Here is a 60948-nt window from a genome sequence, read left to right on the forward strand (position 1 = left end):
ATATATACATATACATGGCACTTACACTCTTATCAAATCCTGCTGATTGGATGGGATGATAAGCTTCAAGCGAGAATTTTTGCAAATAGCAATCCAAATATCTTGTAACAGCAGAAAGAGGCAAAGCAAGCTATGATCTGCTATGAAACATCTCTCTTCCTCGGTCTGCAGTCCTCTAAAAAGCATCACAACTCCATGCAGAGTTACAGCTGTCTCTACATCCAGCGAGCCAATGTGGTGTCCTCCACGAGTCACTAGCTACAACATGAAACTCTCCACTGCATTCTGACAGCCATCCAGCTCCATCCCAAGGCTGAGTCCCTCTCCTGCAATGAGATTTACCTCCTTCCCAAAGGCCCAAGGTCTCTGTGCTCTCCCTACTACAGCCTCTTGCCACTGATGCCCAGAGGAGTGAAGCTGGAGAGCTAAGTAGAGCCGTATCGACAGATTGAGGTATGACCATGAGGAGACACAGGCTGGTGCAGGTGGCAATAATTCCACAGCTCTGCACTGGAGAGGCAAATTTTGGAGCTGCCTGATGTGTGAAGCTACTTTTCTGCCTCCCAGAACATTGCTATATGTTAGCAGCAGAGTTTTCATACCTATCCAGAGACAAAGACTCGTGACTTTTTGTCATCTCCTTTAATACCACTGCAGGCCTTTGAGTAGGTAATACTTCTACCTCCCTCCACTGTAACTAGCACCACAGTGCTTGACAGACTTGTAAAACCATAGGCAACTCAAGTTAATATCATCCCTAGGGATATATGGGACTTGCTTGTAACAGGTGTTATTTAGCTTTTGACATTCCTGAAATTGCCCAGAAGTTAAGGAAGAGAGAAGAAATTTGCACAAAATATGTTAAAATAGTTTTGGGGGTGTAGAAAAGGCAAAGATACTGAAACCAGTGCCATGCAGATAATGCTAAAGCATTTAAATGTCAACATTTGAAGCTTCGGATTAGCTGGTTATGGTCAAATTTTCAGTCTTAGAAGCTAAGTACTAAGATCTAAATGTGGACAGTGTAATTAAACCCTTTTATGTAGAAGCCAAAAAAGTATAGCTGTTTGACATCTCCTGAAATGAGGTGAATGTGTGTGTCGAGTACTTACAAACTCTAGTAAGCTCCTGTAGTTTTAAGAGAGACACAGTCCCTTATCCTTAACCATTCATGTCTTAAACCAGTTTGCAAAGATGCCTCAGGTGAACTTGGAAGAAAATAAGCAGGACACAGATCTGAGTTTTAAAGGTACACACACAGTCTCGTGCTGCAAACAAAGTTAAAACCAGAAAACAGGTATTAAACACAGGATTCTGTTTTATCAACACTGGTGTTTCTCTAAATTAGAGTTGTAGCAGCCCTTGCAGAGGAAATATATTTCCTGTAGCAGATGGAGAGAGAATTTATGGTCTACACTGATGAAGTCTAGGTAAAGAAAACCATCACCAGTAGACCACAAATATATGGATGAATGAGACAAGACCTATTTTAAAGAGGAAATTTTTGTAACTAATTAAGGAGATACAGGTGGCTGTTAGAGTTGCCTCCAGTAACTGGGACCAAATGGAAATTGCAAATTATGTCTTCACTGTTTGATGAAGAGCCTTCTTCGCAGAAACCAGATATGTGCTCTCCATTCCAACTCACGTTTCCTAAATCCCATCCATGAGGATGAACCCTCAGTCAGCTGCATTAATCAATGTCCCAGTATACACCAGGCCCTTGGAACATGCTTTGTCTGGGTGTGACAAAAATAGCCTTGAAACTGCATTATAGCATTAAACATTTCACCATGCCCCTATGAGATAGAGCAGAATTTTGTGATAATTCCAAGGTGATAGACACCATTTGGACAAGGTACAAAATTCCTCAAAGACAAATTCACAGTGGATTCCTGTCCTTCACTTAGACTCAGATAGACCAACTAGCAAAACTCATTAAACTTCTGGGCTATGTTTGTCTGAAATCAGATAAAAAGATGTCAAAAAAAAAAAAGGTAGTTTAGGCATGCAATACCTGCCATTTAAAAACTTTCAGTTGAAAGTCTATGCTAAGTTTCTGGAAAACTTTTTTTTTCCAATGAAACTTTTCATTCTTGTGCTCAGGACTGTGCAGAAACTTCAGTGCCTGAAGTATACCAGCATGCAACTCTGTCATAACTTTTCCTCCTCCTCCATCTCCCTTCCATAGCAACTCTTAGATAAGAAAACTTTTTCGGCATTTCTGTTACAGCACCTGACCAAGCCAGCCTGATCACAGAGAAAGAAAGAGACAGTGTTCATTGCCTCATCTACTTTCCTCTCTCTGCATGGTATAACCAGCCTGGATAACACTGGAAGCCACAAGCCTGGTGTGCATTGGTCTGATATGAACCTTTACTGATCATGTTTATCCAGCACCTACTCAGTTTGATCTGCATACCGAGCCACATGAAAGCTGTGAGGCAGAAAGTGCATTTCAAAAATGTGATTTTCCTTTCAGATAAATGCGTTTTACTCAGAGCAAGCCGAATTCTAACTTCTCTCCCAGATTTTGCATTTAAAAATTACTCTTGAAAGTTGAGCAGCTAAGCGTCCAAATCTATGGGGAAAGTTCCAGCATCAGTCTGTAAGGCAGGAACTTTACCGATGCACTCTGCTTTCTGCTTCAACTTTTGGCTTGTCTGGAATTTATTTATTTTTCATTGTTTCAATCATAACAATTCTGGATGCTTTCAAATATCCAGAGGACTGCTTATCAATTAATAAAATTGTAGATATAAGCCACACAAGTCTATTGGGCTGGATGAGATCCACCCAAGGGTGCTCAGGGAGATGGTGTAAGTGCTCACCAAGCGACTTTCCATCATTTATCAGCAGTCCTCACTAACCAGGAAGGTCCCTGTTGACTGGAGGTTGACAAATGTAAAGCCCATCTACAAGAAGGGTCAGAAGGATGATCCAGGGAAGTGGAAGTCACCATCCCTGGAGGTATTTAAAAAACTGTAGATGTGGCACCTGGGGAAAGTTTAGTGGTGGACTTGACAGTGCTGGGTTAACTGTTGGATTTGACGATCTTAAAGGTCCGATCCAAGCTCAGAGATTCTATGATTCTGTGATTCTAAAATTATCAGAAATAGGAAAGGTCTTCTTTTTCACTGAAGCTACTTCTGGTTAGTCAGCTTTAACTGACCACTTTAATTAATGTTATTTACATCAAAAGAGAAAGTAGTGACTGAGAGATGTCCACCCAGCTGTCACAGCCCCAGGCTGTTGCTATGGCTTACTCACCTGAAATGACTACTGCTTTTTGAGAAATTTCACCTATGTAGGATATGATGCTGCATGGGACCACATGGGGGCTTTCTTCAGGGTTGCAACCAGGGTCTATAGCAAGATCAGAGTGATTTTTTTCTATGCTTTCTGTGATGTTGCTGTGTAATACCCCAAGGGCTAAAGAAATATTTGTCTATATGTAACAAAATAGGAAAATGATCTGAAATAACATCTGGGCAAATCAGAAACTATCAAAGTCATGGAGAGAGATTCACAAGAAAAGATGTGCCAGGAGCAACTGTGTTTTTGTAGATACATGCTTAAATAGAAATACAAATGTTTGGGGACAATAAAGCCCAGGTTCCACACATTTCAAACTGACCACCTGAAAAAAGTCTACCTGAGCTCCTCCTTGCCTCCACTTCTCATCTGTGAGACAAAAATAGCACTGTCACCATCACCACCCTCATTGGAGAGCCATGAAAACAAAACAAGGCTTCTGAAGCACCTCAAAACCATGGTGTTGTACGATACAGAAAAACTTCACGAAAACGAACAACTTCTGCCTGCCGACGCAAGTTTGAATAGTAGGCAGAGACCACACACAGAATAAGTCAAAAACAAAGTGCTGAATAGTTGCCTCTCAAATAAGTATTGCCCCTTCCATGTACAGAATAAGGCCACAACTCTGTGGGAAAAATATTGTGCAATGCTATGACTAAAGCTTCTTATGCAGGGGGTGAATTAAAGGCTGCACAGAAAACTTGGACAGCATTGATATATCTCTTCTGAGTGCTTATCCACATAACGCTTTCTTTTGAAAGCATCTTTTAGTGTAATAAATATAATTGAAGGAGTGAAAATTATTTTGAGCCATGTGAAGATCCAGAGAGAAAAGAAATAAATATTTTTTGTGCTCTTGGGTGAACTCTGAGATCACTGTTCCTTTCATGGATTTCTCTGACTTCAGACTCTTTATGTGAACTTTCCAAAAGGAAAAAAAACATCAATTTCTAGAAGCTAAAACAAACACTTGTTTGCTAAATTAAAGTTTTTTCTGTTTCCTTTTCTGTGCATCCCCACACGCAGTGGTAAGTAAATGTCTTTTTCTGATATTGTTTGCAAAAAAAGCAAATACAGCTGTTTGTGGACTGTTTTTACGATTCTCCAGATTGATTTGTGAAGAGGTTGTCACAGAATTTCTGCTCAAGTTCAGGTTTGTAATTATATGTCTTTAGATCCTGAGGCATCCCATCAAAACCTCCCAGAAGAGAAACCCAGTAACTTCTCTATATTGCTGTATATAAAACCACATATATATGTACTCAATATACCATTAGATTTATGTTCCCATTTAGATGTATTTGTATATCCATATATTTATATATGGATATAACAAGTGGTATTTCAAAGAGCCAAAGAACCAAATATTGATTCCCCAGTGCATTGCAGACCCAGCCTGAGTATCTGGGAAATACACCAGGGAGAGGGAAACCACTCATGTACTGAGGTGACTGCAGCCTCATCCCTCCCATGGCCAGCAGAGGCTGCCTTGGCTCCTGCTGGTGCTCCCAGGGCAGCCAGCGGGGCTGGTGCTGGTGGAAGCAGCAGGACAGGAACAGGACTGGGACTGGGATGGGGTCAGGGAGGCAACGATATGTGCCTTGCCAGTGAGGCCCCCAGTGATGGCACAGGTATCCCCTGCTGCAACTCAACCTTCCCAAGGAAGACAGGGCTGGGGAGAGGAGGGGAGGCTTGGTTCCCCGATTAAATTTTATACATCCCTCCACTGTTTCTCAGGTTGCTTTCAGAATCAGAAAATCCAAGAAATATATTCACAGATGTTCCCTTGTTTATTTGTTGACTCTGTGTAATTTGTTTGCCCTAATTTGTTTTTGTCTGTCATGGGACTTCCCTTTTTAATTTCCCTTTCTCTGTTTACCACTCTTTGTGGAGCAGCGGTCTGTTAAGCTGTGAGCGGCACATGCCAAATTAAAAAAAAAAGGGGGGAGGGAGGAAAGGCACCGCAGATTGTTTTAAGCACTGGCTGCCCCTTTGGGCCTGAAGGCCTTGCTTGCAGCCTGCACCTGCTCCTCCTCTTGAGACACGGGGCTCCTGATCTTTATCCCCTGCCTTTAAGCTGCCTGATTCCTATTATCCAAACTCAAACAGCGTTCTCTACATTCACGCCTCCAGCACTTGGCATGAAATTAATAAGCCTGGCTGATATATTTCCCTGGAAGCCTGCCACTCTTTAACAGTGGTGTTAGATTAAAAATTTTGGCATGGTTAATGAACAGGGAAAAGCTGAAGCCAAAAGTTTCATGCAGCAATGCAAAGATTTGGGGGTTATGAAAAGAATACCAACTTTGTTCGCATTTTCTGAATGCCATCCTAATTACAGGGTTAGATAACAGACACAACAAAATAGTCATGGCTAGAAGAAAGGACGTGTTCTCATCCTTCCCTCGCATTTGATTTTATCTGTAGCCTTTTCAATCACATCCCATTCTGCTGTATTGTGTAAGCTGAAACGCGGTGGTGCTCAGTTGGGTTCAAAACTCTGCATTCACACAATTAGCAGTGAAAGGGGGCCACAAACCCAGATACTGCCCTGTCCCACCCTTGCCAGGGTGTGGGAGCAGTGCAGTCCTCCTTCAGTCTCTTCTGGAGACTGGGAACAACCTCTTCTCCAAAAAGCAAAGTCCAAGGTGGATTGTAGGTGGCAATCACATCCCCAAGTCATATCCCAAGGCCTTTGGGAATTTCTGATCTTCATCCATCTTTGGTTTTAACAGATCTCATTCATAGGATGCTGACAGCATGGTTAGGTTTTTTCACTGGAAAAAATAATCCTAACAAGAAATTGCATGTGCACCCATGTGTGAGTCATAAATACATGCATATATACATATATATGTGTAAGAAGTGCTGTTGAGTCTTTCAGGTGCAAGCCTTGTGTCCAAATATGTGGGACACACAGCATGCATTCACTGACTTCCTGTTCTCCCACTTTGGAAAGGAATGATCTGAAGGTTTCCCCATAAGAGTCACTTTCTGCCCCCTGGTTACTATATCATGGCTATGCTGATATTACCAAAGCTATAAAAATACTCTGAAATGTAGTCTGCCAAACTGAAAGAGACAGAGAAGAAACTAGTGCTAAAGCTTGCCTAGCATGTCACCTGTGGGCCTGATGTAGCATTAGGAAGAACACAAGACCTGTCTTTTTTCCTGACTGCCACAGATCCCATAGCTGTAAAATCACAGTGTCTTACTAGTGGCAGAAATGCTTCCCTCTTCTATTTCCTATGGGCTCTGGGCTGTGCTGCTGAAAATCCCTTGAAGTACCTCACCACCCATCTGAACTCCACACAGAGGGCCATCTCCTGCTGCAAAGAGGCCCATGCTGGCAAGAGCTCCAGCAGTCTTTTTGCTCCTGAAAACTGCAACAGTGCTACTGACAACAGAAAAGAACAACTTCTTCCCTCAGTTCAGGGGGAACTTGGCATGAAAGAGCCTTGTATTGCCTTACTATTGTCCTACCTGCTTTCCCTCCCCTGCCCCTTTTCTCCTCTCTTACAAACCAGTTTGTCACCCTGCCTTGACCAAAGCCATTTAACATCTATCTCTTCTGCAGCTCGCCCATTCCCTCTCTCCTTTCCTCCTGCCTTCTGGGATGCATTTGTATTCTGTTTGTTAAGGTACCTGTTGGAACTCCATTTTCCTAGTCTTTCCATGTAGCTTCCATCCTTCAAAATTTCCTCTTCCATACTCTGTAGTGATTTCCAGCTGAGTGAAAGGAACATCTCTTCCACATTAAAAAGTCTTGGCGATTCTGCAACCACTGAGGCGGCCAAACTCCTTTCCCTTTAGAGCAATGGCCTGCCCTCAGTACTAGTTTTCCAGAAGTGAAATGTGTCCCTCCCCTGAGTTCTGATCATGAGGCGCCCTGGTTGGGCTGGCTGTTAGCTCTTCATGCACCACGCTGTCAGGTATGGCTCGGAAGTGCCAGTGTCACACAGCAGCTAATGCATTAATGGCTCGCTTACACTACCACGTCAGCTGTGGGCTCAGTTGATATCATAGAAGAGTGTGAAACGATAAGGAAATTGCTAATCTGAGTGATAGGGCATGGCTCTCTGTGCAACTCCTACCTTTCACAGCTGCTCTTTACACATGCATGCCCTTGGACAGCTTCCCAGGCTGCCTCACTCCAAGGGTCTCCCGGAATGCCCCTCCTCTCCACCTAGGGTCAAGTCATCTTCTCCTACGCTAGCACCAACAGCTGGAGGCCAATGACATATGAAGTGCATGCTGAACATAATAAGAGTTTACAATGCTAATAACTTAAGCAGGCAGCATTTGACCCAGGCATAAGTGTGACATGGCAAAAAAAGTGATATGGAAGCACAACTTGTCAAGCTTGCATCTTACATCTAGATGAAAGAGGGCATCTGCAAAACATGACCTTTCCTAAAGTGTCCTGCTTGACCTACTGTGGAGCTATTTCAGGAGGCAGGAGGGACAGGCCCATGGGGAGCTGACTAGACAGTGGGAGCCTTTGTTCCAGAAGTTTGAAATTTTGCTGAGAGTCTAGAAACCCTTTTTTCTTCAATTGCCTGCCAAAGAGCGGCACTTTATAGTTTTTGTTTTGCAAGGCAACAGTTTCAAGGAAAATTACTTTTCTTCTATCAAATTACCAATTTGCCATTTGAAGAACACAGACTGGAAGGAAAGTTTTCAGCCAGTCCCAGCCACCAAGCACCAGTTTCTTCATTCTGCAATCCTTCTTTATGAGTCCTTTGTGCACCATCGATCTCCACTCTTCCAGCCTACCTGACAGCCCCAGGCACAGTGAAACAGTGATTTTCTCTGTAGAGCCAGAACAGTCTATGCAGAAATGCTATGCATTTCCATTAGATCGTAAGGCAAGGTAGCCCCAGCCATACGCTCCAAATATTTGCAAATTTATGATGTTTTGAATGTCCAGCACACCTTTAATTTTTATTGACGAGTTGCACATTAGTTCATCATTAGTAAAGCATAATCAAAATTAATTGATTATGAGCTCACTGTGTATTAATCAGAATTGTCTGCTACTGCTGGAAATGGCAATTAGTCTATATTACTGCTGTGTGAAAAGCAAACAACTGGTCTAGACATGTGCTAAGTCATCATTTAGTATTACGTGATTCCCACCATTCTGGTCTCTATTCCATGTAAAAATGGCAAAATTAAAAAAGATGTAGCATACAATGACTCTGCCTTAACTACTACTGGTAGAAACAATACTGCAGAAATTATTTGTTCATATGACATTTTGGAAAGAATGTGACAAAAATGTTAAATATCTCTCTACATAATCTCACTACATAAACTGTTCCTAGTGTCTGAGTCAGCCATACTACGTGATACTACTCTTCAGATTACATGGAGTTTGAGAAGTGCAGATAAACACAAATGTTATAATTGCCAAAATAAAAGAGTGTTAAGACAGGCAGAATCCAGTTTAAAACCTAGCTTAAGAGAGTGGATCCATCCTCTTTCTGAAACAGCTTCAGCTGAGCACATTTAGTAATATCCCTATAAATCTTCATCTGTAGTGGTGCTTTTTTCCTCCACTCCCAGCAGGCAGCCTGTTGCCTCATGCCTTGGAACCCCTCTTTATATTAATTTCCCTTCCCCTTATATTTTATCTGACTAGAAAAAAATTTCCCCCTTAATCTTTATTATTGTTTATGTTGATGTATGGAAACTAATGAACATAAGGGAAAAAGACATCTGTATTTAGACTGGCTTGCAGGAATAGTTGACATAACAGAGTGGCTGGGACCTGGTTTTCAGCATTTTCCCAGTAGATGCTCTGAAGAGCTTAGCAGTCTGCACAAAACCATGATATTAGTCCCTGTTTCAGACCTGTTCTGACACATTTGTTTGTCTGCTTTCACTGTCCATCTTGTCCTCACACCTCTCCCAAAGCCTGTGAAAGCAAATCCAGGGCCAATGCTGGCACAGGGTGAGGCACTAGCAGAACCAGTGGTGCACGTCAGCATTTAAGGCTGAATGAGCTGGGGGTGAAAACTCCGGTATTACATGGGGGCTGTGCTGAGAACTAGGGCTGTGAGGGTCATCGGGTGAATCTGGGAAGGGTGTGTATGAGAAATGGATACTACGTGTGAACTGTGCATGTGTTCTGGAGACCCACAAAGAAGGTAAGTCAGAGGGACAATATGATAGAAAAGATACACCAGAACTGGACCTGAGGACAACTCTCTGCTGTCACTTATTCCCCTAGCCTCTCCCAAATAGTGTCAGATTGTTGCAGCGGGGGAGGTCAGATAATCAGAGGTCAGCTGTCAAACAGCAAAGATCACAAACCTGTGGCAAACCAGCATATTGAGAAGACCATCTCTTATTCAGAAGCCTTACCAATTCTTCTGTGTTCACAAGAGGTTGGTTTGACTACTGGTTCTCCAGAAATAACCCAGCTCTTCCTTTTGCCCCCCATTTGTCTTCTTAGATTAAACTTTGATTGTACTGATTTCAAGATTTTCTCACATGATTTTTCGTGGTGGAGGAAGTGTCAGGTGTTTCCCACAAGACCCATTCAGCTGGTGTCCCCTTACTCCCTCTTTGCCACAAGGTACAGAGGCTGGACCACCACCTCTCCCAGTCCCCAGTCTGCGGGATGCCCCTCACTCCCAGTCACACATGGGTGCTGGGGAGGTGTGGCACCAGTGCAGGGCACCAGGAGTGCATCTCCTACAGTCTCCTGCTCCCCCAGTCTGTGATCTGGCATATTTTGGGACACAGCTCTTTTGTGATCAGTGCACATGACTGCATCCATCATATGACTCAGTATGCCAGATTTCCATCCCAACATGTGACTTAAGAATTGTCATAGTACATTTCACACTCACCTAATTCCAAGTTAAATCTCAGCAGTTCATGTTTCCTGTCTTTATGTGGATTTCCTTCTCCTCTGGTTTGTTTTTTTTTTTTTTGAAGGCAGTGGATTGTTGTCAAACACGTTTTCTTCACAGATCAGTCCCAGTCAAAGCTGGAACACATCGCTGAAGCTTTTCCCTGGAGTTGTCTGGGAACTTCATACAGTGCTCTGTGGCAAGCTCTGCCTTGCCCTGTAACCAGCAAAAATATCTTTAACCCCAGATGCCAGCTGCATCCTGCCAGATGGTCAGGGATTTTTCTCCTTTGGTTTCAGACTGACCCAGCAAAGATGGCACTCTCCCATCAACTCTACGTGATCCACTGCAGAGCTGTGTCCTTACGCTCAGTCAGCTTTGAATGGCTGCTCTCCCATAAATGTGATACTGCCACTTTTTTTAAGAGATCTGTGAGGGAAGGATCAATCTTCATTAATTTGTGAAACAGGGACCTTGCTGTTACTGAATGATTTGTTCCGTGGTGCCTGGGAGCACACTGCTACCTCCAGCCCCGGAAAACCCCAGTTCCAGGCACCAGAGGCACCTGGTGTAAAACTCTGTGCCATGGACTTGCATCTCACCACACATTTGCTGGAACGCCGAAGGGCAGATACGCTGAAGATGCCATGCACTATCCTGGGGCCCTGCTGACACCCTGCCAGAGTCAGGCTGGCAGGAGCTGCCGAGGCAGATGCTTGCCCATGTCTCCCAGCAGAAGCACTGCCGAGCAGTGACTATCCAGTAGGGGGGAAGAGGTACAAATGAAATCCTCAAAGTAAGAGCATGGCGTGCTCGTGAAATCTGAGTCTTTCCTAATTATTTCACTTAGCATTCTTAATGTTGCCAATTATACAAGAGGGTGCAATTATTCATGCTATAGGAATTGTGACATGAGAGCAGGTCAGTGGACTTTTTATTATTAGATAAAGTTCATCTCTCCAGAAATATTCTCATGGGCCAGTCTGTGGCAGCCAAATGAACTCTCACAGGAGTGGTGAACCATTGCTAATTCGGCCTGATCCGTATGCAGAACACGTTTCACCATCCTTGTCATCTTTAACGCTATCAGCAAGGTACCTTTTAAAAATCTGAAAGACCCTACAAGAAATGCCTCCACAGATCTTTGCCATGGAAAAAATACAAAATTTAAAAACAAAAAATTAAACAAATACTATTCAATGTTAGTTAGGAGGAGCTTAGTATAGACATGACAAAGTTACTGTTATTGTGATAGAATAGAGAGAATAGAATACAGCAGAACAGAAGTTGCTTCTTTGTGCATATAAATTAGCCTATATTCTACAATTAGAAGTAGTTAAAGTTGATGATACAATCTGCTATCTCTTTGAGTTGTTTTTATTTACAGGCATGTGTACAAAGCCCTTTTTCCACTGTCCCAGTTCTACACCTCTTCCAGCCCGCACTGTGCCCAAAAAATGAGTTCTCTTCCCTTTTCTTTTTTCAGCATCATGCCTTCTTTCCTTTTTTTTCTAATCTCTTAGATTTTCTTGGCTATATAGTCCGTCAAACTCTTCCTCTCCCTCCCCTAAATAAGTTTGTTTCCAACCAAGTTTACAAGAAATCTACATTTTCTGCAACTGTTGTATCTATATTGGTCCTGAATGCAGTACAATTGCCACATTCAAAAGTTTTGATCAGGTTTTCCCTAATCTCCACTATAAAAAGGGAATAGTCAAATAACCAAAGTTTGATAGTGTCCAGTGACAGATGGCTTGAAGAAAGATGCAAGAAGTCTTCATACAGATAATTAAGGAGAAACCTGCTCTTGGAATGTGGGACTCTACACGGTGGAAGTCTCTGCTTAAACCCGGTCTCTTGGCTGGTTTCTGTATTCGCTGAGGTAAAAAGGTTTATGTCCCTTTTGCATGTTTTTGTTGCATCTAATATAGCTGTAGACTTCTTTGTTATCTACAATTGCCCTAATAGTAAATGTCTAATCTGCTTTTAGTCCTGCTAACCACTTGGAGCTCTATCATATCTAGCCACCATGAGCTTCACATGTTTATTTTGTATCATGTTAAAAAAACTTTTTTGTTGTTTTTAAAATAGGAGTAGTGCCTTCTAGTTTAGATATTCATTTCAACTGGCATTACCAGAAAGAATATGCAATCTATTTACTTCTTTCATTTTCAGTGTTATATATTCTGCCAATATGTTCCCACTTCCTTATCTTCTTTCCAAGCTAAGCAGTCTTAGTCATTTCAACCATAATTCAGATGGAAGCACCTTCTATTTTAACAACCACCTCTGCTACTGAGACAGCAGCTTCTGCTTCATGCTTTTTTGAGACAAAGAAAGCAGGACTTAGACCAGAATTCTGGGTGATGTCATATTCTATGATGTTCATCTTCTCATATTTTATGATTTGTGTCTTCATGACCTGTCAGGTATGACTGGAATGTGTTTCATATTCAGCTGCATTCCATGCCCAGCCCACCTTTCCATCCTTTCACCTACAGCTGTGTATTGATCAGCTGCTTCCACTGGCTATCCCAGTTCTTTTCTCATTTATGCTTAACTGAGATCCCTTGTATTCACTATGAAGAGAAATCAGCACTTTCTACATCACAATCTATTAAGTAATTTCTTTTCTTTTATTAATCCTCTTTTCAAAACCTGGTAGTCAACACCAGTTTTTGGCATAATCTCTCAGGTCATTGAACTTTTTCCTACTGGTCTTAGTTTTCACCCCAGTACTTCCTACCTGAGTTCTGTTCTAGGTCTGACTTGACATGTCCATCCTCCTTCATTATTTCTTCACATAAAACAGAAGAATCAATTTCTCTCCCTGTGTATCATGAAAGTTTACATCCGAACAAGGAAAATTTTACACCTTGGTCAGTAACCTGTGATTATGCTGATAATTCCTGGTACTTGGGCCTTGAGCTAGTAGTTCGATAAACACAAGGTCCAAAAATACATTTTAAGTCTGGTTACTTTTGCTTTGTAAAGGCTAAAGTAAAGTTATACAAAACAAATTCTAACAAATTCTAACATTCCCACCAAAGGAGAAAGGGGGAGAGAGAGAAAGAGAAGCATGGCCTGCTGTTATAAGTAGGACTGAATATGGCAAATCCCCTGCAGTAGGTGGAAGAATTTTTCTTCCAAGTTATATAACCACAGACACCACAGTCAATGCATTAAGTTATCCATAATGGCATGTCTTCGGCCTGGCTCTTTCAGAGTGTAAACTGATTAGAAATACAGACAAACAAGAGAAAAATGTGCAATTCTGCCTAGCCCCAAAGTTCTTAACAATAAAATAGTATCACTGACCCACTTCTATGACAGAAAACCTGCTGCCTGGACAGTGTCAGAAGACACTAAACAATTATGTAACGAGGAAAGACCAAGATTTCGAAAGAGGGAATGAAACACGGAAACCTATTACATGACAAAAGGAGCCATCTGACCAAATTTTCAGGGCTGAAAAGATGGCAAAGCCTGACCTTGTTGATTTGAGGGGTTTTAATTATGAACAGGAAGAAAAAGAAGCCTGCAGAGGTGATGCATTGCCATCTGTTGTAGATGTCTGCCTGAGAATGTTACAAAATGCTCTCTTGAGATACCCGTTCTATACATTGGACATTGAAGGGTGCCTCCATGATATCATTCCACTGTAGACATCCAAGAGCAGCAAGGGACCTTGATTCAATTTAAACATCTAACTTGAAGACAGCTGATTCAGTTTGGATGTATTTTACTCAGTCTTCCTTTTGTTTAATTCCATCTTCCTTTCCAGAAGAGAGAGAAGGGAAAGATTGTGACTCCAGTGTACAGTGACCCCAGGTGTTCACTTTGCAATGGACCCAAGGAGATGCTGAGCACAGCAGCAGCCTGCAGCAGCTGACATTGCAGCAGCTTCTCCAGAAATGAGCTTGGCCACCTGCCTTTTTATCTAGGAAGACTCCAGGATATAGTTCTGTTTTCTGCTGCAAAGCACAGGAAGACTCAGCCTAACACCTCATGTACCTGCATCCACTGCAAAGAATCAAAATTGCTTGCAGACACCTGAAGGAAACAAACCACAGAACTGCACAACTTTCCCCAATACCCCATTAAACCCACAATGAAGAGAAGAAAGGGAAACATGAGCAGCCATGAGAGGAACACTTACATGACTAGGTGCAGACGGATGTAATCTCACTCCAGTGTGGAAAACAGAGAGCTGCATTACTGCAAGGATGTGCCTGAGCTAAAAACTCACCCTCATCTCTCTTCAGACCTGCGTTTCATTGCAGGAAGGCTCCTGGGTTTGGTAGCTGTGAACACCTGCCTGACAGAAATGAGTGTGAAATGCAATATTGCTTGTTCAGCTCTTTGGCAATGTTAAGTGCCTCTAAAACACTGCAAGTGCTACATATATTATTCAGCTTTAAAAGGTGTAACGGGAACTGGCAATCATTATTGGCCTGGCCAGAGTCTGTGTCAGATTTGTTCTTGCTGGAATTAAAAAGCATGGCTATTAAAATTTGAGTAGGAAAACTCAATCATTAGCTCATATAATTGCCTCATAATATATAAGGACTGGTTTATCCCTCTGTGATCAGACCAGGGAAATAAGATCATAATTCTCATTGCCCGTGTGACCAGCTTTATTATTGGCCATGCACAGGCCAAGCGTCCAGTTCAAATTCTGCTCTGGTGAAAACTCTTTATAGACCAAGCAAAGGCAAAACAGCTGAGTGCAATATGAACTTTAGAGATAATGACAGGGGACAATAAAAAGCAGAAAACAAGATAAAGAAATAGATTCCTACCCTAAAGATACAACAACAAAAACCCATCAGTTGTTGCCGCTGAACTTCTCTTGCCATCGGACCTCATCAGAGAGACCAAGGTTGTGCTCCAGCAGCTGCCTTCCCACACAACATAGTCTAGGCAATAGTCTATTCCACCAGCCAGTACTGGAGCATCTCCTACACACCCTCCTGGCTCTGCTCTGGCCTCCCAGAAGTTGACTCAGCCCTGATAATCCCATGGTTTAAGGAAAAGCTAATTGAACATATAAATATGCAGACTTCGTAGAGAATTTAGTTCCCCTGAACAAGAAAAAAATAAAAAAAAATGTTTCACTGAGTTCCATTAGAGCAAAAATTAAGGCAAACAGGCTCATAAAGATCACAAAAATGTAAAGTGCTTTTAAACCACACTTACTAAAGTCTAAGTCTTTGTCACAGACTTTCCTAGAATTTGCATGAATCATATGCCCATCTTCCTGGGGAGTGGAGAAGGGTGTAGTTTGGTAAATGTATTGGTTTTGCTACAGGAGGGCCTTCTGTGAAAAGCTACCAGAAGCTTCCCCTGTGTCCCCTGGAGCCAGTGACAGTCAGCTCCAACACAGACTCTGCTGGCCACAGCCCAGCCCATCAGCAATGGTGATGGAACCTCTGGGATGACAGATTTAAGCCAGGGCAGGCAGGAGGAGGGAACACAGTGCAACAGCAACTGCAGCTGGAGAAGAGGAGCAAGAACATGTGAGAGAAACAGCTCTGCAGACACCAAGGTAAGTGAAGAAGGAGGGGGAGGAAGTGCTCCAGGTGTCGAAGCACAGATTCCCCTGCAGCCCCTGGTGCAGACCACAGCGAGGCAGCTGTGTCTCTGCAGCTCATGGAGGTTCAGGGGGGGCAGAGTTCCACCTGCAGCCCATGGAGGACCCCCCATGCCAGAACAGGTGGATGCCCAAAGGAGACTGTGACCCTGTGGGAAGCCTGTGCTGGAGCAGGCTCCTGGCAGGACCTGTGGACCCGTGGAGAGAGGAGCCCACACTGGAGCAGGTTTGCTGGCAGCACTTGCAGCCCTGTGGGGGAACCCACTGGAGCAGCCTTGTTCCTGGAGGGCTGCACTCTGTGGAGGGGACCCACACTGGAGCAGTTCATGAAGAACTGCAGACTGTGGGAGGGACTCCACATTGGAGCAGGGGAAGAGTATGAGGAGCCCTCCCCCATGAGGAGGAGGGAGCAGCAGGGACATCGTGTGATGAACTGACCACAGCCCCAACTCTCCACCCCTCTATGCTGCTTGCATGGGAGGAGGTAGAGAATTCAGGAATAAAGTTGAGCCCAGGGAGAATGGAGGGGTGGGGACTTGTTTTTAAGATTTGTTTCCCATTTTTTAAGATTTGTTTCCCAAACAAAAAAAGATTTGTTTAAGTTGTTTCCCATTGTCTCAAATCAATCTGATTTTATGGGCAATAAATTAAATTAATTTCCTAAAGTCAAGTCTGTTTTGCCCGTGATGTTAAGTTCTCAGTGATCTCTGTGTGTCCGTACCTCATCCCACAACACTTTTGTTCTCTTTTCCCTCCCCTGTCCAGCTGAGGAGAAGAGTAGCTTTTGTGGGCATCTGGTGTCCAGCCAGAGCCAACCCACCACAATAAGCAAAGAAAAAAAATATATGTGAGGCAACATTTCAGGCTGAGCAGTACAAGCATGGGTCTCACCACAGATTGGTTCTTTTGAACCAAAACTAAGAGATGTGATGAAGAAGGCCCAGGACTGACCACACAGTAAGAGATGAAACTGAAAGAGCAGGATCAGACCTAGAGGATGAGGATGTTTTTCTATTTAGAATTAAAGGGAATGCTATGAAGGTGAGGGAAAAACAGGCAATGAGTTTGAGAACTCCTCCAAAAATCTTTTGAAGGCCCACTGGAAAACAGCTATGACCACCTTCATTCAACGTTGAACTGGGACTGATATAGCAGGTAAAAATACTGAATAAATTTGGTCAAATGTATCACAATTCCACTGGCATGCAGCAGAGATGGACTTGATCTACTGTTCTGACACTATAATTATCTGGTAGCTGATTTATCTTCTACCCTTTATAAGATATGACAGTGATCACTGATCAAACATAGCTTTCTTCAATTGAAAAAGGTGGTCAAACCCTTTCGTCTTGTGAGCCAGTGCCTGGCTAACCAGACCTCTTTGTATTAGTATTCTGAGGGTGGCCTGGCAGCAGAGCAGCATGGAGGGTAGCAGTTGTTTTGTTTTGAGCCCACTTCGTGTTTTTCAGCCCCAAGCATTGCCTCCAGCCACTTGCACTTCCTTAAGAGGATTATTTGCCAGTGATATTTTCTTGAAAAAGCATCAACACAATGTAATGCTGTTGCCTTTTCTTAGGAAAATAAGAGAAGTTAATGACCAGGCATATGTCCATGAGGGATTACTGATGTCATTAACATTTCTTGTTTATTTGGTGCCTCAAAAATAACAACAGCAACAAAACCAGACTTGTCTCAAAACTCTTAGTGAAGACTAGCTGATCTTGGTAACCTGATGTTCTTCTCTCCCCTTCCACCACCCACTTCACTACATAGCCTGGGAAAAGAAGCATTTGGCTTTCAGCTCTACAGGCAACAGAAATAGCTCTCAGAACCAAAATCTTCCTTCAGGTTGACTCAGATTAACATTTTTTCAGTATTTCCGGTGAATTTAGACTGCATTTGGACTCATTTTTGGTAAAGACTAAATCGCTTGGGTGAAGTTACTGTCAAAAAATATCTCCCATGAAGGGGCAGGTCACGATGAGGAAGACTTTGTGCTCTGGTGCTGAAGGCACTGGTGGAGGTTGGGGTGCATTGGTGTGGGGTTGGCTTTGGTTCCCTCCACTTTCACTTGACACAGGCCTACCTGTCATAGGCAATAATTCCCTTTCCACACAGAAAAACATGTTTCTTACAGGAGAAACATCAGTACTCCTTCAGTGGGAACTTTGTACTTAAGTTCCAGGTGGGACCTGGCACCAAGGCAGGTTTCCAGCCTTCTACACAGCATCATTTGTCCATGTCTTTACACATTGCTCCCAAGGTAACAACACTCAATACAAACAAAAGTAAAAAATAGGTACTGTTGGTATTCATATGTCTCTATCTTAGGACATGGGATATTAATTTTCCTGGTTTTTTATTTTCTCTTTTTTGCTGTTTCTTTTCTCCTTTGCTTCTGTTTCTTGAGTTCCTCTACTCAGAGTTTGAATCAAAATGCAGGAGACCAAGAATTATCTTTGGCCTTAGTTGTTTATTATATCTTATCAGTAATACAGCTGCATGGGATGTGCCTCTTAGTTAACAGGGTGGAAAACAGCCCCGAGTTCTAACTTCCAATGCTTTTTAAGGTCTAAATTAACCAATTATGAAATACCAAGTAATATGTTTTTATTTATAATCCAATTACTAACTTTTCATGTCCCATAGTGCGGGACATTCAACCCAATAGCATAACCCCTAGATTTGTGAAGAAGAAGGAGAAAGGAGAAAGGAAGGAGAAGATCCACACCCAAATTCCTCCATATTGCAATCTATATCCCCTAAACCTAATTTTCTACATCTCTACATATTCCACCCAGTGATATAAGTTTTAATTACACAGCAACAACCTCAATGTTATCACACAATTTAGGAAGCTTTTCCCAAGGTTTCGGGTCAAATACAGTGTGCTTCTGAGGATCACTGCTTGTCAGCACTGAAAGGCTGAAATTCTCAGAACCCAGGGTTCCAACAATGGGAAACTCAGTTTCCCATGTATTTTTCTTCAGAAGAGGAAAAAATTAGAGAGTATTGCTCCTACTTTATAAATAGAGAACCTGGAGGCCAAGTGGGCTGCCAAGACCTCAAAGGAGATGAGTTTTTAGAACTGGTTGTTGAGATGCTGGGAGAAGCTCCAGATATCAAAAGTATAAAAAGAAGTCATATTTAAAAAAAAAAAAGGGAACTTTTTATCGGTAGAGAGGCCATAAGGAACCAGCTGACAGTATGCAATGGTCAATATTTGAAACAGTTGAAGTGGTCACAGCCCCGGTGTTGCATTTGCTGCTGAGAGGAGGTAACACAAGTGTCTCTGCAGATATGGATTCTGTATTACTTCCTGTTTTGTTACAAAAGTCCTTTACAATCTATTTTATTAGGGGAAGTTTCTGTCAACAGACTTACTCCCCTGACTATTGAGGTAACCGATTAGAAAAGGGAACAAGGATCTAACAGCAGAAATGCTCCCCCTCTTTCACCCCAAAAATCAGTTACTGATGGGCTGTGTAGGGATTTGTGCTCATGCAGCACTGTTGAGTATGAGCCTGAAGGCTCAGTTTGATATAGGTGAATTTGTGAAAGCAATGTGAGTACAGAGGAATCCTCCTTCCTGGAGTTTACATTCAATTTTGGATGTAAAATCCAAATGGATTGGATTTTGGATCCAAACCTTAATTTGAAAGAAATATGTTACAACCCAAGGCAGATCTGGGAGGCCGTAATTCCGTGCAAAATAAGCCAGATTTGTAAATCTGTGTAAAACCACTGAGACATAAATCACACATGTACCTACACAGCGAGTCCAATCCATTCACAGTGGGCATGTGGAGTCTGACTCAGCAAGCATCAGGCTGGCCAAATCATAATTTTCATCAGTCACCCCATGGTTTCTCATCTGCCCTTTACGGTTAAGGGTCAGGCTCCTTTTGCTTTCCCAGTGCCATATGAACATCCCCTCCTGTCAGCATGGGCGTGCTGAACCTTGCACTGGGAACTGGTGGCCAGCCAACCTGGCAGCTGAAAGGATGGGTCAATAACCTACTGTTATGCATCTGGCCAGTATATCTGTACACTGTCTGCTACATGGGGTCAAAACCATCTCGGCACCAGTCACAGAGCTCCCACCTTGTCAGCTGCTAAGGGTGGTTCTTCCATCAGAAGCTGGTGGAGATTGTACTGGGGAAATGTGAGTTTTGGTTCTGCTGTGACCTTCTTTTTCTGCGATGCCTCAACACAAAGACTGACTACTCTACTGTAGATGTGAAAAAGCTCCAAAATGCTGGAGAGCTGATACTGTTCAAAAGATACCCTCTCTCTACAATCCCAAAGTTACAAAATCAGCTCCTCGACAGACGCTCAGAGGTACTCTTGTCCCCAGTTTGCAATAGGGAAACTGAGGCATGGCAAGCGTGGGTGACTAGCACAAGGTCATGCATGCCAGTGGGAGTTCTGGGAATAAAGCCCAGAAGCTTCTGGCATATTGAGACACAGGCATATATTTCATACCATCTTGGCAGGCTGCGGATGCTCTCCTCTCCTCCCCTCACTGCGTGTGCCACAGAAACAGCCTTTGTTCTCCCTAACTTGCTTCCAAATGTTTCAAACATCACTTCTGCTGTGAACTGTAAAACTCGTGCTCAGTCTCTTATGGAGCACTTGTCCAGCTGATATGTGGCTGTTTCTGCTTGCTGCTAGGCTGCACTTCCTCTGATCCTGACTATTTGCCAATTTCTATACCTTTATCGGCATATAGGGTCAGTCCAGAGAGCTTGTCCTGACATTCCTAGTTGTTAGAGACCTTCTGGTCACTAACACTGATCATGAGGACATTTGTTTTTCTTTGCATTTACCAAAAAATTTCTAACCTTGATTATAACTACAACTTTTACCCTTTGCTAACTTTGCTAAAAGCTAAGGCAAAAAGAGACACCAGCCTATTAGCAACCCACAGGATGGTCTAGAGCTATGATTTTATTAATCTGTTTGTTGGCTGAAACCTGTGTGGAATGTGGGTCAGTTCTTTCAACGAAGAAGGAATAATTCGGAGTGTATCTAGGACAACTTGTGAGCACCACAGATAACCATTAAACTGTTTGTGGGCTCTCTGTTATTTTTTTTTCTTGGAAGGAAGTCCTGACCTTGAAAGTTGTGCAAACATGGGAGTTGTGCAAACACGTTTCCCCCGCTCCCTTCTTGCCCTGCCTGCAGCACCAGGGATGGTATCACACGCTCTCTACACACTGATGATAAGCTGAACTAACAAGAATATGAAGAAAATGTGCCAAACCCGCAGAGGGAAATGAAAATCAAATCCCCTTTCTCGCATCAGCGTCAAATTTTTATTTCTTGACAAGATAGGAGCTCGGTGGAAGGGAAACGAAACGATTAAAAAACAGATAAAAACTAGAAAGAAGCTGCATATCCAAGTCATTCACTGCCCTCCCGTGGCTGCGTGTAAAGCACATCCAAAGCACCTGGCAGCAAAGGAAGGCCTCATCTTCAAGTCCATGCAAATACATTTGCCAAATTAGTAGATTTTCTTTATCTTGTCTTTCCTCATCACTTAATGTTTGGCTGTTGGCTGAAAAATAGTTTATAACTTACACGGTGGTAGAATATTACTAAAAAATAACAGGGTATGTTACATGTACAACTGAATTGAAAAACTGTGAGAAGGTACAATCTATTAATATTAATAGTTCTCTACAAATTTTAGATTATTATAATAGTGCATTCCTGTGACAAATTGATTTTTAAAATCTTGCTATAAAAATATTATTCTCTGAAATTAACTCCATATTTTTCCTTAATACTACACAAGAGTCCCTGAAAAATTCCTGGATCAGATGCAGGTAGGATTACACAGTCTTACTAATTTTCCTGTGCTGTTGCCAAAGGGGAAGGATTGGGATTGTCAAGTGTGTCGGAATCATTATTTTGCAGCTTTTAATCCAGCCATATTTTTGGGGTGTGCCGTATTTGTTGTCAAAGGATGTACAACTGAGGTTTAAGAGATGTTTGGCAATCCTAAAGCAAAAAATTGAGTATATTTTTCAGAGTTTCTGCTGTTCACCTAAACTGTTCTTCACTTTCACCCATCAGTAATCTACAAATTGCTAAATTACTGCCACACTGCTGACACCACACAGGTGCGTCACATTTCTATGAAAATGTGCTGTCACCACACAGGCAGAAGCTGAAGGACAGGTGTCATTGCAGAGGTGATAATTAAGGGCCACCATCTTCTCTGTGGATGTCCCCATGCCATGCAGTGGCAGGGGAATCCAGTGGAGAGATATCCCTTGGGGCCCAAATCCACTGCAGCCACCCTGTGAGCTGTTGTGAGGAAACTCCTAAGCAAGGGGATGGAGAGGGAATTCTCAAGGATGCAGAAGTCTTTCTATTTAAATACAGCTCCACAGTAAGTAGAGGGAGAAGGTTGGGCCCTGGTTTCCTTGCCACAAAAACACAGAAGAGATGACTGACTTGGTGAGATGCAGCAAAGCCTGGAGGCATTTGTTTCAGCTTAACATCCAGAGAGTAAGTACACTTGGACAGCTCTGCCCAGACACCACAAAAGGAAGAGTAGGTGGTCAGGAACTGAAACAAGAAAAACTAAGGAGGCAGATTTGTCAGCACAGGGGGATCTGGGAGTCAGCCAAGCATGCTGGCAATGCTGTGCTACCACCACCTCTGTATCCATCAAGGCAAGCACAGTACAGGTGTTTGGAAAGGAATGATTCAGGACAGAACTGGGAACTTCCCTGAAGCTGACAGCAGTTGAACATCAACAAGGATTCTGCAATAGAAGAAAGGGGCACAGACAACAGAATTATGTACACTTCCCTGATGTATAAATGCGGCAAGATCAGATGGGACGTCTCATGTCCCTCTTCTAGGAATAACACATAGCCAAAATCAACAACAGTGTCAGATGGGCAACCCCTTGAAGAAAGATGTCAGGGTTGTTTTTGCAGCTTCTTCCAGCAGATCTCTTCAGAGTCTCTTTAAATCTTCCCCAGGAAAGAAAATAGGAATATTTATGATCAAAAGTTTCACTACTTGATCCTCTCCTAGTGAGATGGCAGACTGCACGAACAGGAGGATGCACATCATCGTGTGCTGGAGCAGCCAGCTCTGCTGGAGACTTGTCAGAACAACCAGGAGGAGGCTGAACAGCACAAGCAAACTGAAGGCAAATAAGGTAGAAGCCCAACTTCAGTCATCCACAATGATGTTTTGCTGAATTCAAAGCAGATGATTTATTTCTGCTTCCTCTTGTATGGCTGCTAAGAGATGAAGCACCAAGAAAGGAGCACAACACGTTTCAGAAGCATGGTATGTCTGCATTAGATGATGTAATTTTGTTGCTGAAAGCTTGTGGCCTGATTCACTTGGCTTGAACGTTAAACTGGCTGACTATACCCTGCTTAGGATGGGGAGGTCACAGGAGGGAAAGATCAGCACTTTAAATTACAAACATCATTCAGTCATTTAGAGTTCTGGATAAACAAAAACTAATGACATTTTTGAATACATGTGGAACAAAATGCTGACTGAACTAAGCCAGAAGGGGGGGCATCCAAGGGGTCTGACATCTCCGGTGCCAGTCAATCACTCATATCTATTTCGTTTCATTCACATGTTAAAGAGAAAAAATATTTACTTGCCTAACAAAGCTTCTTGTGCTTATGTTAGCAGTGGTCTGATGACATGAGCTACCCTCAGCTCCGGTACAGGGGCAAACAGGCTTAGATTACAGTTAAAAACAGCACTTCTGTTTGAGGGAGATTACACACAGAGCGAGAATGAAAAACCAGCTAAACAGGGACTTTGTTGGGCCTTTCCTTATTCGGGGCATTGTTAGACCAGATCAAAATCAGGGTGATTGACGCCTAAGTTGTCATTTTAACCCCAGCACAGAAGTTTGGGGATGTGCAATTAATAACTGGTCCTGGTGCCTCCCAGCAGTGTGGAATCGGATAAGGGGCAGGGTATGAGCTGCTGTTTGGGCCAGGGCTGCCACAAACTCATTTCTCTAAATTTTTTTTTAGTTTGAAGCATCATTTGGTCTTGGATCTGAATGGAAACTGGAAAGTTTCATAAGATTTGCAAGTCGAAGTTGCTGCAGGATGACTCGTTCTGCTTCAACATTTTTTACCTCATTGAGTGGCAGAGAGTGTGTGGAGAGGCCGCCCCAGGGGGCTGCACCACCCCAGGCTGCAGGGAAGTATTCACCCCAAAATAAATGACTTGTGTCTCTTTCAAATCATTTCTGCCATGTTTTGGTATCTGTGGAATTTAATCATCAATATTTGTAATAAAGGCTGTATGAGTTATGATTTTATAAATGTTTACCTGAATATTAAGTATTGTATTTATCATTTCCTTCCTCACCCCAGTTTCTTTTCCCTCTTCCCATCTCCTCAGCCATCAAAAGCCAGTAGAATACAAGATTGTCTGTAGAGCTGAGAGACCATTTAATTTAGATGATGAATGAACCTCTTCCTGACTTACAATTCAATGAGACAAGTATGCACTTAGATTTGTGCAAGTAAAAGATGTCACAGAATCTACTAATGCCTAGTTCCCATGCTGAAAGGAAACCTCAAACGTCAGCAGCAAATCCAGAAGTTTCTCACCTTGTTAGCATGGGAAGTGCTCAGTTTTAAGGAATCTGATAGAAGCTGTTCTGAAACTTTCAAGATGCCACCAAGCTTCGGAGCCTGGTTTTGGACTGGTAAAATTTTATCACAAAATCTACCTGGCCTCTTCGCCAGCAGCAGCTACTTCAAGACCTGAACCATAATTGCAATAAAGCAGGCTGCTTCATACAGACTTTGTGAACAGGAACTTGCCTGCTGCAACCACTTGATCTCTACCGTCAAGTATCACAGCATCAAATAAGATGGAGAGAGACATCTTCCTGTGGATCTCATCCCCTTTCTTCCCCATGAAGCTTTACAATCATACTAGGAAGAATTTTAAAGTTTCACATAATAACCATAGGCTTGCAGGTGCAAAATGATTGCCTGTCTTCCATTACCCTCCTCCTATTCAAAGCTTCTGGTTTACCCCATTTGTTTAAATGCTTGCTCTTTCTCCCTCACCAGTCGTGGCTATTTGCCAGAGTATATCACAGTACATGGTCTTTTCTGATGCTACCACAGTCAGGCAATGCCTGTTTCAAAAGCTCTCCAAAATCTATGTACATATTAAAAAATACATATAATAAGAGGCAAGGCAAATCATTATGAAGAACTTGATATTTATGCATCTTGTTAGCCAGCTCCAAAACCACAGAGAGTTTAGTTTTACAATCATACCATTCGTTCTTGTTTGTCATATTTTTTTGGCTTATTGTAAAAGTACTAATATTTTCATGGCTTTCAATTTAAAAAATGAAGACTTCTTTAACAACTTTTCTGAAGGATTTGATTTTGTGAACCACTTCAGTGAGCAGGCTTTAAAAAGGCTGCTATTCACTCTGATGCTCCAAGTGGGTTCCAAACATATCCATAGCTATATAAACGGTGTATCAGATGGAGTTGCTTTTTTCTCCTCTTCGGTTCTCCTCTTTTGGCCTCAGCAGAAATCAAATAACTAACAATAGTTACAGCAGCTAGAAATCCTTCATATCATCCTCACACTTTTACAATTCTTTGTTCTTCTGCAGGATTTTGGTAGCTGGTTATGAGCTACAATGAAATTCCAACTCATGTTTGTTAAGACATGTAGAATAAAGCGAGTGTAATATTTGAATTATTTTATGGGAATAGCAGGGCTGGCACTGGCTTTCAGAAAATAGCTGGGAGAATATTTACTATTCAGATATCACTAAGTGGGGCAGGCAGAGTAGCTACAGTCTCACCTTTAAAATGTGTAACAGTACTTTACAGTTGAAATATTACAGGAAAATTCTCTGGAGCTGTAAAAAGCATGGGCTGTTCACAACTTGCTCAACAACTCAGGAGAGAGCAGGCACAAACTTCACCCCCTGCTTTATCAAAACATGCACACATTTGGGAGCCACCTGCTTTCACAGTGATGCTTTCTTCACCAGCAAACCTTCGCATTTTCCCCTTCTGAATCATTGTGTGACAGTGAATCACTGATGATCTTCAGCGCCGGGACCAAAAATAGGGCTGGGCACAGAGAAAGGCTGGGGTAGGGGCAACCTTTCCTACGTTCAGCCCTGGGTCTCCCAAGCAACAGTGAGAGGGCTGTTCTACCTCCAAATACTTCAGTTGCTCCTGGGAGCAATCACCTTTCCCTGCTCCACGGGCTATTTCTGCAGTGCTGCACTCACAGTGCCGAGAAGCCGCGGCAACAAGAGCCGCATTAGCATGCAGTGAAGTTTGCACCCCGGGTAATTATGGTTTCCTTTGTCACAGTGAATCACTGCATGTGAAATTACGGCAATTTCCCTCTGCGTAGATGTAGTTGATAAATCAAAGCTGCTTACTAGATAATAACTGTGCTTCAGGTGGCTCCCAAAGAAACACTGCCTTCAAAACGATGGTGAAGCACGGCCTAACCTCAAAGCCTTCATGCCTCGGCAGAGAAAACTCAGCTCCTTTCACTACTGTCTGTAAGGTTAGCACACCCTCAGCCACTGCACATTCTACTATGAAGGACAGAAAAATTGCTTCTGCCTTGTGACAGCCCCATGCATCCTCTCTCCAAAAGTTACCATTTCTGTATCACATTTCTCCTTTAAATAATTTCCTCCCTGCTTTGATAAACAGGGCTTTATTTTAGACCCTCAATTTCCATCCTAATCAGCACTTCTTTAAGACCTTCTAACCCACATAAACTGCATCTGCTAAGAAACTCTTTGATGCCTAATACTTATGTCTTTCCTTCTTTCTTTGAGTCCACCCACTAGCTCTTCCTATATCAAATTCCAATTTCTTGCACTTAGTTTTAAGGCTCTTGACAACTCTATCTTTCTAGTCTATTACTGCATTTATCAACTTGTTAGTATTTTTTGAAGCACCCAGAAACTATGGTAATGACTGCCACAGAGAAGCTCATGAGGAAATTAATCATTCTGCTTCCACTGTAGGACTTGAATCCTGTGCAGTAACTAAAGCTTGGGGTTCACACTTCAAAAGAAATCCCCACCAGCTCATCATTAATTCATCAGTCTCTACCCCCTGCACCAGATGAGGCAGAGGTCTTAAGGAAAAAAAACTAGTAAGAGAAAGAAGGAACTGAAATCTGCACTCCACACTTACACAAAAAGAGGTGGCATTAAAACTACACGTGCAATGGAACTCTGGTATTTCCTAACCATGGAGTGCTCAGTGTTAAGAGTCTGAAGTTCCCTTGAACAACTTCCCCTGTCTGAAATTGTATACCATGGCCCAGAAGAAGTATCAAAGTAGATGTGGGAACTGGGCTTTCAGGTAAAGACGGGTTTTGGGTGGGATTCAGCCTGGGATTATGAGGTGTTATTTGATGTCTGACCACAGGGTACACTCCTGAACCATGTCCATCTTCCACTGTCCCCCATGGATATCTGGGACATGCAGTCAGTGCAGTGGGAGCAGTTCAGCTCACCCAACAGCAAAGACTTCTGCTCTGCTGAGGAGCCCAGACGTTGCATTTGGAGCAAATCTTCATGGATTACAAGAGCACAGGCACCTAGAGAAGCCTAGAAAAGTCTTAATATAAAATCTAATGTACACAGCTAACTGCACAGCCAACACTGAAACAAGACATTATCTTTCTCTTCTCTCTCTTGCTGCACCTTTTTCGCTCAGACTGCAAACTTCACAGTAGGTAATCTGAGCCATTGAAGAACATTGCATGCAAGGATTCATGCTGGCCAGATTATTTGGGCCCCACCATAAAATAAACATTGAATAATATTAGTTGCAACAACACCATCACTTTCTTTCATTTTCCCTTTAGTTGTTCCCTTTAGGTAGGATTTGTTTGCAGCTGTTTAGCCATCATTTCAGTGCCATAGATAGCCTGTCTGGCCTCCAGCTGCTGCTCCTCGTCTCAGGTCTCACCTGGATCCTGCCAGCCAGCTCTACACAGATGCCTCAGGTCTTCCAGGACATACTGGGCACCCACCTTGCACCCTTGAGGCCATCTCACAACAAACATCAGCATGGGAGAAAGCTGCTGTGAACAATTTAACTGGAAAATGAGAAATAATAGAATTTGGGGTTTGAATGGACCTTTACAGGTCACCTAGTCCAATCCCACTGCAATGAGCAGGGACATAGCCACGCAGGATCTGGCCAATAGATAAATGGCTTTTCAGGGAACTTTATTTGTGCAGTTCTCCGAGGGGTGCTGTCCTGAGGCACTCTTGGACCATATGCTGCCTCCAATCTCCTCACACAGAAAACACAGGCACGCACCCTCACCTTTTTGGCAGCACTCTCTAACAGAGTCAGGATCAGATTTACCACCAGTTACCATGATTGATCAAATTCCCACTGGCAAAGCTACAGTAAGCAGCTGTGTGTGCCCATATGGCCCAGAACTACTGTGTAGCATTCGGAATATTTCTCACATGCTCCAATTCAAAGTTTTTGGGAGTAGGGGATAAACAGAGTTTGTCAGTATTTCACCAAGTTCGCTAGAACAGAGAGAGACCTGACCTTGACAGAGCTCTCTGCTTTGGCTGCCAGCTCTTCCAAGTTTGCAATACTGATTTTTTTCAAGTCCTGTATTTAAACATAGGTGCATCGTTTCTGACCTCCCTGTTTATTAAATACACTGAAATTTCTAGCCTTCATGGAGAGAGAAAGTCTATGAACAACCTCACCAGCCATAAAACTGTAAGGCAGTGAAAGGAGCTAAAAATCTGCTCAGAATGGTTCTACAGGCTTGGGCTTGACTTGTCTTTGGTTTTTTTGGGGGAAGGGGGGCAGTTTGTGTTGTTTTTGGTAGGTTGGGTGGTTTTGGGTTTATTTTTGGTTTTTTAATGCAACACTGACACAATCACTTAGGAAGTTGGACTTGATGTCAGGCCTCTGTGAGGTCTGAAAGCACCTGTGCATAGTCTTGCACTTTTATTATCTGCCTGCTGTTGCCCAGTATTTATTCCAGCCAGGTCATGTCTCCCGTCACACAGCCCCTCTGCTCCGTTCGAGGCAGCATGCTAAGCCTGGCTAAAGACTTATGCTTGCTGAAAATTTGAAAAAGAACAGTGAAACTAGCCACCACAGTGCTCTGAGCAAAGACCTTAAAGCTTCTGCACTCCTGACAAAGTTGCCTTCTCAAGATTACTTATTTTCGCACCGGTAGCAGTAGCCACGAAACAGAGCGAGGAGAGCACGAACCCCCCTCCTCACACCCAAGTTTATGTCAGTCCTTCCTCTTGTGCTACACCCTGAAATCCTTCCTGAGTGTCAAGGGGAGAGGGGATCAGTGACAGAATGACTCCATTCAAACAATGCTGGCAGCTAAAGTGTTTGCCTGGGGAGATCAGGGCTTAACTGACTGGCCATTAAAGTTTCATGCAATCCCCACTCTCAAGAGAGAAACTCTCAGCTGTTCACAGCTCTACAGAAATAAGTACATGAACCAGAAAGGTATTTTAGATCCATTAGTTATAATTTACACACCAATGACATACAGCATAAAGACAAAATATACAGATCTTCATATATATGTACATGGATCAACACAGTGCACAATTTAAAGTTATGTTACAATTAAGTGTACAATTTTAAATATGGCTTTATAAACTAGTAATAACAGTGCTAAAATAACATACGTCTTGTGTAGTTCATAGGCAAACAAGATAATGCAGCTACAGCATCAGAGTCCCCATTTAGAAATGTGTTGCTTCATTTTGTTAGTTAAACCTTGCACACTGCAGCTAGCTGGGTATATCCCTCGTCCATACACATCTACATATACTTTATTCTTGCTGGATTGCACACCCCTGTCTTTGGGACTTGCATTCTTCAAGTATCCTGAAAAATAAAGACCTGTACATTTGAGGAAAGATAAGTCAGAAGAATGAATCAAGAAGTGAGGGAAGAACACACACAATCATAGTGCCCAGTGAAAATAGCAACATGACCAGTGCAGCCAAAAAAAAGCACTTTTTGTTTAGGGAGCTTAAAAAAGAACAACAGTCACATCTTGTTTGCCTTACTGTCCCAAATAAAGTGAATTTTTACTTAAGTATAATTAGACAGAAATGAGAAAAGTGGTAAATTTGGGGTCACTTGGAAGCTCAGCTGGAAACTCCGGCACTACTGAAGTAAATGCACTTTTGTCAACAACTTCAAAGTGGGGCAGGATTTTATTTATTTTGCAGAAGTTGAATGCCTTTTGGAAGCATATGTTTCAGCTTTAGCTTGTTGAGCTGAATGTGTAAATCATTACACGAAATCCCACAATCCTTTTTATGCTGAAGTCTGACCAAAAGCCCATCATGATCTCTTTGGCCTTGAAAAACCTGGGAGTGGTGCAACCAGGATGCAGTACTAAGAGTTTATCACTGTAGTGACACACAATGTTTTCAGTGACTGGCATTCCTGTGCTGTACACAGACTAATACCATTTAACTTTCCAAATTGCTCAGAGAGCTGCAGAAACCTTTGCTGAGAAGTATTTCACACTGGGGTGCCTCCATAGGGAATGAAGGCAGAAGGAGCCCTCCCCAATGGCCATCAAAGAGAGGATTGCCCCAAATCACTGAGGCAGAGCCGATTCATGTTGCAAATCCTTCTCTCCACCAAGGCAAAGCTGTGAAGACTGGGGTCACTGGCCCGACAATTAAATCCACACACACGGTGCAGGGAACACCTTCCCTCCACAGGACACCAGCTCAATACGACAGCCCATGTTCACCTGCTCAAAGCTGTGCTCACTGCCAATGCTCATTCCCAAAAACCCTTGTCTCTGCAGCACGGGCACGGGATGACAGCAGGCTGACACCTCATCAGAGCCACAGCTACCGAAATGAGCCCCTGCACAGTCTACCCAGCACTAAGGAATACCCAAGGCACAGCATTCATGCATACCCCATAGCTCTGATCAACTGCTGAAAGCCACTGCAGTCATTCAGAGTCACCTCTGGTCCCATGGGATTAAACAGTATGACCTGTGTGCTCCTCTGGATCACAGCTGCTGAGATGTATGGGCATGACTCATACCTATGGGTACCCATTCCTGTGTCCCAGATACTGGACCGTCCAACTTAATGCTGCATTTAGAGAGCATAATTTGCTTTATTAGTATCACATGCCTAAATCATAATTTTGCAGTATCTGGGGACAGAAGGAGGGTTAGGCCAAACAGCTACTTGTCAGAAAACAGATTCAAATTCTTATTCAAACATCTAAGGACAAGATCCACTTGAATTCATCCCCTGCCACAGAAATTTCACTTGGTGAGCTGCCCTGCATAAATCTGCACATAACACGCTTTTCCAGCAGGCAATATTTTGTAAGGCTTAGCATCTGACAGATACAGGCCTTTCAAGGAAAACAGTATGAAACTGTCATGATTACTTGAGCAGACATCACTGACAAAAGCAAATTTGTGCCTGAACTGTTGCTGCAGAAATATTTCAGGCAGTATTTTTTCAAAGAGAATATAGATCTGGAGGGACACTGCCAAGGTTTTAAAGATCAAAATGTGTTACTTGCAGTGCTATAATTGGATAGAAATAGTCCTCCAGATCTGAAACATCAGGTTCAGTTTGGTTTTTAAATCAAACACCACATTTGCAGGATTTCTGTAGGACCTATACATCCCAGCGCCTGTTTCCCCCACTCGGTAACAGTGAGCCCTGCTGACAGAGCCAATGAGACCAACAGGGGTAAACAAATCCCTTCTGACATGACAGTGTGTCACACAGTCAAACACTGCAATTCACATGAAAAAAAACCCAACAGACTGCTTCAAATCTAACTCCACTGGAAATGCAGGGCTTGCTTTAAACTTCCATGTGCCAAATGAGGGGCAAGCCAATTACTCAATCTTTAAAGCAGCACTATGGGATCACAAAGGCAGTACTCAGCCTTTGGCAGTATTAAGGGTAAAGTAACCAGGAGGAACAGCACTGTCTCCTCACCAGGATATGGGCTCATGCTCCACCTCATAAGCAGAGCAAGGGTCCCACCCATCCACTGGAACTGTGGCATGAGCCAGGCCACAGGTGCAGCCTGAGTCTCCTGCAGAGACCCACCACTTGGCAACTCCCTTCTCCACTGCCTCCTCCAATGACCATCCAAGGGCTCCCCTGCCCTATTTTGAGAGGGGCTGGACAGTGCAGAGGAGCCCCAAGACAGCTTTCCTCCTGCCAGTACCTTGCACCACCATCTACCCCAAACCAGGCTGGGGCTGTGGCTGGGACCAGGTTTGGTGCTGGTACCTGTGATGGTCTCAGACACCTCACTGACATCTGACTCTTGTCAAGGGCCCCTGAACCCTTCCTAACTCCACAGTGAGTTTCTGGCTGTGGCAGAGGGACCCCCAGCCAGGGAAAAACCTTATGTGGTCTGTGTCACCTCAGACACGACATCGTGGCATCCATCAGCCTCCAGCTCCAGACAGAAGTCGCTATCCCAGCTCACCTGCCATGCAGCTGGCAACTCACAGCTGTCCCAGGTTTCATGGCTGCAGAGACACCTGCTGACCCTCAACCCCGCCAGCAGTACAGTCTGGACCTCCAGCACCCCTACAATGGACTCGCTTGCAATTTTGATCCGTGAGGGAGAAAAAAAAAGGGAAAAAAGCCAAAAGGAAATAAAGATGCTCTCCGACTATTTTTAGTTCTGTACAGCCCCTCAGCACTAACATTAAAAATAGGTAAGACGGAATGGGGGAAAAAAAAGACACTGCAGGACTAAGAAAACATTGCTCTTTTAGCAAAATTTTGGAAAGTCAGAAACAATTGTTCCCTTTTTAAGAAAACACATCTTTTTTTCTTTTCCATGCAAATCAAAATGAATGAACACTTTTTCATTTATTTTTTTAAACTTTTTTTTGTTTCCCCACAACCATTTACCAAGACAGCTTTCCGAAGAAAATGCATGGATTAAATCCTTTTAAAGAAGTCTAACAGTCAGTATTTCTTTCTGGAAGGGACAAATAAACCCAAGGGTTTCCTACCCTGCCTGGACAAAATACTACACCTAGAAATCCTTAGAGATGCCATTTCCTAATTTCACCTCTAATTTGAAACACGGCCAAAATCAAAACTGCAAACTTTACTGAGAGTAGCTGTCATGAGGACAAAGCTGGCTAACTTCTCCCAACTAACCTCTCCTCTGAAGTAAGCTGAGTAGCCCCTCAGAAAGGGAAGGGCACGTGATAAGCTGCAAAATACATTCACCTCAGCGATGAACCCTGAAAAACTCAGCTGACAGCAAAAAGATGCTTCCCCTTCTGCAACCCTCCTGATTCTCCCTTCTTCACCTCCTCCAAAGGCATGTCCATCACCTGGCTGGTCAGGATGAGGTTCAGCATCTGCTGAGACACACCAGTTATTTGACACAAAAGCAAAGAACATAACCACAGCCCTGCAAAACACCTCCATCCTTGGCACAGGTCCCTGTGCCTTGGCATCAGCTCTACCTGCCACGGCAGCAGCTCCAAGCGCTGGCAGACAGCGATGCCATGGTGGCACCGGCTGTGCACCGCGCTGGTGTCACCTGGCTCTGCAGCCACACAAAATCCTGATCGGCCACACACATGGCAGGGCACAGCGACATCGCTGACTTCTGCTTAACCCGTGCTTCAAGGGCCACTGCCATGGACAAATCTGTCAGCCCACCCAAGCTACAAAGGTGATACAGTCTGCTGAACTCAGGCTGGGCTTTTAATGACTAGGACTCATCTGCTGCAAGCACACTTCGCAATGCGGAACGAATGGAGAATGCACACCCTTCAAACATGCATCAGTAAATGAGTGAGAACACCTCCATCAGAATTTCCAACACGCTAATGCTTTTAAATAGGAGCTTTTTATCCTTTCATTCAGAATACCAATGCCTACATTTTTGCAGATAAAATCTCTCCTGACTTGGCCATGGAGTTACACAGGCATTTCAGGCCATCACCTCTGCAATTTCAAGCCCAAGACTTATCTTCTTGTGCCCTACCCTTGTGCTCAGTTTCCTGAGAAGGGTCTCAAGTAACTGGATGATATCTTCCTCCTTCCCAGTTTTGGTTCACTTTGCAAATGATACTTGCCCACAACATTGACCGGAACATGGCTCCAAGGACATGCCTAGGGATTCTGGAAACAGGGGTAAATTCACAACAAACTTGTCAGCTCTCACTGCAGTGGCTCCCATGCATGAACAGAACTGGGGCCTCACTGCATACAAAGATGTCCCTGCCTTCAAAGCCACGGTTAACTCCATGTTTCCCCAGAGGAAGCACTCCAGAACCCAAGGGAGCAAGCTATTCTTTGAATGCTGGAGTTATTTCAAGCTCCAGACTCACTACAACTACCAACAATTATCATCCTAAAGCAGTTGTCTGCCCTGTCCACTCCTAGAACATTTGGCAAACCAGCACATTATAAAAATTTTGCTAAGGGATCCTGATTCCTCTAACTGTAAATCACTGAGAAAGTCATAATCAAAATAGGCCACCAACAAAGTCTGCAGTCGAATACCCAATTTTATATGCATATTTAAAAACACAACAGCTCAGTACGTTTGATATGCTCTCTTCTTTCTACTAAAATCAACTAATCATGGCCAAGCAACACTGAAGTACATGCTCAACTTTGGAGCTGTGAGTAAATCCAATGGATTTATTCTCATCTGCATTTAGGGAGACAAGAACATGAAGCATGTTGCAATTGTTTTGAGATCCAGATCCACAGAGGTGCTAGCAAAGGCAACTTAGATCCAGTTCTGGTCATGCTTTCAGTATCTGAATTCCCCGCACACATGGCGGTGCTGAAGGAACTGTCCCATCTCACCTTCCCTGCACTGGCTTAAGGGACTGTGCACTGTAAGCTAGCACAGTGCCCAGCACCCACTGAAGCACCTTCCCAGGCAGCTATAAAGCATTCCATTATCTGGGCCAACATCTTGCAATTACACAGCATCCCATGCCTACTAATACCTCAAACTGCTTTGCAAACTTCATGAGTGTGCTATGTCTGTTGGTGAAGAGCACAAAGCACCCACTGCTGAGACACACCAGGCTTTTAGCAACAAATCCCAGCTCTTTGGCCTTGCCTAGAAATAGCAGACAGCAGTCATGGGCAGGGAGTAGAAACATAATAGTAATTCAAAAACATGGAAGAAATTTGACCAACACACATTCCAGAGGAGTTAACACTGACATCTCCCTCCTAAATAAATATATTCTAGAGTGGTGATTTCAACCTTCTGCAAAGAATAAGAAACACTAGCCAGCTCCTTTCTGCAGGAATATATTTTCCTCCATCCTTCCCTGACCGTCTCCAAAAGAACTGGGAGCAGTTCTTTCCTGCAGACGCTGTAATATATGCACCCAAAGTACCGGTAGCTATCAAACAAAATTCCCCTGAAACTTTGCCAAATTACAAAATCTTCCAGGTTGGAAAAGACCTTTGAGATCATCAAGTCCAAGTGTTAACCCAGCACTACCAAGTCCACCACCAAACAATGTCCCCGAAGTGCCACATCTACGTGGCTTTTAAATACCTCCAGGGATGGTGACTGGGCAGCCTGTTCCAGTGCTTGATAACCCTTTCAGTGAAGTTTTTCTCAATATCCAATCCAAACCTCCCCTGGTACACCTTGAGGCCATTTCTCTTATCCTAGAGCTTGTTACTTGGGAGAAGAGACCAACCCCCACCTCCCTACGACCTCCTCTCAGGCAGTTGTAGAGAGCAACAAGGTCTTCCCTGAGACTTCTTTTCTCCAGGCTAAACACCCCTAGCTCCCTCAGCTGGTTCTCACATGACTTGTGTTCCAGTTCCTTTCACCAGCTTCACTGTCCTCTGGACATGCTTCAGCACCTCAATGACTTTCTTGTAGTGAAGGGCCCAGAACAGAACACAGGATTTGGGGTGCAGCCTCACCAGTGCTGAGACAGGGGGACAGTCACTGTCCTGGTCCTGCTGGCCACACTATTGCTGATACAGGCCAGGGTGCTGCGTGAATCTGATGCACCCCGGCACACCACTGGCTTATATTGAAATGGCAGTCAACCAACACCACCAGGGCCTTTTCATTACAGCATCAATCACTCTCTTCCATGGAAGAAAGCTGTGCCAGTCATACCTCTTCCATTTTTGTCCTCAACCCGCTGCTGTAAAGATATCAACACAAACCAGTTGTGACAAATTTTCCACTTCCCAGAAGTCCGTCCCACTTGAATGGGGGATCTGGTTTTGAACATCAACAAAAACAGATTAAAAGGTCCTGCTACCCTCTAGACCTCCAGTTTGCCCATGTGTGTTTTAAATGTGTTTACCTTGATCCACCTGAACAATTACACAAAATGAAATACAGCTGAAATAGTCCAAGCAGTATGTGACAGCTGAATCAAGCACAATGGTCTCTTCCAAAGTGGTATAAACCTCTCCCTGACCTGAAGAAGAAAACAAATCAGACTGATCCCAAGAAACAGCTTATCTGCACAATGGGAGACACTTGTACATATCACTTGCATTGTTCTTGATCTCTGTACTCATCCATGTCCACATCTGAATCAAAGAGGGAGTGTCCAGTGTAATCTGTGTCAGGGGTTTGGGAAATACTGTTCCCTTCCTCATCAAATGTTTCTGTCCTTGAATAAAAACTGAAGTCCTGCAAAGGGGAGTAAGTCTTGCTTGCTTCGCTGCTTTCCTCAGATTCATACAGAGTGTTGTCATCATCATGGTGCCATTCTGGCCAAAATTTCCTCCTTATTCTTTCACAATACATAGCAAGGTTAATTAGTTCACCTGCAACACAACACAACAGACTTCAGTAAATATATCCAGCCAATAATGCTCTAACTCACCTGATGATGCAAAAACACAGTATCTGTGTTTGGAAACAAACTGTACGGGGTCTTCCCAAAGAAGCTTCAAAATTCCAAGATGCCATCAATCCTCTCAGAAGCTCTGTTTTTAACTTTAATGTAACTTAAAACATGTATTACACAGAACAAGAAGGGTTACACAGGAATAATTGCAAATGCATGTTCACACAAATAGCAAAGTAAGTATCCCAAATTCAACCTCTACAAAAAGAAATCAAGACAAGACACTAATATTGTATGGGTTTTGAAGTAGAACTTTTTTCTTAATTGCAGACACCTGGTTCCTAAAGACAGAATTTGATCTTAGAGATGGCATAGTACGCTTATTAAATACAGTGAATTTGGGGGGGTCCACCACCAGATGGCAGCGTTGGCTGCAGCATAAATTCACATTTAATATGGCCACAGGCTCGCTCCTACTGCTCCCAGCCTTAGTATCTTATGCCTCATGTTTATAAATACATGTATGCTTACAAAATAAAGCATAAAAGAACTCAAATAAGAAAGAAATAACAGTGTATTAAAGGGGAAGTGCATGTAAAACCTGTACTCATAACAGCATGAGTAGGTGGATGGGTACAGAGAATCAACCACACTGCTTGGGTATTTCAATCTATTATCTTCTATTTATTTTCATTAGAGACGAACTAATTCAACAAGCATAGTAATCCTTCCAGAAAGCAATGAGCCCTTCAGAATTTTACCCATGATGCCCCAGACATCAAAGGGAAGAACTGCATAGCCAATATTTATATCCTCCTCTCAAGTGCTCATTATCTGAGGAAAAGACAAAGTCTGTGCCTCCTAACCGCAGGTTTAGCAGAGCTCTCTTGCACAGAGTAGGTTTACAGGTCAGATTCATTCCTTTTACACTATTTTACATCCTTTTCCTCCTTAGCTCTCCCCATTTTTCATGCTATCTTTTACTATGAAAAGGGATGCAAGATGTACTTTAACATCTATATCGCCCCACCAAAAAAATCAAACAAAAAAACAACCCTCTGTGGAGAGGAGGGGTATGTTGGTTTCCAACTCATGCAAAAGCAAAGCGACTCCAAAGCCAAGCTGGATTTCTTCCTTGTCCGGCATCTTCAAGAACAGCAAAGGCTGTAATTTCAGTGGGACAACAGCACTGGCAGTTCTACTATCAAGGAAAGTACTCAGTTCAGCAGAATTTGGCTAATGGCTACTCTTCTGTTTTCTCATACTCTACCCAGCATTCACTCCTTAGAGGCTTTAAGGCTTTGCCACGTTAGACAGGGAAAAGATCAAGTGCAGAAATAAAAACAATTACTGTGTAGAACATTAAAGAGAAAACAACAATAAAGGATACAAATGCTACATGAAAGGCAAGAACAATCTGCGGAAGTACTGGCAGTCTTCAAAATGTCGTTCCAAGGTACTCCGAGTTTAAACATGGAAAATGCCACCAAGAGCTTTTAATCAGAGAGCTTTCTTACCTTTGATTAGTCTCTCTGGTCGAGTCCCTGGTAATGTCCACATTGCCTGTGCCAGATGTCCAAAGACAGTGGCATCAACAGTGGAAACAGTTGATCCCATAATGTACTTTTTGTCACCTGTAAATACAACAGCAAATATTTCTTGACTGGATGTCACTTTTCCCCAAATTAAAAAAAAAAAAAAAATCACAGTCCCACCTTTAGCATATTTGTTTCAGTGAAATTATTTAAATTAAAAGGTTCACTTGTTCAAAGACAGGGATTCAAGACTCAGTATGGTACCAAAGCCACTTCTAGGGTTCAGCAAGTGAAATCCATTATTGCAGCTTCCCCTGTGCTCATGACTTCTATAACCAGGCCAATTACAGAGCCACCACTGGCCAAGGAACCTCCTCTGCTCCTCACAGTTGGCAGCACTCACACACTGTACTCATTCAGCTGCATTTAAAATCTGATCTGCAGCTACAAGATGCCTGAAAGCACCATTTTCGCCTTGGTGCAAACCCAAAACCGCTCAACCACTATTCAAAATCATGAACTTGCTGAAAGAAGCTGGTCACCCTTTACCTCTCATCCATGCAGATCCAGGTTCAATTTACTCATCCGATCAGCTGGAAAAAGAAAAGTCACGCCCAAAGCTTTCCTCTCTCCCTGTTTGCTCAGGATGAAATGGATGCACCAGTCAGACCTGCTCAGAAATGACCTGCATCTCCAGGAAGAGGGCAAAGCCGCAGGCAGGAGTGAACAGGTCCTCTCACACACCACCACTGCGGTGCCCTCATCCCCACTGACTCCTGACAGGTAGAAATCAAATTGAGGCGTGTCAGGCATGCAGGCAGTAAGTGAAACAGCAGCCCTTTGGGACTGGCCTGGCACAGTGGAGGGACATGTCTGCTCCACGCAGAAATTCTGTTTACCTCTCTGGGCACCCCAGTGTCACGGTGGTCCTAAATGGCCACCACAGCACAAATGGATGGATAATTAACTAAGACAGGGAAGAAAATACATGTTTCAAAGCCACTGTCTGCAACAAAACATGCACTGTAGACTTGTTTTCCCCTCACAGGCAGGAGACCTGGAGCAAAGACCACGCACAGAGCACACAGTGAAACAGGCAGTATTGCAGAGGTCAAGTTAGCTGGTTGCACTGCTCCTGCTTCAGCCCAAAGCGCTATAAACTCTGTGAAATGTGGTACCTAATTGAATTCCAAAAATCCCATTATCTCATCTCCCCATGACATTCTTCCAAGCTGCCTGTAATTCAGCAGGTTATTCAGTGTTAGGTTTATTGAGCAAGTCCAGAGGAACTGTCCAGTGTAAAATGCAACAAATTCCAATGTACAGTACAAGGAATGCTGCCACCCCCCTGCACAAGAGCGCAGCAAAACAGTGCTCAGGAACAGCCAGTAACAATAACCTTCTCTGGCCTGTCAGATGTCATTTGAACATGGAGTTAACTCTCCCCAGCTCTTTCACAGTTCCATCAATCTATTGTTTGAAAACTCTGTACAGGGTAAATGTTGTGTCTTTTCAGTATTTATCTGACACCTAAGCACTCATCAGTCTCAAACATAGCTCAAAAATTGGTCCCTAAACCACAGTTATATGCCAGCACCAGGAATTTAGCACCATACAACTGGGTCTTGAGATTCAATCCATAATGATGTCGTGCTGGGAAGAAATACCGTAATTTTCATCTTCCTACAACTAAAGTAGGCACTGAGTGAGGGCTAAACCATCCTACCCTCCAATTCCCCAGGCAAAACACCCCACACCTTCAGGTGCATGGAAACAAGGGGCAAGAGGAGAAAATAAACCTGTGGGATCATAAAACTCCAAATCTGGTTTTAAGGCATGCTGCACCACAAAATATGGCATCTGTGCACATTTTCGCCCACCATTTCCAACCTGTTCTCAAAACTTCCAGTGCAACTTTAGTCCAGAAGACTTTCTGAGAGATCAGGTATATCTGTGTCTGTTTTTAGGCAAGATTACACAGTGTCTGTCATATCCAGGCTGCCATAGCGCTGGTCATCTCAAACACCTCTCTGCATCTCCTGGATAATCCAACAGAAATGAAATCACCTGGTCACACTGGACTTGGATCAACTTTGCACTGCCCAGGAATTTGAGAGTACACAGCACCACTGTTTACAAATGCATGCACCAGAGGATTTAAAAGCAGCTACTTCGATACTGGGTCAAGAAACCCCGGCAAGAAACAGGTCTGTGGGACACAAGCAGAAGACCTGCACCCTTCCACGGAGGCATGTATAGCACTCGCAGGCTGCTACAGGGCACTTAACTCACTTCAGAGGCTCACATTCACATTAGTCCAACCTCTAAATTTTCAGCTCTGAGCACCCCTGCCCTCCACAAAGCATCAAATGCTTTCCAAAATCCATTTCAGGAAGCTGCTGGCCTGCAACTCCCTGCTCAAAGTCCCCATCTACCAAAATAGTCTGAGAGGCAGACAGCTGAGAGAGGGCACCAACAGATTTATGCTCACTCACTTGCCTCTTCTAAACGATTACCAAAATGTATATTTTTATATATTGCTAATTCTTATGCTCATTCCCCAGACTTTCTTACACTATTACCAGGCAGTAGAAAACTGCTACAATACAAGGAAATTACATTTGTGGTTTAAAGACTGCAGGACAGAGAGAAAGATGATACCAGTGGGACAGGCTGATCCATCACAGTGGGATTAGCTCCAATTTCCATGTTTATAAGATCTGGAGGAGTCTGTCAGGGAAATAGGTATAAGGGAAATAGAAAAATTTTTCTCAGAAATAAAAATAAAGAAAAAAAAGCACCAAATATGTGATTGGAAGAGTCAAAACGAATGTCGTAAGAACTGGCAGCTGCAACGTTATCATTCTCTGGAAGCAGCTCTTAGAATTAAAAGTTATTCTTGTTTCCCATGTGAATGGCCCCTGTTAAAGAAGGGAGCATTAATCTGATATGCCTGAATGGCTGACAGCTACGGTTTGGTATGTGCAGCTATTCTGCACCATAGACATCATTTTCAAGGTCTTAAGATAACAGCCAAAATCCCAACTACGTCCTCTTCTGGGAAAACACTTAGGTACATATATATGGAGGGGACTCTCACAAAGATTGTGCAGGCAATAAGCTGACTGACTGCCTTCTCCTTCCCCCTTTGAAACAGGGGAGCCTCTAGTCAGGCAGGAAGTCTTCATCCCACCTCCTGTCCCCGTTCCAGGATACTACCTGGAGGCCACGGTGAGTAGACCCAACCATAAAGAGATGGCTGGAGAAAACATGAGCATACTGATGTTAATGAAAATCAAGGCAATTACAGGAAAGTAGACAAACTCACCAATAATCAAAATGGAAAATATAATGATTCATGTAACTGCACACTGACTAATCTGACATCCATTTCAGAGAAGAAGATGAAAAAAAATGTACGATATACAGCTGGTAATGTAATAACGTAACAGGAATACAGCAAATGCCCATCAAGGCCTTTTGAAGTACACAAGCACATTCTCAACAACAATCTGGAAGTAAGAAGAAAAACTCTGCAGGTAACATATGTACAATACAATTAAAAACTTGATATAGTGAAGAAGTGCTTGAGGATTTCCAGTGCATTTCCCACAAAAGCTAGAGGCTGATTGTAGCATTTACCTTCACAGGGAGATGACCCAAGCCACCCAGGAAGGGAGAAAAAACTAGGAAGAGCATCTGCCTGCAGGCTAGAATTGAACAAATTCTCATTTGAAACAAGCCCAATTTTGAACAGATTTAGATAGTGACTAACATCTGCCAGCAATTACTAATAGAAGTGGTGGCACCTCCACCTGCTGAAATCTCATAATTAGAATTGGATAGCTTTTAGAAAGCCATTCTCAAGCCAGCGAAAAGGCACAGGCCTCAAGACAGCAGTCAAGCAGTCTAATCCACAGAGATCTGTCTAGATAATTATGTGATCCCTTTGAACTTGAAATTTTACAAATCTGAGTGTCAGTATAGACTCCACAGAAACAAGCAAATCTAGAGACTTTTACAGGTATTCGGGCACACATTTTAGTTTCTCTTGAAGATTCTGTCTGCTCTTGGCAGACACGGATGACTTTAGCAGAGACATATCCACTGTCACTCCTTTCAGCTTGACAGACAGGGGGCTTTGCTGAGCTACTAAGTCACAAGACTGAACTTGCTCCAGCTCCTGTCGCAACCCCACTCCTCCTTGTGATGAGCATGGAGCCATGCAGTGCCAATCTCAACACTACAGCATCAGTAGTCCCACAGAGGAGAGTACCTTGAGCTGGCCACAGCTCTGCAGCAGGTACGACCAGACCTCCTCTTCTAAAATGAATTGTTCCCTCCCTTCCTCCCTCTGAAAGAAAAGGGACCTCTTTAAGCTCCAAACAACAGATATTCTCTGAAGAGGCACTAGAATAGGTAATTGTTTCTGTTAACAAACAAAATCTATCAGAAAAAAGTGCTGTCTAAAGAGGAGCTGTCAACAAATCTTCCCCTTGCCCATTGTGTCCATGCACCTCAGCTCTTTTCTTCCACCTTGTTCCCAATCCAGAAACTCAACAGGTTTGTTTCAGAAAACAAAATTACAGAAAACTCTACACAGCCCCATCTGGGTCCACTGCAAATACCTTCCTTTCCAAAACAGCTTTGAAGTCCAGAAGCATGTTTTTTCCTTCCCTTTCTCAGCAAGCACTCAGCTTCTGCCTCCTTCTGGGCTCTCCCCAGCTTGTTCCATCTGGATGCACTCCACACTTGTCTCTTTAGAGCATGTGCAGTGTGTCCCCCCTCTGCAGCACAGGGCAGGGAGGCATCTTCCTGTCCTCCACTCAGCCACCTCTTTAAAGCAATTGTTACAGGAACAAAGCAGCCACACAGGTACCATCTCTCTTGGTTTCTTGCACAAGGGAGACATAAGCTCATAGGAAGTGACAATCTGCCCCACATCAGTTCCTCAAAATGCAAGTTTTACACAGATGCACAATATGCTTAGCTCTCAGTGGACCAGAAGGCAAGAAGCCCAGTGCAAAACAGCTCCAGTGTAGATTTCAGCCTGAGCCAAGCAACAGAGATGAGGTTCATGTAATTCTAGGTAAGTGAAGTCAACCTTAAGACTAACTGTATGGGATTCACCCAAGATAACCAAGAGGTTTAAACCCACCTATTTTGACAACACAGAACCATCCCCTACTAGGAGCTTTGAATAAAGCTGCTGACACTAACCACACACAACAAAGTGCAGTTCATCAAAATAACATCTGCAAAGGGTTTTCAAAAGCAACCCCATAACAATCTGTCAAACAGCCACAAATAAAAAACAGGAAAGGAAATACAACCAGGAAGTAAAAAATGAGACACATACACTCCACCCCACCCCCCCACAATAGGTATTAATAAGAGGTTTCATTTGCAGAACTAAACATTATATTTTCCTAATTTCATACGGCCAAATGCTCTTCCAAAATAGCAGGTTTGCTCCTCTACATACACATACTCAGTGCTCAGAGAAGGAAGCCTCTTATGCCTCCAGACACAGCGGGAAAAGAAACAGTGTCTCTGCCAGAGCAAGGAAGGCACTGAATGACAGCCTCTTGCTTCTGCCAAAATGAGATTATTTGTGTGTGATCAAGCTGTCAGGAAGCACTGGAGGTCAATTCCACCCTGTGGAGAGAGGGGCTGTGAACAGAGCACCACAACTCACTGTACCTTACCCAGGAGGCCTGCCAGAGTCCGCATGTCCTTCTCCATCAGCGTGTACATCTCCTCCTCCGAGAAGCGCCCAATGCCATGGCCGTACATTTCCCGCTTCACGATTCCTTTGGTCAGATGGCAAAAGATCCACTTCAGCAAGTCGCTGAAGGGACCAAAAAGCGAAACCATCTTTTGCGTCTCATGAAGATTTTCCACCCACTGGCAATAAGCTAAAGTCCTAGAAGGATGCAGAAATAAGTTACAGCAGCATGATTCCCAGAGAGCCCAACACCACCCTGTGGAGGCTCGCACAGAGGTCGGGCAGGTGAGCACTCACTGCCCTGATGGAGAAGTAGCTTCCACAAACAGCAGACTCAGAGGCAACTCGGAGTGCCAGCAGAGCAAATCTACTTTGCAGTACTTAGGCAGACTGCCCAGTGCTTATTCTCTCATTAAATCATGACTCACTTCAGGAGAAAAAGAGATTCACGCCGAAATATAAAGAAAAAGCTGCAGAATTCTGCTAAACTCGTGTAACACAACGCAGTGCCAAATGGATTTATTAGCTAAAGACGACTCACTGCACAGACCTGGGCAAAACAACAACAAAACAGCCCCCAAAAAAATAAATCTTTCCCACCAACCTTTCTCCTTTCTATACTGCTGACACTTAGGAAAGCAGTAACTTTTCTCCAACATAAATACTGAAGCAGTAATTTTTCAGAAGAGCTCTCTTCTGCTCAGAAATGAAGAATAACACGATCTCTTAAAAATAAAATATAAAAAATTTAGAGGTAGTGGTTATTGGGTCGGTTTTCTCCTGTACAGTTTCCTCTCTTCAAAATGTTGATTTTAAGAGAGAGACATTTCTAAAGGACTCTGTTGCCTTCCATGCTTTATTGAATGGCAAATAATATTCTTTTAAAAAGTCTTTTCATAAAATTTTGTCTCATCAGCTTAAATTTTTGTTTCCTACATGTGTTTTTGTTCTTTACTAATATTATAGGCAAACATATCTTGATTTGTTGCTCCAGAAACTTGTGAATTAAGAAACATTAACTTTTTTAATATCCAGCATCTTCAGAAATTACAAATAAACTAAAAAGACCACATATATAACTCTTGTCACCAAGTTCAAGGGATGTTGGAAAAACAGCTAAAGACATCTCAAAGTAGACAATATAAACATATGAAGCCTGCAGGGTCTGAGACACTGGGAATTGATACACATATTCCATTCCAAGCCATTCCAAGGCTTCATTGTTTTAGTTTGGAATATAACTTCAGTTTTATCACTGTACATATTTCCAACTCCACATAATTCCCTTAGTGCTGATATGGTACACCTAATTCAAGAAAGGAAAGGAAAACAAAAAAAAAACCCAGTATCTCCTGGAGAAGTCCTGTGACTTCTTTTCATAATGTACATTTTATCAAACTCACATTGCCCACTGCAGTTCAGTGCCTTTGGCTCTAACTGGTTTCACTGTAGTCAGTAACAGTGAGGTGTGAACAGGTTTTGCTGCAAATGTATAAACAGGGAAAAACAAAAATGCACCTGCTCTGCTACTGATGGCTTCTACCCTCAACAGGTTTCTCCACAACCTCTTGCACTGTGTAATTGTAACAAAAGCATCCTGCTGACATTTCACGCGCTTCAATATCACTTTTCTAATGGGGTGTTACGCACAGTCCTGGTTTTTCAAACTTGATGGATGAACTCAAGTCATTGAGCAGGTTTCAGCAATGCAAAGTTTGAATCAGAGCCAGATTTAGCAGAGGCACCAGCAACACAAGAGGAATATGAAGCCAACAAGCACAGCAGTAAAGAACTACTGAAACTCGTAAAGCACTGACTTTGTCTGGAAGACATGGTGTGAGATTGCCCTGTTCCAGGAACAACGGTTTTAAGGATTTAAGACAGATGGAAAGAAGGCCGGGCTGAAGGCATAAGGGCACTCTTTAGAGCAGAACATTGCAGTAGTCATGTTTCACAGGCCTGGCAAAGGACAAGGTCCCTTCGGCAGGTACAGCTCTGAATAGGAAGAACTCTTGATGAGAACACTAGGAAATAATTACAATACTATGACATGGGTTGGAAGGGACCTTAAAAATCATCTACTTCCACTCCATGGGCAGGGATAATACCCACTAGATGAGGTTGCTCAGGGTCCCATTCAACCTGGCCTTGAGTATTTCCAGGGATAGGGCATCCACAACCTTTCTGGGCAACCCATCCCTCACCTACCTTGGAGTAAAGAACTTCTTCCTAACACCTAATTTACATCTCTCCTCTTTTATTTTAAAACTCTTCTCCCTTGTCCTATCATTATCCACCCACGTAAAAAGTCACTCTCCCTCTTTTTTATCAGCCCCATTTAAGTGCTGGAAGGCCACAACGAGGTCTCCCTGGTGCCTTCTGCTCTCGATGCTGAACAACCTCAGCTCTCTTGGCCTGTCTTCACAGGAGAGGTGCTCCAGTCCTCTGATCATCTTTGTGGCTTCCTCTGGACCTGCTCTAACCAGTCCAGATCTTTCTTATGCTGGGGACCCCAGAGCTGGTAGGCTCTCACAAAAACAGAGTAGAAGGAGAGAATCACCTCCCCTGACTTCTCTAGACACAGCTCAGGATACCATCTCACACTGTTGGCTCATGTCCAGTTTTTTCATCCACCAGAGCCCCCAAGTCCTTCTCCATAGGGCTGCTCTCAATGAGTTCTTCTCCCAATCTGTAATTTATTATTTATTACTTGAGTAAGCCAAGAAAAACTTGCTCTCTGAAAGCACTGCTGTGTCTTGCTGCAAAGACCCTCCTTCCCCAGGATGGACCTGACCTGCCTCATGTAGCAACTCTGCAATACAATTTAGTTGCTTTAGGACAACAGGCCTGGCCTGGAGAAGGGCAACAAGAAAAAGAAGCCAAAACAAAACAGAAAAAGAACACAGGACATTCCACTGCAGCATTTTTTAAGTCACCGCAGTTGTACAAGATTAAACCTGGCCCTATGGACTTGCCATCATTACTGCTCACTCCAAGCACACCAGTGAGCTGGCACCACACCAAGAGTGCTCAACCATGTCCAAAATGGTTCGAATTTCATAAAACAGAATGAACAAGGTTTCCCACAAAGCTAACTAGCCCATACTCTAAAGCAAAAATACAGTTCCCTAGAGGGGAACTTGCTTGCCTTGGGAGAGGAGGTCTTTGGGTCTGGAAGGGGCAGAAATCAGAGCAGGTGTTTAATGACCAGGACAGCAACAGACAACTGCACAGGATTTAGGCAATCCTGTTTAGGCTAAACTGTCAAGCACAAATCTTAGGACATCTGCTTGTCACTTTGAATGAGCAGAACTGTTACATGTCCCAAATCTCAAATTTACATGAGCAATTAAGGCAGCTAAATAGACAATCACAGAGTTTACTTCCAAAATTTTATGGTTCTGAGTACACAAAACAAGGAAAAAAGTAGGCTCCAATTCAGGGAGAGTTAAAAACACTTTTAAAACTGGCTTTACAAGCACTTTGTTAAAAGAATTCTATTCAAGGGTTCATTAATTTGTGTCTTCTACCAAAACACGCTTCTCAGCATTTAATTCCACCCATCACTCCTCTGCTCAGATTACATTAGTGGAATATTATCAATATTACAAAAGGTTAGGAAATGCCAGAAATTGGGTAGTCTACATAATCTACTTCAGTACAGCATAACTACACATTTTACACTAGAGTAGGTATTTATGGGATGACATAATCATTTTAAATATTGGCCTGAACGAAGCATTTTGGGAAACACTACCATTCGCACTTGCGCCAGCACATCTGTACAAATCTTAGAGTATAAATAAAACAATGATGCATTAAAAAGGAATGCTGTGGGGGTAAATCCGAAGTCTAAATGTAACAGCAGCTTTGGCCTCAATACATAAATCAGGCGAGGAGATGAAGAAAGTGACTCATCAACAGCAGCTTGCCTGATTATCCCAAAACTGTCTGAACTTCAAGGCAAGGGGGAGGCATTCACAAGGATGTGAACTGGGGGTTATTTTTCATATCTGAACCTGTGCAGACTAGAATTTCTTGAAACACAGAAGTATTATAACAAATTCATTCCACAATCAGCTGTAAAAACCCAACCTGCTGTGCAATTTCTCAGGGCAACTGGCATTTAAGCCTCCAGCGGCATTCAAGCCTCATCACTGTTAGCAGTAGGAGAGACACTGCTCTTAAAACTGGCTTGATGTATTTAAGCATATTTACATTATAAAAATATTTTACATTTAACACATGGCAAGTCTGAATACTGACCAAAGTGAGATTCATCTGTATTCTCATACCATGTTCTTCCTGTACTTCAAGCATTCATCACATATGATGTTTGCTTCTTCAAAGACAAAGCAAGAAATAAGTCAAATGTATTTGCAAGTGTGTATATATATATATATATACACACACATACACACACATTTATAAATCACCACAGTTGTGTCTGACAATACAGCTCAACCAATCTAATGGGTTAGTCTGCTTAAGCCAAATATTCAAGGCTTTATGTTCTCACTAAGCACATTAGTGCCACCGACCTACGCTCCGTCTCCTGAGATCGAAGAGACAGAAAGCATCTCGCAGCACTTGCTAGCTCTTCAGGCACCAGGGGCTGCCTGACCTGAATCCCAGCAGTGTCGTCGAGCCCAGCAGGAAGTGAGAATCACACCTCTCTTAACCAGAGGTCTGATCCCACAAACGTGCTGCAGTTACACCAAAAAGCCAACGCATTCCCCAAAGGTGGCTGTGGGTACCCCACTGGTTTCTGGGGGCCCAAGGGTCACTGCAGGTAGTGGAGGTGACCCAGAGCAAGCCAACAGAAGATGACAGAGGTCTGCATTGGATCCAGGACCTGGGGTGAGAGCCACAAAATTGTTCCATTTCCAGCTCTTCACTGGCTCACCCCAACAGCCATTCAGCTTAGAGGACTTTTTTTCCTTTGCCAATTAAATATAGCAAAAGCCTGATGGCTTACTGCACTCTCCAGGGACTGGAGCTCCAGCACCAGCTCCGAATCAGTCTTGTGCATCCCAGAGATATGGTCTAACCCCAGCACAGAAATAGGCATGCTCACTTGCTGTCATTCTGCCTGAGCCCTGCCAGGTGCCACAGCCCGGGTGGAGAGAGGGTGTCCAGAGGCTGAGGTTCTCAGCAGCCCCGCCCTGCTCTCATCTCCAGCCAGAGCAGCCACTTCCACCTGTAAGAGGCACTAACTGCTGAGGATAAGCAACTGCCTTGGCAAAGCTAAACACTTCTGGAGGAAATGCTGAACATCCACCACGATTAGCTCCACCCAGAGACAGCACACCACAGGATGTAATTTTCTTCTTTGTCCAATTAATGTACTACAGTATTACTTATTTATGATGAAGCTATTCTGCATGCTGCTGGCAATGAAACAGTAGGAACCACATTATGTATCACTGCTTTGGAGGCTTGGTTTTATATACCTTCTTCTGCAGAAAGGCAATCACTGTTCCAAATTCCTCCCCATGGGACACGAGGACATCAAGAACAAACCCTAAGCATCTGGTGGGAAGTGGGAAGGTTCAGGGACAGATCCCACAACCACAGATGCAATGCTGTCAAGGAGAAATATGGTCCTACACAACAAAAGCCTGATTTTATTTTGGTGTAACTACAGGATGGTCAAAGTGGTTCTCCAGGAAGTACAACTGCAACACCTACTACAAGGAATCTGCAAGGTGTAACCTCACCAACATATGGACCCTCTGGTACAGCCACAGGGACATACAGTAAGACTTAAGTTGGACTTCTTACTGCACTGCAGCAAAAATACATGCCTTGGAGGAACTCAGCTGTGTGACTACACAGGAAAGGGACACACATCCAGGCATGCACATCTCTGTTCTTGATGTAACTTTGTCCACCTGTTTTCATGCCCCTTCTCTGGGCCAGTGCCTGAATTTGCAACACCTGTCCTCCACACTTGCCTCTGTCATGTCCAGCAGTGCCCAGCCAGCCCCAGGGGAGCCTGGATGGACGGACAACAGCTTCACAGAGGAAAGCACTTTGTAATTGAGACACAATAGCAGCATAAGCCTGCCATCAGTAATGATACATTTAACGCAGTTAAATCTAAATCTGTGAACCACGAAACTACTGACACTAAGGCAAGGAGATGAAGCATTAGGGGACTAAAAGGCTTCATCCTCCCTTTGGCAGCTGTAATAACTGAGGGTGGAAAAATGAACCAATAGAAAAGTTAATTTACAGGCTGCTTGTATCATGTTTGGGAGGCTATGACACTGCAGATGAGTATAATTAGGGAAGGCCACACTTCTTGGAAGGCAGAGATTTAATTTCCAAACCAAATCACTTCAATCTGCTAATTACTGAATGCTAAAGTTGTTCTCAGGAGACACTAAAAATTATTTGAAGAACTATACGTACACATGTTGCTGCGAAAGGTGAAAGAAAAAGCAGGTAAATGCATTCAATTTAAAAATCACACATTGTTTTGAAGAAAAAAGGTGCAACATAAATGCAAAACTTAGTGTAGCAAGGACTTAAATGCATACTAGAAATTAAACTATTGGGAGAAAGCCTTGGGCCTGCTAAGGCAGCAAATGCAGCATCCAAGATGCATGTCCACCTGATGCTTCTATGCCCAAACTGGAAAGGGCACTTAAAAAGGACTGAAATGTAAAGCACAGAGGAAATCACAGGTACTATCTTCAAAGATGTCAGTAAAATGCATAAAGTACCAGAAAGGTTATATCTCTATTTTCCATTCATATCCATACTTCAGCTTCTCAGGATACTGTGACTAACACTGTACACTACTGATTGGCAGTATTGTCAACAACACATATCAATCAGAGTATCCTGTGTCACAGGAAATGCAATGATCCGTACTGTAATCACTCACACATAATTAAAATCAGTAAAAATAAGAAAACAATATTCTGGATTCATCACAAATGCTGGATTTATTCCTCTACACCCCCCAAACCACAAATGTATTCAGCCACCTTGATCTTTTGGTCTTTATTAACAAGGCTGCTCCTATACAGAGGTCACACTGAACAGGACAGAGGAGCATCCCACTGCTGCTTCCTTCTACAAAGCTGCAGCCAAAGGGCCTGACTTTACCTTGCTTACACAGCACAACTTTTCAAGGGAATTATCCCTGGCTCATACCCCCTCATACACAGAAAGGAGCAGCAGTTTCCTATGATGAAGAGTTGTGAAGCTAATAATTGGGTACCCAGGCTTTCTGCAAGAGAAAAAATAAGCATTCATGTCGAGGCCCAAGCTCAGGGGCAGATCTGACAGCACAAGAACACAGCCAGCTTTGCCATGCAAGCTTACCAGTACAGGTGCTCCTCCACCATTTTGGTCACAGCTCTGGAAACAGCTCTTTCATGTGGACCAAGGTGTTTATTTAAATTCACTCCAAGTTTCTCTTCCAAAAAGTCAATAATGAACTCGGTGCCAGACACTTTCTTGTGATTGTACTCAATCCAAGGCATTTTCCCTTGAGGGGAAAGTTTTCCATCAAAATAGTTCTAAGAAAAAAAAAAATCAAGTAAACAAACAAATATACAGACAAAAACCACCCTTCAGGTTCTGTTTCAATGAGAATAAATATTTTTAAATAATTTTCTGTGTTTTTAAAGAAACAAATCAACAAATCCAACAAACCTTTTTCTTTAATTAATACTCTAGAGTAGCAGTGGCTATTCAACCAGAGCAGCAGCTTTACCCTACACAATAATTCAGATGGAGTTATTTCCAAGCCCTGCAAGGTATTATATGCTTTTATGTTGAATGCCATGTGATACAATATTATTTCAATACCTGTGTTATTTAAGGGCTGGAGATGCTCAGATCTCCCAGAAGACTGGGCCCGGTATTCTAAAGGAGTTTTAACTCACAGGACTCACAACTGAATTCGGTTCCTGCACACATCTGCACTTTTCATGTTAAAACTACATTAAAAAAAATTAATTCGCTACCCAACTCATATGGCTGCATTACCTCCAAGGACAAAACACACACATCCACAAGCATATATGAAAGGCATATCATTCCCTTCCTGAGCAGAAGGGAAATCTGTTTTCTGCAACTTCAAAACTTAGAAATCTCAGACATTTATACACATACTTGTTACAACAAGCCCAGCACAGTACAGCACTACTGCACTGCTGAATACTGCTATACCTGCTCAGCAGAGCACTCACACAGAAGCTGCAACGTGTTTTTCCCATGACAAGGTGAAACACTGAGATTAGAGAATTTACGTCTCAAGAAACAAGCATGAGAGGAAGTGCTGGCTGCCAAAACATGATCAGACATTTGTCTTCAATTCTCTGACTCCTGAAGACACAGATACAAGGCACAACTTTTTTCCTTTCTTGTGATTCCCATCCTCTCATCCTGTTACTCAGTGAATAAAAATTCCTAGCTCAGAAAGCTGAACAGTGAAGGCTCACCATAAAGGCTCTGCATTCAGTCTCTGGCAGTCACCTTAAGCATTTCAGGACTTAGCTCCTAATTGCTGGAGGTTTAGGGTTTGCAGTTCTGGATTGATCTGTTTGGGTCTCAAGTATCTACCCTTCCTGAATCCACTTAAGATGGATTAAGGCACTCTGGAAGCAAGGAGCATACACCAGAGCACACCTCCCACTCAGTCTGAGAGGGCCAGAATCCTGGCTGCCACTCCAAATGCAGATGTGCACTGCACTGCCATCACGCAGCCATTCCCAGAGGCTCTTCCCTCCCAGATGAAAACAAACGGCTAGCACTTCTGGGAAACAATGCCTTCTGGCTGTAGCCTCTTCCAGGGTTTGTGCTCAAACAAACAGCACAGTGGGGACACTGGATTATATCATGGCTCATCCACTGCACCCCTGCGTGGGTGAATAAAGCACCTGAATCCCTCCCACCTGCACGTGTGGGTGACACAGGGGCCAATGCCACGGCACAAGCCCTAAAACCACTGAACATCTGAAACTGAAAGGAGAGCGCTGCCCCATCCTTCCACCTTCCAAGATCTTTCCTGAATCAAAAATGGTCTTTCAAGCACTGAGATTGACTGATACATTTCCACTATTTTTCATTGTGACTTTATTACAGAAGCACAAGGTTTTCCTGGAACTACATAGAGCGTTTAGAAGACACTGAGCATTCCTGGCTTAATCTTCATTAAGCCCTTCCAGTAAGATATTTCCCTTCTTGTGCACAAACGCTGATGTTTTGCAGAAGCTACTGGACTTAAAGATGTGTTTATTACATCTTGCAATTACTGCAGTCCATACCATTTGCAGCCCAGAAAAAAACAAGTTGTTATTATTCAGCTGCACATTTCTTCAAGCACATATATCCAATACATATAAATACATTGCCTAAAAATATTTTCGTGTTTCATTACATAAGGTTGATCAAACAAAATAGGAAATATCTTTCAGTGACCTGAGAAAACCTTAGTCTCTTGAGAAATCTGTTATACTGTTCTCGTACTCGCTGTTCTCAAACAGGCATTTTTAGGCTTGAAACCTCTGTATCCTTATCACTGATGCTAATTGCTATCAAATATTTATCGACCTTCCACTTAAAAATTGTTCCAGCTGCTAAGCAGGGAAAAGCTATGGTATTAGTAAAAACCAAAAGCAAACCAAAGAATATCCCCTCACACCTCATGGTACATTAAGTGCCTGCAAAGGAACAATAACAATAGCTCTACAGAACCTCATTTATAGAGGAATTTATAAAAAGAATGGCGCAAGGTATTTCTGGGGTAATTTTACAGTACTATCCAGAAGAAATTAGATTTCACATTTTCAATTACTCCTACTTATGATTTTACTTTTACTCATGTCTTTTGCTAAGGATGCTACCACTTCCACAGACCTGGCATGAAAACAGCACATTCCTGCTGTGCTAATTATTTATTAGATTACATAAAGGCTCAGCTCTTCATGTTCTTGAGGAAATCCAGGAATACCCAAAAGATCTCGATGACGACTTAGAAGGGGCTCTTTCAAAGCAAGCTTTACCAAGAAAAGCATCGATGTTTTGAAAACCCAGCTAGGGATTATGACAGCCCAGCTGGGGTGGGGCTGCCCAAATCATTTTTAATGGAAAACTCTCACACAGAGAGGCAGACTCAAGAAAACCTGTGACAAGAGCACACGTGTTGGGAGAAATTCAGGTGAGAGTAAGGTAGGAATATGTCACTCTACTCCAACCCTCACGTGCCATTAAAGCATGTTGTGTAACACACAGCACAATACTCGACAGTCTGGTGCACTACAATAAACACAAGGAATCAAAAGAGTAAAAGCTGTCTGAGCACCTTCCCGTCTTCTCTTTACTCCGTTTCATAACCCCCCCCCTTCAAAGCAGCCCCTCCCCGGCAAGGCGATGACTGCAGCAGGTCTCCTGGGATGAGCACCAGCTGCCACCTGCAGCGCTTCTCCATCGTGACACCTGAGAGTGTGCAGGGAAGCAAGGTGTTTCCTTCTGGATCCTGCTGTATCCCCCTACACACCCACCCCACCGCCTGCCAGGCAGCCAAAGGATGCCTCTGTCACCAACAGCGTCCTAAGGGTAACACAGTCATGAGGGAACAAAATCAAAGTCTACAGGCAGAGTATAAGAAACTCCAGCCAAGAACAGTGTCCCCTTCAGCGCCTCTCACGCTCAATCCCACAGCAGCATCCATACTTTCCTCCACCTGCCAGAGCCCAATACAGCACCATACTCCTAACACAAGGACAGAAACAAAATCCACTTCTAGAAAAAAGGAGCTTCGTGCTCAGCTCATAAGATAGCTCCACCAAACTTATCTCTAAAACCTTTCAGAGGGTCAGGAACCCCACAAGCACCTCAAGACCACGTAAGCCAGCATGGCTAAAAGCGGCAACCTGGTGTTCCCAGCACCTGCAGGATCCGTTCCTGCTCCTGCAAAACGGCACACAGAGCATGTGGGGAACCAAGCTGAATTAAAACCAAATAAACTGTAACTTCATGGCTCTAGCTAGGCCAGCTCTTATCAGCCTGACCTGCCACAGAACAGCATGTGCAGGAAGGGACAAGAGGAAGCAGCTGAAGGGAGGACTGTTGCTTTCGATTGTCTTGTCAGTTTAGTGTGCTCACAGCTAGTGAGTAGGGATAGAGAGAGATACAACACCAAAAAACAATGCTGACCTTCAGTACAGAAAATAAAGAGGGGAGGATAACCCTCTGGAAACTCCTCTCTCGGAAAAACTGTGTGACTTCTGAGCAGCATGAGCTCTCTAAAGGACTCCATCCTGAGTCACATAAATGCTGTGTTATCTTTTAGAAGAGACCATGCCCTGTCACAACCATCTTTTATAATGCAGCTTTCTTTAGCTACTCTCCACCAGAGCAAACTTGACCATCACAAACCTTTGAACTGCATCAGCTGCCATTAGAAAGAAAACACATCCCACCTAGAGAGTCATCCCCTCAAATGTGCAATTTCTACCAAAATTACTTTGAGAAAAGCAATGTGCACAAAGTCCTCCTGTTCCAAGGACATGTTCAAGCTTCAGAATCTCACAAGTTCTGTAAACCTAAATGAGGAAAATACATCCCATAGGATGGAAGTCCTCCTCTTTAGTACTCCCAAGCATCTGATTCAAGTACCACTGAATTGTAAGAAAACATTAAACTCAGGCTTTTAAAGAATTAAGCAAAATGTACAAATTAGACTTCTTTTCTCTTCCAATGTAACGGAGTTTAGCCACACATGAAGCTAAACATCAATGGAGAATGTGTTAAAAAAAAGTTGTAATAGGGTTGGTTTTCCTCTGTACAACATTGGACTTAGGCAAAACACTCTTCCTAATACCTTGGTATGGAGCAGTAAGAAGTGATTTGAACCAATTGGGGGCTGAGTGTGGAACTTACCCACAGCTCAATCTCTTTGAGATAAAGGAAAATTTATATAACTTAGGAAAAAACAGAGGGAGAAGAAAAAAGGAAAGAAACTCCAGACATTTCTTCTACCTAAGATCTTAAGTTATATATTTCACCACTATTTTATCAACTTAAAGGCATTCAGTGCTTAACACACACAAAAAAAGAAAACTATCCCATGTCTCAAAGAGCCTGTGTGCTGTATAGCCTGCCAACACCACAACAAGGTGTGTGCCACACTGGCAGCATCCCAACTCGACCCCGATGCTAACGGGCAAGACCACGAGATTCAAGTTTCTGCTCCCACAGCTTTCATTCGCTGGAGTAGCTCAGGCTTCATTCCCTGCAGGAAGACAGCACGGGATACACCCAACCACAATTAAGGAGCAGTATTCATGACCTCTAAAAGCAATCCTGTCTCACTTCACTGGGGAGGAAGCACTAGCCATGGGAGGTGAAGCAAAAGGTAAGTGCTTCTTCCCAGGAAAGCTTCAGAGATAAGGCCTCCAAAAAACAAGAACCTGCAGCTGTCTAATCTTGATGCCTTTAGCGTGGTGAAATTCACAGATCAAATAGTGTTCTGCTTTAGTTTTGGGGTGTTATTTAGCGTGACATGAACTCCAGACTATTCGCCCACTTCAGCATTTCCAGCCAAGTTAACTTCTTAACATTCACTCAGCTTTGCCAGTTTAATCTACAGCTGTTCCAGACTAATCTTATTCAAGTCGTATCTTTGAAGGTTATACACCAAATTTAATTGGAGACATGAAAGTGTTGGCATACCCACCTAGCTGTAGGTGTATGTTTACATCTCCCTGGGTGAGACAGACTGGGGGGAGGAGAAGCAGGATGCCTATGTGCCATTTCATGCAATTACAGAGAGCTGCAATGCAAAGGCAAACTGCACGATGTACCTGGTAGGGTAAATCAGCCATCCTCAAGTACGTTTCCATTTTCAGGCAGAACGGGGATAAACTCGGAACGCCATTCCTAGGCCTTGAAAACTGATGCAGTATGATAGCATCTTTCGAATCAAGCTCTTCCTCTTTCCTGTCAAAAAAACCCCCAGAATTTAAAAAAAAAAACCAAACTACAAAAAAGAAAACAAACAAACGGACAGGTGCGTGTTACATCAGTACATTAAACAGACAAAGGAGAAACCCTCGCCCTGGCAACACACTCGTCAGCCTTTAAGGGGACTGCTGCAGGCTTTGGTTGCCAGGGTCCGCAAGCAGCGAGAGGGCCCAGCCTGGGCCACCTGTGGGGGCGAGCGCAGGGCTCGCCGCGGAGCCGCCTCCTGCGCTGCTGCAAAGGGCGAATGGGGGAAAACGGGGAGGAACGGGAAAAAAGCAATAGGTAAATGGCAAAAACACGGTGAAGGAGAGAACCCAACCCGCCGGACCTCGCCAGCCTGACCCCGCAGGTGAAAGCGGCTCGGAGCGCCGGCTCGGCCCGGCGGGGAGCACCCTTGGCTCGCAGCGCCGCAGCCCCCGCGCCGCTCCCGCCCGGCAGCCCCGCAGCCTCACCGGATGGCCAGCAGCTCGTGGAGCAGGTACGCGGCGGCGGCCAGCAGGGCTCCGCCCGTCAGGTACAGCGTCTTCTTCCACCAGGAGTCGGAGCCCAGCGCCGCCATGGTGCCGCCGCCGCCCGACAGCGGGAAGGCGATGATCTCGCCCCCATAGAAGGCGGGCGGCGGCTCCTCGGGCCCCGCGCACCAGCCCAGCGACAGGCTGCGGTTGCGGCTCAGGTCCGCCACGCAGGAGCGCGGCGCCGCCAGGCCCACCCCCCACAGCATCCTGCGCCCGGCACCCGCATCCCCCGCCGCGGAGCCGCCGAGCCCCGCTGTCCTGCCCTGCCCGGTCCTGCCGGACCCAGCCCGGCCCCGCGGCGGGGAAGGGCCGCGCCGCGCTGGGCGGCTCCGGCGGCTCCCTCGGCCGGCGCTGCGCGGCTGCGCGGCCGGGCTGGGAAGGGAGGGGATGGGGAGGAGAAGGAGGGGATGGGGTGGACCGGGCCGGGTGTGTCCTGCCCTGCCCTTGCGGAGTACCCCGGGCCTGGCAGTCGGTGTCCAAAATTGAGGTCGAGGAGCCGCTGTGCCACGCTTGGGCGGTTGCCTGTGATCCGGCCCTGTGAAAATGCCTCAGGTCCGAGCATCGCCGCGCTGCTCTTGGAGGAACAGAAGCCTCGGATTCACCCTGTATTTGGGACAAAAAAAACGCCCTCCCCGTGCCTGGCCGCAGCTGAGCATTGTCACACTGTGTCTGTCAACACCGCGGCAATTTTCTTTTTATTATTCTGGTGCTCGATGAGGTGACTGAGAAAAACACCTCTGTGAGCAGAAATGGAAGCAAAATGGCTTCAAAGCAAACCCCTTGGCCCACAAGGTCATGAGATTTTATTGGCACTGGGGATCCCGGCATTCCCTTGCCTCCGGGCTCTCTGCTGCAGTAGGATCTTTGCGTGCCCCGTGATGGCATGAGCAGGACTTCCCCTATGTTCTGCCGAATATCCTCGGCTCTGCATATCACACCAAACCCAAAAGAGTGTCCTTTGTTTTTTGAGTAATATCACTACCTAAACAGTCCTTTGTCAAATGCTGTGGTGTGTACATAGCTGCTCCAAAATGCTCCCACAAGTTGGATATTTTATTATGCCATCAGGTGCAAGAGAAGTGACCTTATCATTAATACAAATGGACCAACTTTCAGTGTCCAGGAGGGATGGATAGAGTCTGTGGCTAGGGCTTTGTAGATGCTTTACCTCGGGATGTGGGACAAAGGAGGTGAATGAGGAAAAGGACGTCCCTGAGCAAACTCATGAAGTTCAGATCCATATAGTGACTTCTCCAAGTGCCAATGGTGGCCAGTTTTGTGTTTAATTTTGCTGTGCAACATCAGTGAGAGCAATATGAAGTTGTGTCAGGAGATGTTTAGGTTGGATATTAGAAAAAGGTTCTCCACCCAGAGGGTGTTTGAGCACTGGAACAGGCTCCCCAGGGAAGTGGTCACAGCACCAAGCCTTGCAGAGTCTGTGTTCTCAGGTGTGATTCTTGACATTGTCCTGTGCAGGGCCGGGAGTTGGACTTCTGTGACCCTTGTGGTTCCTTCCAACTCAGGACATTCTATGATTCTGTGATTCTGTGAACTGCCTCCTGCCTGCACTCACCAGGGAAGGCTGGTTGTGCTCTGACACTTTCCTGCAGTAGCTCCTTGCAGCATTTTGTTTTATTGCTCACTTTTAACTTGTTGTTCACACATATTCAGTAGCCACAGGCTGCCATGCAAGTATGTTTGATACTGTGCTGACATTCTGCTCTCAGGAGTCAATGGGATCAGAGAGGTCCCAGTAAATCTCATTCCAAATACATCTTGTACCCTCCAAAACATGCTGCACTTCTTTGCACTCATCCTTAGCAAGGTGCTGGCTGAACAGCTTCTGCATAGCTTTTGAGCCATCCCACATGACAGGTGATGCACAGGTAATGAAAGAAGAGTGGAAAGTGAAAGCAGCAGCCTTTTCATGCCACAGCTGATCATTTGCAACATACAGTTTTGTTAAATTCTTAAAACCGGGCAATGAAGAGACAAAGAAGGAAAGTGCTTTTTCTCTGTTACAGCACCTGAAATCTCAGGCTGAAGATTTGTTTCAAGTGGCAGATGGCCTAATAAATCTGGACTGTCACAGCCTGGTAGCTGGTCTCAGCTTTTGTTCCTGCATGGGAATTGCTTGCTGTGTTACTGATAAGAGGGATCCAGTTACAGATGGGATCTAAGTTTCTGTGAGGGCAAGGAGAGGTCCTGGGCATCCACATCCCAGCTGCTGGCACTGCTTGACTTTCAGAGACAAATGAGCTATCCTAAAATCTGTGTTTTAATCAATGGCCAGCACAAGTGGGGAAGACCTGTGGGGGAGAGGAGAGAGGGAAGGCCGGAGTAAATCTTTCACCTCCCAGTGCAGACCCAGAAAAGTTAAGTAAAACAGGATGCATTACTGCAGTTTCTGCTCTGAAGATCAATGCTGTGTTTTGGTAGTCTAGCTTGTACCTGGTTGCCCCAGGATTGTTAGAGCAGGACTTCAGTCAGGCATTTAACATTTACTCAGTAAGGGTACTTCTACCCTACTTTTGGCAAAGGACTTTATGCTGTGTTAGTCCTGTTCTGAATATGGTGTTGCCCAGAAGCTGTGAGGGTCCAAAACACAGTGATGCCTCCTAAAACTGTGTGGGAAGCCTCAGCAACAGAGCACATGTGCCTCATGGTATTTCAGATACAGATCTGCATAGACACCCCAGCAGCTTTGCTGTCCTGCTTATAAACGGGATTTTTGGAGGTTGGTTGTGACCTGCATGGTGCTGACCAGATCTGGCCATTTAAAATTGACCATTGCAGGTCCCAATGTCACACCTCGTTTGCCAGAGTTTAACAGCAAATAAAGAACATGGCTAAAACACAAGTACCCTCATACTTGTCCCACACTAGGTTGTCTCGCTAGTGGTGCTCTGACAGCTTCTCTTCCTTCAGGTTTCAAAGTTTTCTGCCAGCAGGTATTGAATCCATTTGGCCTGGCAGCCTGCTAGTCAAGTTTATCAGCAGGCAAGACAGCAAAAAGTATGTCCTTAGCCTGCCTTTTCCCTGGCTGTGGAAGAAAGCAGTGTCCATTCCTTCAGGCACTGCTGCCTGTGGCCAATGACTTGTATTAGACAGGATTATTAGCTGGTAGCAGTGCCCAGGAACCCAAGTATTACTTTCTGCTCTTGTGCTTTGCAGGTGCCACAGTCTGGGTGGTTCCTGAGATAAGGTCTGATATTCCCAAATTTTCCTCAAAGAGACTCACAAGTGATGCCCACTGCACTGGCAGCTGTCTTGCTCAGGGAGGGTGGGAATCCATCTCTGCATGTTTGCTAAATTACCACCATTCACTTTTTTGAGTGGGGAAAATGAGAGCTAAGGGTGATACACTCACAGCCTGTCTGGCTGCAAACACACACCGAGTGCAGCACAGACTGGAACAGTCATCCCTCAGATACATCACACAGAGCAAAACAAGATCTAATACATGGAAGTACACTTCTATTTGTAGTCTGTTCTAGTGCAGCTGTCTAAAGGAAGACAGAGT

The 60948-nt window shown here is 43.8% G+C and overlaps 1 protein-coding gene and 1 long non-coding RNA gene across 2 annotated transcripts; both read right to left on the reverse strand.

Moving 5' to 3' along the window:
• Positions 1–29312: 29312 nt before the first annotated feature.
• FAXC (failed axon connections homolog, metaxin like GST domain containing) lies at positions 29313–57714 on the reverse strand. Its single transcript, XM_032105130.1, has 6 exons — positions 57363–57714; positions 56751–56886; positions 51262–51458; positions 43904–44121; positions 38178–38294; positions 29313–36637 (listed from the first exon to the last, which is right to left on the reverse strand). Exons 1-6 carry the CDS (start codon positions 57629–57631, stop codon positions 36354–36356), a joined length of 1221 nt encoding a protein of 406 aa, XP_031961021.1. The 5' UTR covers positions 57632–57714; the 3' UTR covers positions 29313–36353.
• Positions 36932–38171, reverse strand: LOC116442300. Its single transcript, XR_004239494.1, has 2 exons — positions 38051–38171; positions 36932–37849 (listed from the first exon to the last, which is right to left on the reverse strand). It is a non-coding gene; the product is annotated as an uncharacterized LOC116442300 (long non-coding RNA).
• Positions 57715–60948: the final 3234 nt, after the last annotated feature.

The sequence above is a fragment of the Corvus moneduloides genome, chromosome 3 (genome assembly GCF_009650955.1).
Source record: "Corvus moneduloides isolate bCorMon1 chromosome 3, bCorMon1.pri, whole genome shotgun sequence".
Lineage (NCBI taxonomy): Eukaryota > Metazoa > Chordata > Aves > Passeriformes > Corvidae > Corvus > Corvus moneduloides.

Excerpts from the sequence above, each read along its gene's own strand:
- FAXC (XM_032105130.1), bottom strand. The coding sequence starts at position 57,631 with ATGCTGTGGGGGGTGGGCCTGGCGGCGCCGCGCTCCTGCGTGGCGGAC. Across the intron at positions 38,295-43,903 it reads GACTCTGGCAGGCCTCCTGG|GTGACAAAAAGTACATTATG; the intron begins GTAAGGTACAGT and ends TTGTATTTACAG. Across the intron at positions 36,638-38,177 it reads ACCAGAGAGACTAATCAAAG|GTGAACTAATTAACCTTGCT; the intron begins GTAAGAAAGCTC and ends GTTGTGTTGCAG.